The sequence below is a fragment of the Elephas maximus genome, chromosome 22 (genome assembly GCF_024166365.1).
Source record: "Elephas maximus indicus isolate mEleMax1 chromosome 22, mEleMax1 primary haplotype, whole genome shotgun sequence".
NCBI lineage: Eukaryota > Metazoa > Chordata > Mammalia > Proboscidea > Elephantidae > Elephas > Elephas maximus.
Genome location: NC_064840.1, coordinates 71492008 through 71564096, shown reverse-complemented (window position 1 = coordinate 71564096; position 72089 = coordinate 71492008). Strand labels below are relative to the sequence as shown.

General features: G+C 40.0%; 1 protein-coding gene across 3 annotated transcripts; it reads left to right on the top strand.

Annotated features, from left to right (window-relative positions):
• The first annotated feature begins 13974 nt into the window (after window positions 1-13974).
• ERI1 (exoribonuclease 1) lies at window positions 13975-63098 on the top strand. 3 transcript variants are annotated; one of them, XR_007514995.1, is made up of 8 exons: window positions 13975-14272; window positions 25972-26150; window positions 30040-30250; window positions 34315-34398; window positions 35975-36084; window positions 37686-37800; window positions 44913-45035; window positions 45563-45651. XR_007514995.1 is itself a non-coding variant. In XM_049866867.1 (8 exons), exons 1-7 carry the CDS (start codon window positions 14165-14167, stop codon window positions 45803-45805), a joined length of 1050 nt encoding a protein of 349 aa, XP_049722824.1. In that variant the 5' UTR covers window positions 13977-14164; the 3' UTR covers window positions 45806-45818; window positions 61742-63098. The 3 variants fall into 3 exon arrangements, 2 of the variants coding, with proteins under 2 accessions (XP_049722824.1, XP_049722823.1); XM_049866867.1 differs by lacking the exon at window positions 44913-45035 and adding an exon at window positions 61742-63098 and having other exon boundaries at window positions 13977-14272; window positions 45563-45818; XM_049866866.1 differs by lacking the exon at window positions 44913-45035 and having other exon boundaries at window positions 13977-14272; window positions 45563-52807.
• The last annotated feature ends 8991 nt before the right edge of the window (window positions 63099-72089 follow it).

Below are 72089 nucleotides of genomic sequence, written 5' to 3'. Positions count from 1 at the left end.
GCTCAGCTTTGATTGTGTAGATTAATTCATGGCCCTAGGGCAGGGGTTATTAGTGTGTGTGTTGGGGTGGGAATTGAATACTCCTGGGATTTGTGGACAGAATCCAAGTGGGTCCGTGAATTTAAATGGAAATATAAATATATATATAAAATTAACCATTAACTAAAATTTAGCAATTCCTTCCATGTACATTCACTGAATGTAGGAAAGTGATCATAGTATTATTACCTGTAACTTTGTGACCAATAGAACACAGATATTTGCAAACCACTTCTCAGCTGTTGAAGATATTTCAAAATATCATTTTTGGTCTAGTTTGAAATTTGACAGTTATTTGAAACTTTACTACATCTTTTCATTTGATGCATGAATAAAAGCACATTATTATTGTATCACAAATTTGCTTCATAAGCATTTTAATAAAAGTAATTCAGTATAAGTGGTGTCTTTTGTAATCCTATGCATTTTCTTTTATGCATTTAAAAATTATTCTGAGAAGGGGTTCATAGGCTTCACAGGCGATCAAAGGGGACTTTGGCACAGGAAAGATTAGGAACTCTGCTTTAGGGGGTGTCATAGATTGAACTGCATCCCCCCAAAATATCTGTCAACTCTGCTAGGCCATGATTCCCAGTATTGTGTGCTTGTGCACCACTTTGTCATCTGATGTGATTTTCCTGTGTGTTGTAAATCTTATCTGTATGATGTTATAGAGGTGGGATTAACAGCAGTTTTTTTTAAGGTTAATGAGGCAGGACTCAATTTGCAGGATTAGCTTGTGTCTTAAATCATTCTTTTTGGAGATATGAAAGAGAGAAGTGAGCAGAGAGACAGGTGGACCTCACACCAACAAGAAACAAAACCCAGAGAGATACTGCATCTTTTGGACCCAGGGTCCCTGTGCTGAGAAGCGCCAAGAACAGGGGAAGATTGATGACAAGGACCTTCCCCTCAGAGCCAACAGAGAGTGAAAGCCTACTACTGGAGTTGGCACCGTGAATGTGGGCTTCTAGCCTCCTACAGTATGAGAGAATAAACTATCTGTTAAAGCCGTCTACTTGTGGTATTCCTGTTATGGCAGCACTAGATGACTAAGACAAGGTATGATGGAGCAACCAGAAGGGATAAACTGGGTCTTGGAATGACATGCAGAGCAGAGCCCCACACCTAACTGAACCATTCATCTAGAGACTGTTACATAAGAGAGAAATCTTTTTGTTCTTCAGGCCATGTATTTCATGGTCTCTTTGTAACATCAGCTTTGCTAATACTCTGATCAATACATACCAAAACCAAAAAACCCGTTGCTGTCAAGTTAATTCTGAATTAGAGCAACCCTACAGGACAGAGTAGAACTGCCTCAGAGGGTTTCCAAGGAGTGGCTGGTGGATTCGAACTGCTGACCTTCTGGTTAGCAGCCGAGCTTTTAACCACTGCACCACCAGGGCTCCGATCAATACATGCAGTTTTGAGTGATGTTATTCTTGTTTAATTTTTAATTTATACCAATACCATTAGTTAAAGATAAAAGCATATATTAAAATACAACAGATGGTTGAGGGCTATAAAAATGATAATAATTATGCAAATTTACATCATGGAGGTCTTTGCAGATCCATGTGAGAAAAAATAGTGCCTATTAAATCTAATTTGACTTTTTATTTATCAAGAATAAACACCATTCACACGTGAAATGTATTGTTTGTACAGTAAGTTCCTATATTTAGCTTGAAATATTCCTTCTTAATTCATTTAGAAACAAAACATGGAAATTATAACGCATCAATTTCCTTTTTAATGTGCTAAGGCAAGAAGTCCCCGTATCAGGTCTTTAAAGCTGTAGCATGCAATTTGTTTATGCTGTAACATGTCCCTTAAAGTTTTAATATATATTTGATTCTAAAATGAAATACCACACACACACACACACACACACACACACACAGAGTTGTTGTTGTTGTGTGCTGTCGAGTCAATTCTGACTCATAGCAACTCTATAGGACAGGGCAGGAGTGCTCCATAGGATCTCCTAGGCTGAACCTTTACAGAAGCAACTCGCCAGGTCTTCTCTCCCACTGAGTGGCTGGTGGGTTTTGAACCACCAACCTTTCAGAGAGCAGTGGTTAATTGGCTTAACCACGGTGCCACCAGGGAGATGTATATCTCTATCTGTCTGTCTGTCTCTGTCTGTCTATCTACGCTGTTCTTAAATTTACTTGTTTATAAATCACATTTTTTCTTACATAATTAACTGAAATCAATAGTATGTGTTAGTGGTTAAATGGGCAAAGTCTAAATGTATCTATAAATTTTAAAGATTACATTAAAATGAATTTTAAATCTAAAATATATTTTACACTTGAAATTACCACTTTATTTTACACTATGCAAAAATGGTGAAATAATTCTTAAGGTTCTGTTCGTGCCTCCCTAGACTATTCTACGAAAGGGCACTGAGGACCAAGTAAGGAACTCTAGTGAGCCACCAAGTTGGTAGGGAGAAGACTGGGCTTCTAGCCCTGACTGCCACTAACTCGAGTCTGCTTCCACGCCAGTGTCTGTTGGTTCTTGGCCCACTTCCATCCCCCTCTTGGTCATTTCCCACACCCCCTCACCAGGTTCTGCCAGCGGGAGGCACTGGGGGAAGATGACAAGGTGGGATAAAGGGAAGCTATTCTATTCTGGCCCCCACGGTGGCAGTAGCACGTGAATACATATGACAGAGGGCTGGAGCAACACTCGAGGCTCCAGGGTGGGCTTCTGCTCACAGGCAGGGGGACATCTCCAGACCCCCAGTGGCTCCAGCTCAGAGAAAGTAGCAGCTTCCTGATCTCTGGGTAACAACATGCCGCCGTCCATTCTCTCTTTTGCTCTTACAGTCCCTCTAACACCTTTGTGAACATTCTCTGAATTAAATCCCTCTCTGCTTGAAATATTTGCTTTCCATTTTCTGAAGGACAATGACTGATGTGGACTTTCCATCTGTATGATGGGAATGGTAATATCTGTCCTCTTTACCATACATAACTGTTGTGACCATCCATTATTTAATGGTTGCTAAATTACTTTGGGAGCCCTGGTGGCACGGTGGTCAAGAGCTTGGCTGCTAACCAAAAGGTCAGCAGTTGGAATCCACCAGCTGCTCCTTGGAAATCCTATGGGGCTGTCTACTCTGTCCCACAGGGTCACTATGAGTCGGAATTGACGCGACGGCAATAGGTTTGGTTTCGGAAACCCTGATGGTGTAGTGGTTAAGAGCTTGGCTGCTAACCAAAAGATCTGCAGTTTGAATCTACCAGGTGCTCCTTGGAAACCCTATGGGCAGTTCTACTCTGTCCTATAGGCTCACTATGAGTCAGAATTGACCCGAAGACAATGGGGTTTAAATTACTTTAGAGGAGCCGTAGTGGTTAAGAGGTTGGCTGCTAACCGAAAGGTAGGTGGTTCGAACCCACAAGCCGTCCTGTGGGGGAAAGATGTGACAGTAAAGACTACAGCCTTGGAAACCCTATGAGACAGTTCTACTCTGTCCTATGGGGTAGCTATGAGTCCGAATCATCTCAGTGACAGCAGATTTTCAAATTACTTTAAGATTAATAAACGACTATCTAATTTAAATGCCTCATATGCATATGAAAGCTGGACAATAATCCTCAACGAGATGGACTGACAGTGGCTGCAATAATAGGCTCAAACATAACAACGATTGTGAGGACGGTGCAGGACCTGGCAGTGTTCCATTATGTTGTACGTAGGGTCGCTATGAGTTGGAACCAACTCGACGGCACCTAACAACAACAATCTAATTTCCATGTATTATATTCAGGCAAATAAGGCATTGTTATAAGGAAAAACAAGTATAAAGTAGTGAACAATTTCTGCGGAACACAGAACAAAGACAGTAAATACCAAAAAAGTGTGCTTACTGTATCGTGACGTATTTTACCAGTTCAGGCGGCCCTATCTTTACAGATATTTATACTCTGTTGTCCTCATGAAAACAGTATGGAATGGTTATCAAGAGCTCAAGCTTCATAGTCAGATCCTGACTCCATTTATTGGCTGTGTGACCTTAGGCAAGTTATGTAACTGCTGCGTGTCTCATTTCCTGATCTGCAAAATGGGACTAACAACAGACATACCTCATTGGATTGCTGTGAGGATTAAACACAATAATTCATACAAAACCAAGAGATTGTATGGACACGATTCACAGAATACAATCAGAACACAACTTTATCTACCACTGTCCATTTAAAATTTATTCACTGAGAGAACGCTTTTCCTGTCCCTAAATGAAAAACCAGGCAGTTCCCTAATGTTTCTGACTACTGACAGGCAATAAAAAATCATACGGCCACATCAATTTCAAAAACACAACTTCATTTCGATACTTAGGATGTCATGTCCCGTGTAACAGTCGAAGCTTCCAGTTTCACCCCAAGTTGCATGTGTTCACCTTACCCCTAGCTAGGGTCTTCTGCAGAGAAGCCAGGGATAGGGGATATGATTCTCCTCTTCACCTTAACCCTTCTGTCCTGCTCTCACAACTTGATAACCACCGTTTCTCCATCATTTGAGGTGGGAGAGAAGGTAAGGGAGTGGTCGGAAAAGTTCTTACTTAACTGTTGAAGGATGGCTCCCCGCTTTCCGGGCCTAGCAAATGTTTGGACATGACTTTTTTCTGGTATCTCAGAGTCCCCACCATGCCATTCAACTTGCACTTCACATGTTCAGGACAATGTATTTTTCTCCTGGTTGCTGGCTGGTTGCGCCCCGCTCAGCCTTGTGCGTGGGTGTGTTTTCAGTTGTCCACTATACATAGAATCTCTGTTGTAGATTCATTGCTCCTCCAGGCAGTTCTCTGGTCTAGGATGTAAAAAGGCTCCAAGCCAGCTTTCTCTCCTTTAATGTCCTTACATGTATCCTTTGTCTTGACAGACTCTGGGAGTGCAACCTACTCTTAATGCAGTGATAACTCTCCTTCACCCCATTAGTGAAGCTCCTAGTCTGTCCTCTCTTGCCTGCTAGATTATCTGGGTGCAAGTCAGACAGCCGTCCACTGCGCCCTCTCATGGCAGGGGACACATACAAAGCTCTAGACAGTCCCATTGAAGCCCTTCTTGAAGTATCCTCAGCTCTTTGATGGATGTGGAAAAGGACTAACGGAACATTTCTCCCCAAATAAATTTTTTTCTCTCAGTTTCAACTCCTTTAATGTATACTTGATTTGGCTGGAGTAGATGAGAGTTGTACAACTAGTTTCCAACTAAATTCTACTTTGTAAGCTGTCTGGGGTAGTCTGTCTCACAGCTTACTTTTGGTATTTGTTATCTGTTGTCTTCATGCCTTAGCCAAAACTGTGAGAGGAAAAGTCTCATTTTTATATCTTTTATACCCAAAGAGCACTTAGAATAGTGCTCAATAGCTGTTAGCTAGTACTACTATCCTGAACGTAAAATAAGACATGTGGACAGTTTAAAATAAGTGAGTAGAACCGGAACAAGAGAATGACCCGCATTGTTCTTCTCCAACAAATACCCTTAGATAGTCAACGTGATGCTGTGGCATACCCTTTCCAGCTTATTTTCAGAGGACAATAGGTTTTCATCTAACTGGAATGGATTAGATGCGCACAGCTCAAGCACGGCAATGGCCTCATGACCTCTTATTTCAAGTCATGATGCTTTGAACGTGAGTCACACTAAATGACGGCATGTATAGCAGCACTGGGGCCAGGTATGGGGCCAGCGAGGGTACACGGTCAGGGTGTTTCACAGAAAAGAGAAAGCAGGAAGACGAGCATCCAGCCCAATTCAGAGAAGTCTGAGGGCAGCCTGGTTTTTGTTCCTTTTTTGAGCTCTAATATTTTTCTGCCTGGATGTTTCCATAATCTTTTGTTTATCATTGTCGTTAAAAAAAGAAAGAAAAGAAAAGAAAAAAAAAAGGCCAGGATGTGCCATGGATCTTACCTTCTGGTCTCATACTCAAGCAGTTTTCTTCCCTGGCATCTTTGATTGTTGGCCCAGGGACTATCCCACCACGTACCTTCAAGCCTCCTCACCATTTCTCATACAGTTCTGCACATTCCCTGAAACATGCCCTTGCCTTTTCCTACCTGGAAAATCCCTCCTCATTATCTTTCATCTTTTGCCATCTTTTAATAAAATATACAAATTGATAATTATTTATACTCTTTTAAAATATAGTAGCCACCCACGATTTTTTGCAAATACTGTTTTTCTTTTCTGTGCTTTTTAAAGTTGTGAGACATGTCACATACCCAGAAAATTTTTGAAACATACAAGTACAGCTGTAAGAACAAAAGCAACACAAACACTGTGTACCCGGCACCAGGCGGAGAAGTAGAACTTAGCAGAACTCCAGAAGCCCCCTTTATGGCTTTCCTTTATCACTTTTTAAAAACAGATTTATGATCTGGTTTTGGGAAATTAAGAGACAAACACAAACTTCACTGTGTGAGGAAAGGAAGAATTCTCCCTCTTGGATGAAGGCTCCCAGATGGTCTAAATAGTCTCTGAGTCATAGTCTGGCTTCATTTGCCCTGATTGTTGACCAGAACCCTTTGTAAGACAGCCGATCAAAGTTCTAAGTGAATCCTGGGAAATACAGGACCTTAAGGGCATCTGACAGGACTATGGAATGGAGTACTGAGCATCCAGAAGAAACATGGTCACAGAGCGCGAGGTCCACGGTATTTCTGCTTCTTAGCTAACTGTCCTACCTCCAGCTCCAGGGCAGTTCAGAGCAGAATACTTCTGTGGAGTGAACTAAGTATCGTCAGCTGACACGGCAGCAGGACTTGGAGGGGAAAGTACGAGCTTCATGTCTTGATTAAGACAAACCAAGGTCAGATAAAATCTGGACAGGTTCACTGGATGTCCTGTTCTCTTAAGTTAAACAGATTATGTAATGACATAAGAGGGCTAGGTGATAACTCACTATGTCTCTCTCGAGTTGCACTATTCCAATCCTGACTGGTGCCCCCTGCTGGAGCAGAGCTGTCACACTGGAATTTCCTTTCCCCACCATTCTGGGGGTTCCCTTTAGCTCTGTCCTATATTAGAGCTCGTTTCCTGAATCCTACTTCTTCCTCTTCCTTGGTTTCCCCTCTCACTTTGTGGAGCATATCTTTTAGCAGAACCTAGAGAAAGGGTGAACGGAAGGTGAATTTTTGAGACCTTGTGTGTTTGAATATATCTTTTTTCCTTTTCTCCTGCTTAATTAATAGTTGATTAGATATAGAATTCTAGGTTGGAAATAATTTTCTTTGAGATCGTGAAATCTGTGGCTCCAGGGTTTTCTTGTTTCCAGTGTTACTATGGAGAAGTCAGAAGCCTTTCTGTTTTCAAATACGTGTGTGTGCTACTTCTTTTTCCCTTCTGAAAATGTGTAATATCTTGTTTGTATCCCCATTATTCTAAAATTTCACAAGAATACACCTCAAACTGTTGGGCTAAGATCCACTCTGAGGCATGTTTAATCTACTGTCTTAATTTGGAAGTTCAAAAGTGTCTACTGTGTCAGGTCCAGTTTCTCTACGAAGCACTCTTCTGTCTCGTCTGCCTTCAGAATTAACCCTACCCTTCACTGTGCTTAAAGGTTTTGCTGTACATATTTTTTATGTTACTCTGTCCTACAGGGTTACTATGTGTTGGAATCGACTTGACAGCAATGGGTTTGACTTTGGTTCTTTTATTTTTGGTGTGGTACACAACAAAGTGAATCCTAATTCATTTGTTTACATATGCCTCTCCCCCCAGGGAAAATATAAATCCTAAAATGTTAGAACCTAGTTTTAAACTAATTTTATCAACACCATCCATGACAATACTTACCAAAACTAAAAAACCAAACCCATTGCCATCAAGTCGATTCTGACTCACAGTGACCCTTTAGGACAGAGTAGAACTGCCCCATAGGGTTTCCAAGGAGTGGCTGGTGGATTCGAACTGCCGACCTTTTGGTGAGCAGCTGAGCTCTTAACCACGGTGCCACCAGGGCTCCATCATGATACTTAGCACTCATTGAATGCTAAATTCAGGAATATATAATTAGGTTTTGAAAAAGGCAGAGATGAACCTTAAAAAAAAAATTGAATATTTATCCAGATACATTTTCTCCTGACTAAAAAATTTTAATTCCTTTTTTATCAATGACGTCTTCTCAAACTAACACTGTAAACCCTTCAGTTCCTCCACAGCACAGGTGCCTAATACACGAAACACAGCAATTTGGGGATGTGTCGCCCTCTAGTGGCATTTCAAGAAACCAACCTCTAAGTTCACGGGACGTCATCAAAGAGAGCAGGAAATACCTAGCGTAAAACCTCAGCGGAGTACATCTCCATATTTTCTTAATTTTACCAGTTGATCAAGCATGGATTTTATAATCAGAGAAAAGCTGTAAGTTTCAGAAGAATCTGTTGCGTTTCTGATACATTAGAAGGGAATCAGAAAGCTAAACAAAAATGTGTTCTCAAAATCTATTTCTAATGTTTGCTTTGTCTTTTTTGTTTGTCTCAGCTAAATTATGATAAGCCAAAACTAAATCATTTACAATTCAAATGGTATATAAATATATAAAGTTCTTTATAATAGAAAATCCATTTTATCTTACATACAAAAAAAAAAAAAATTGACTTTCTTCCCCTTCAAAGCAAATCTGAAATCTGTCACATGAAGTTTTAAGCATGCAGATTTAAATAAAGACCTAGGGAAAGTGTGCAAAACAAACTTTTGGGATGATCTATTTAATGAAGGGGCCCAGATTTGTAGAGACCTTGCCCGTGAGTGGGATCCTCTGCAGGTCTGTGCTTGGCAGCTGGGCTACGCCTCCTGGTGCTATGGCTGAGGTCCCTGTTTGTTTCTGTGTCCAAGATTAGATAGGTCATGATTTGTACAACGGCACACAACTGTTTCTAAGCAATCACACAATACCAGAAACAGAAGAGAACTTTTACAACAAGAAATTATTTAACTTAAAAAATTATATATATATGTATATACATAATTATACATATACATATATACTTAAAACGAAACCAAAGCCGTTGCCATCGAATAAATTCCTTCTCATAGTGACCCTACAGGACAGGGTCACTGCCCCATAGGGATTCCAAGGAGCAGCTGGTGGGTTCGAACTGTCGACCTTTTGGTTAGCAGCCGAGCTCTTAACCACTGCACCACCAGGGCTCCATATATGTACTTATATCTATTAAATTAAACTGTTTAAACTTTTGAATGTTTTACACAGCAAACGAGTTTATGTCAAGCAAATACAAGAGAAATAGCTATCAAATGGGAGCCACAGAAGATAAAGACAGGAGGGTCCTCCCCTTTGCCCCTACACTGCCTACAGCAGAAACAATGTTTACCACGTAAGTTAACCAGTCTGAGCACAGAGTCCTTTCAGTTCCTGCCAAGCAAGATTGCATCATTTCTATGAACCACTGAGAGGAGCCCTGGTGGCACAGTGGTTAAAGCGCTCCCCATGCTAACCAAAAGGTCGGCGGTTCGAAGCCAACAGCCATTTCATAGGAAAAAGATGTGTCAGTCTGCTTCCATAAAGATTTACAGCCTTGGAAACCGTATGGGGCATTTCTTCTCTGTCCTGTAGGGGCGCTGTGAGTTGGCATCCCCTCCAGGGCAGTGGGTGGACCAGTGACAGTCTATGTTTCCATTCTTCTTCTTTTCATTGCTTTTCCAAATAAGCTTTCCCATTGCAGCTCTCCTGCCCTGCTCCACTGCAGGTAAATCACTTATCTTTTGGTTTCTAAGTGGCTGGACCAGGAGGAACCACATTTGAATCTGATGGCGAGGACTGCACATCACCCAGGGATCTTGAACACCGAGGTGGATGCACTGACTGAATGGGACCGAGGGGCTGTGTCCCTTGGGGAAAGGGTACGTGTGTAGTATGTGCAGGAAGAAGGGCAAGCATAGATACATATGCTCATCAGATGGGAGAATTAGGGCAGAGACTGTTAGTTGTTCTAATATGTGATACATCCTTCCACCACCACAACAGAATGTTAACTGTTCACAGAACAAAGACCATGTTTTTTTTTTCTTCTGTAGCTAGTATGTGGTGATGTGACTAAGTTCCAACAGATGGAATAGAGCAGAAATAATGCACACAACTTTGGGGGTGACCTTACACGGAAATGCCCCTTCTCCCTTGCAGTTTTCTCCTCTTTTCACTGGCTGGAATGTACATGGAATATTAAGCCATCTGAACACAGGAATGAGGACAACACACCAGGAATGATGGGGCAAGACAGAAGGAGCCTGTGCCCTTGACGTCTCTGTATTATGGATTCAAGCTTTAACTTCAGAGAGAAATAAAATTCTATCTCATTTAAGCCATTGTTACTCAAGGTGAGTTGATTCTGACTCATAGCGACCCTACAGGACAGAGTAGAACTGCCCCATAGGGTTTCCAAGGAATGGCTGGTGGATCTGAACTGCCAGCCTTTTGGTCAGCAGCCATAGCTCTTACCCACTGTGCCACCAGGGCTCCTTTTCACACAGTCAAATCTTTATTCCAAAAATATGTCAAGGAAATAAAGGGCAGAATCTGACAAAATCTGGGGGTTCAGGGGGACATTCTAGAAGTGAAGTCTAATCTCTGATCTAAAGAAGGATAAGTTAATTAGAAAAACCCTGAGATGGGAACTAGCCTAGGATGCTGAGATACGGAAAGAAGTATGCAAGGAGAAAGACGGTATTTTACAGGAAGCCTAGAGAGAGAAACATGACTGAGGCCATTCTGATTCTTGTAGCCATCTTGATTAGGGAGGTAAAGAAGAAAATCAAAAGTAAGTCCCATATTTCTGGTTTGATCAACTGTGTACACTGTAGAGTCACTTACTGAGACAAGAAACATCAGAAAAGTGTCAGGATGCTCCTTAGAAGTGAGGATGGTGATATCTCACCTTGAAAAAAAGAAGGGTAAAGAGAGGGGACTTGTTTTTGTCAGGTTTTGAGACATACTTCAAAGCCAATCAATCAAAACTGTGCAATGTGTGTAACAACAGATACCACAGATCAATAGAACAGAGTGCTCAAACACAGACCTAAATATATGGGAACTAAACACACGACAGTTGAAGCTCTCATCTCCACTCACAGCAATGCCACATGACAGAGCAGAACGGCCTCATACGGATTTCTTGGCTGTAATCTTTACAGAAGCAGCCAGCCAGATCTTTCTCCTGTGAAGCCGCCGGGTGGGTTCAAACTGCCAGCCTTTCAGTTAGCAGCCAAACATTTAACCATTGTGCCACCATGGCTCATTAACAGGCACGTGGATCACGCTGTTACGATCCATTGGGTTTTCACTGGCTGATTTTCGAAAAGCCTCACTGTATCGTCCCATAGGTCACTGAGGCTGTGTTTTAATTTTCAGCATTTGTGTGTGAGTGTGAGTCATTTTGGAATGATTCTATTACTGTACCTTCAAATTCATTAATACTTCTTTCTACAGTGTCTAATGTGCTGTCAATTCCATCAAGAGAAATTTTTATTTCAGCGATTACACTTTTCATCTTCAGAAGTTCTACTTGGTTCTTCCTTTTTTTTAATCTCTTCAGTTTCTCTCCTATCACATTAAAAAGTCCTTGTCTGCTAATTCTATCATTGTTGTCAGAGTACCATGTTTTTTGACTGAATGATACATTTTCCCACCTTTTGGCATGTCTGTTTATTTTTGATTCGATAAAACCCTGAGCCCTGGATTTTGTTGTATCTTTTAGAGAGTATTGACTGTTTTCCAGCAGACAGTTAAGTTACTTGCTGAACAGTTTGATCCTTTCAAGGGCTTGTTTCTAAGCTTTCTAAGGGTGGGTCTACGATAGCTTTTACTTTAGCCTCTAGAATCTAGGGCTGGCTTACTCTACTAGTAAGGTGTAACACTTCCAGGGTCTCCACTGACTGTCCCATGTATTCAGTGAATTTGCTCCACCCTGGCTAGTGGGAACTCAAATAATTCCTGGTTCTGTGTGAGCTAAGAATTGTTTGACTTACCACTTTCCAGTAACAGTTCTTTCCTCATCTTGTGGAATTTCACATGACACATAAATTGATTTTTTTCATCTAAAGAGTCAAGGATACTCTTTTGCAGATTTCTACAGCTCTTTCTCTATGTAGGAGGCCTGAGGGCATAGTATTTAAGAGCTGGCTGCTAACCAAAAGGTCAGCAGTTCAAATCCATAAGCCGCTCCTTGGAAACCCTATGGGACAGGTCTACTCTGTGCTGTAGGATCAGCAGGAGTTGGAATCCACTCAACGGCAACAGGTGATATATACAATGTGTGGCACCAGAGGGCAATGGGGAAAGAACCTAGAAACAAATGGCACTCTACTTAGCAATGATCACATATTTATTGCAGCCTAATTTACAAAGTTTAGTATTCAACAACACAAAGATCTATCACTGGTAGGTTCAAACCGACAATCTTTGCACTATCCAGTGGTGCCTCAGAAGACAAGCCTGGCAATCTGCTTCCAAAAGGTCAGGGCCTTGAAAATTCTATGAAGTTTTCCTACTCTGCACACATGGAGTCAAGTCGACATGAGTCACAATTGACTCAAGGGACTTGAGGACAACTAAGAACAACAATGTTACCAGCAGCAGACTAATCTAGGGACATGGCAGCTAAATTAAAGGCAGGTACATTATCCGACCAGGGTGAATCAAAGTATAACCAATTCCAAAACATCTCTTTTAGACTTGTGCCACACCTGAAACATTCAGGGAGATTCCCTCTAGCTGTCCCACCATGGTACATATTTTCTTAGATGAAAGTCGCTAGCATCACGGAAATTTCTCCTTCAGTGATATGTGGCAAGTAACAGCAGAGTCAGCATTTTAAACAGTTAGCCTCCTGCCTGCTGACATCACACAGTCAAAACAAAGTACTGGCACTGAGATTTCTTGAACATTCCAGGCACATTCTAGGCTCAGGGCCTTTCACTTGTTGCCCACTTTGCCTGAAATTCTCTTCCCCCATATATTCTGTTTGCTCCCTCACCTTCAGATCTCTGCTCAAATGGCACACCTCCAGAGAGACCCCCACTGAAAAATGTGATCCCCCATTCACATACGGGCACCCCTCTCCCGAGTCCCTGCTTCATCTTTCTCCACAGCACTTATCACGTGACACCGTTTACTTCTTCATATTATTGTCTAGATTCTATTTCTTGAATGCAAACTCCATTAGGACAAAGAGTTTTTGATGTTTTTTTGTTCACTGCTCCCTGCTCCAGTCCTGGCATTCGACGGCAACGGGTCTGGTCTGGTTCTCCACGCTATTCTTCTCAGAACTCTGCCCACAAATGCTAACCGACGTGCCCTCCGAGGTCCCCCAAAGCCCAGCCTCTGTCTTCTTAACTCAGTTAAGACTGTTCCCTCAACCCCGCGGGACCCCGGGTCTCTGAGTTCCCCCACCCTGGGCCGCAGCCTAGAGATTACCTCCCGACAGCCAGCCAGGGCGGTCCTGGGGCTCATCTGGTTTCTCTTCTCCCGGGGCCAACAGTCCAATGTCTGCAAAGAATTGTTTCATAGATTTTGTCCAGTTTTCTAACTGTTTATCGTCATCGTAAGCACTAGGTGCAGACCCGTTTCCTCTTCCTGCCCAGAAGTGGAAGTCTGCAACTCTTTATGGAAGATGCAAATTGTTTTCTACATGTTATTCGTCCTGGTTAAAACTGACTTCCCCACGGTAGACCCCGTTTTTGTTCTCAGGAATTGTTGATGGGATCATTTATTCTGGTGATGGCGTCTGGTGACGAGAGTCTAGAGCCCATCGTCCCCTCAGCAGCGCCAGAAAAGGCGCTCGACCGAGGCTCGCAACCCTGGTTGCACTTTGCGCAGGCGCGCGCGTTTCCCGCGCCGCCTTCCTCCCTGTCGCCTCTCCGCAGGCGACGCGCACGCCCTGCGCGGGGCCCACTGCGCCTGCGTGGCGTGCGGACGCCACGCGCTCCCGGAAGGGGGAGGTGTCCGCCCGAGTTTGTGTGGTCGCCGCCGCGGGAACGCCAGCCGAGTCGCTTCTCGGCTGAGGAAGGCGAGGCTCTCCGGCTGGGACGACTGAGCGTGCGTGCGTGTCTGTCTCCAGCAGCTGTGTCCTTACGTGACAGCCGGCATGGGGGATCAGCAGATGGAGCAGCCTGGCGGCGAGGTCGGGGCTCCCGCCCAGCGAGAGTCGCCGCGGCCCGAGCGTGGGGAGGAGCGGCCGCTCCCGAATCCCGAGGTGAGGAGTCCGCTCGCGCCCCGCCGCGCCCGCGCCCCGCGCTCCTGGGGTGGCGGCCGGCGCGCTCCGGGCCCAGCCCTGGCCGCCTTCCCCGTCCCCAGCCGGGAGCCTTAACTGGGGTCGGAGTGGCCGTCTGCGGGGGAGTCCCAGTCCAGACGGGAAGTTGCGGGCGCGGTGGCTGTCCACGTTCGGAGTGCCAGTTCCGCTGCAAACGTTCCGTGTTGGCTGTTGCTATTGTTTAGTCCAGCCCTTACGCTAATGGGTGGGTTAACCCATTGCCGTCGAGTCGTCCTAGTGACCCTACAGGACAGAGTAGAACTGCCCTCGTAGGGTTTCCAAGGAGCAGCTGGTGGATTCGAACTGCCGACCTTTTGGTTAGCAGCCGAGCTAGATATGCCGTTTCTTAAGGCCTGGTGGCGTAGTGGTTAAGTGCTACGGCTGCTAGCCAAAGGGTCGGCAGTTCGAATCCACTAGCTGCTCCTTGGAAACCCTGTGGGGGCAGTTCTACTCTGTCCTGTAGGGTCGCCAGGAGTCAGAATCGACCTGACGGCACTGGGTTTGGTTTGGTTTTTGGATATTATTTCTTAAGTTTTTTTTTTTTTTTTTAAATTAAAAAAGCACATGGCAGCCCACGTCCAGCTCCAGCCTTAATAGAATGTGCCTGCGCCTGTTGGTTGGAGCTGTGGGCCTGGTTTTTGTCCACTCACTGCTGTCTCGGGTACACAGAGTGCAGGACTGGTTTTCTTCATGATTTTGACATCTTCCTGGTAGATGGTAGTTAAAGGGGCAAAATCCCAAAACGGCCTTGAAAAGTGTTTTGTTCATCTTATTTAACGGACGTAATTCCTGTCGACCAGTGCTGCGGATTGTAAAGAACCTAGTGCCCAGGTCGGGGTTTTCCTGGTACTAACAGACGCTGAGCTCCTCGGCACAGAGTGGGTAATGCCGGGGCGTCCTAGCTGCTGCTCTCCACGTGGCGGTTAGAGGATCCTTTTGTAAGCGGAATCTCCTGGGGCTCCTCCCGGCCTCCCCGTCTTCACCTTGCCGCCGAGTAGGCTCTGGCGCCAGCCTCCGTGGCTGAGTGCACCACCCACGGCTTCTCCCGCTTGCTCTCTGTGCCCCTGGCTTCCTTGTGCTCCTTGATAGTGGAGGGTATTCTTAAGCGTTTTGTATGTTTGCTTTGCTCTGCATGCTCTTCTCTGGGCCTTTGGTTTTCTCATTCTTCTTAATCTTAAAATATGACTTAAGGCCTTCCTTTCCTTCCTCTCTTACAAACAAAGCAAAACAAATGCACTTCCACCCTGTCTCCCTCTTTAATCTGAGATACTGTCAGCAGCATCATCCCTCATGGAGGTACGTGAGTTTTACAGTAATGAAGAGTTTACTTTTAATGAGACAAGCATGTTTGAATATACTTTTCATTATATTTGAGAATCTCAATACTTTGAAATATGACTGTCATAGTTGGAAAAACCTCATGAAGATAAGCCCAAAACCCAAACCCAGTGCTGTCGGGTTGATTCCGACTCCTAGTGACCCTGTAGGACAGAGTAGAACTGCCCACAGAGTTTCCAAGGAGCGCCTGGCGAATTCCAACTGCCGACCCTTTGGTTAGCAGCCGTAGCACTTAACCATTACACCACCAGGGTTTCCCCTCATGAAGATACGGAGATTTAAACGGAAAAAGTTTATTGCTAGATGCTCTTAATAAATGATGATACAGTTGTTTTTCAATTCCAAAGTTTTTTTTGTTGGAATATAGCTGGTAAATTTCCATTACGCTAATGTCAAACTCCTAGAAGGTGTTGCATTTTTATTTATTTTTAAATTTTTTTGTTGTTGTTGAGAATATATACAGCAAAACATACACCAATTCAACAGTTTCTACATGTACCATTTAATGACAGGCCGCGTTCTGCGAGTTATGTGGCCATTGTCTCCCTCCTTTTCTGAGTTGTTCCTCCCTTGTTAACATACATTCACTGCCCCCTAAGGTTCCTGTCTACGAGTTATGCAGCCATTGTCACCCTCCTTTTCTGAGTTGTTCCTCCCCTGTTAACATACATTCACTGCCCCCTGAGGTTCCTGTCTACGAGTTATGCAGCCATTCTCACCTTTTCTCAGTTGTTCCTCCCCTGTTAACATACATTCACTGCCCCCTAAGGTTCCTGTCTACCAGTTATGCAGCCATTGTCACCCTCCTTTTCTGAGTTGTTCCTCCCCTGTTAACATACATTCACTGCCCCCTAAGGTTCCTGTCTAACCATCGGAGGTGCTATTGTCATTTTGATTCCACATCGATAGTTCTTAAAAGAGCATAATACTCAGGGCAGACGTTTTTTATTTTGTGTGGTTTAAAGACTTCAAGGGTTATTTTTGGTTTAAAGAATTAAAGGTTATTAAAGATTTATCTCAGGAAGTCTGGAGTCCATGAGATTTGAAATTCTCTTCTGTATTTTCCGCTTTTGATCAGGATTCTTTTATGAAATCTTTGATGAAAATGGTCAGTAATGGTAGCTAGGCACCATCCAGTTCTTCTGGTCTGCTGGCAAAGGAGGCAGTTGTTCATGGAGGCAGTTAGCTACATATTCTGCGTCCTCTTCTTTCTGTTGCTCCATGTAAACAGAGACCATTTGTTGCGGCTTGGATGGCCGTTTGCAAGGTTTTAAGACCCTAGGCGCTTTTTTTTTTTAGGCGCTAGGCAACGAACTAGGAGGCAGAACAGAAACACTAAACAAGGTATCAGGCCAAGTAACTGGGATGTCCCATGAAACCATGGCCCTAAACCTCCAAACCAAGAAACCAAATCCCATGAGGATTTTGGTTGTACATAAGCAGCCCAGCAGCTACCTTTTTTTTTTTTGTCTTTGTAAACATGTCTATCACACAGCTTTTGCCAGTTTGGCTTTGTATAGTTGTACAACTTATTGACAGCAATTACAATAATCAGCTCTGTAACCCTATTTTTAATCAATGTGATACTTCCCTCATTGTTAACCTCCCCCTTTACTCCTCCCTCCCACTCCTGGTAACCACTAATAAATCTTTGTTCTCTATATACTTACCTTTTGTCTTTTTATATAAGTGAGGTCATACAATATTTGTCCTTTTGTGATTGACTTACGCCACTCAGCATAATGTCTTCCAGCTCCATCCACATTGTACCATGTGTCAAGACTTCTGTTCTACTGGCTGAGTAGTTATCCGTTTTATGAATGTACCACATTTTATTTATCCATTCATGTGTTGATGAGCGTTTAGGTCGTTTCCACCTTTTCACTATTGTGAATAGTGCTGAAATGAATGTCGGTATATAAGTCTCCGCTTTCAGAAGTCTTTTGGGTAGATACCTAGGAATGGAACTGCCATACTGTTTTCCTTAATGGTTGTGCCAGTTTGCATTCCCACCAGCAATGGGTAAGGGTTCCAATTTCCTCACATCCTCTCCAACATTTGTTATTTTCAGCTTTTTTTTTTTTTATCTTAGCCATCCTGGTGGGAGTGAAATGTTATCTCATCGTAGAATTGATTTGCTTCTCTCTGATGGCTAATGATGCTGAATATCTTTTCATGTGCTTGGTGGCCATTTGAATGTCTGCTTTGGTGAAATGTCTGTTAAAGTCATTTGCCCATTTTATGATTGGATTATTTATTTTTTTGTTGTCAAAGCTCTATGGTATGTATTTAGGTTATTAGATTCTTGTCGGATGCATAGTTTCCCAGTTTGTAGCTTGTCTTTTCACTTTTTTGGTAACGTCTTTCAGGAAACCCTGGTGGAGTAGTGGTTAAGAGCTATGGCCGCTAGCCAAAAGGTTGGCAGTTCAAATCTACCAGGCATTTCCTGGAAATGCTGTGGGGCAGTTCTGCTCTGTCCTGTAGGGTCGCTGTGAGTTGAAATCAACTCGACAGCAATGGGTTTGGTTTTTGGTTTTGATTAGCAAAAGTATTTATTTTTATGAGGTCTCATTTATTTTGTTTTTCACTGTTTTGTGCTTTTGTTATTATGTTAGATAATACACTGGTAAAAGCTAAGCCTGACAGTGTTGCCACTCCTTTTTCTTCTAAGAATTTTATGTCTTTGGTTTTCACATTTAGGTCCTTAATCCATTTTGAATTTGTTTTTGTGTATGGTGTAAGGCTTGGATCCTGTTTCGTTTTTCTGCACGTGGTAATCCAGTTTTCCCAGCACCATTTATTGAAGAGACTCTTCATTCTTCATCAGATGGACTTAGCATCCTTGCAAAAAATCAGTTGACCGTAGATGTGTGAGTTTATTTCTGGACTCTCAATTCTGTTCCATTAGTATATGTGTCTGGTCCAGACTGTTTTGGTTACTGTGACTGTATACCAAAACCAAACCTGTTGTCGTAGCATCGATTCTGACTCATAGCGACCCTATGTAGTACGTTTTAAAATCAGGAAGTGTGAGTCCCCCTACTTTGTTCTTCTCTTTCAACACTGCTTTAGTTATTCAGGGTCTCTTGCTGTTCCATATAAAGCTGAGGGTTGGTTTTTCTATTCTGTACAGAAGGCTGTTGGAATTTTCATCAGGCTTGCTTTGAATCTGAAGATTGCTTTTGGGTAGTATTGACATCTTCACAAAATTAAGTCTTCCAGTCCATGAATGTGGAGCATCTTTGAATTTATATGAGCCTTCTTTAACCTGTTTCAACAATGTTTTATAGTTTTCCTTATGTAAGTCTTTCATATCCCTGTTTAGATTTGTTTGTAGGTATTTTATTCTTTTAGATGCTATTGTAAATGGAATTGTTTCCCTAATTCCCCTATCAGATTTCTCATTGCAGGTGTATAGAAACCCACCTGATTTTTGTTTGTTGACCTTGTACCCTGCAACTTTGCTGAATTCTTCTATTAGCTCTGGACGTTTTCTTGTGGACTTTTTTGGATTTTCTGTATATATGACCATATCATTTGCAAATAGAGATAATTTTCCTTCTTGTTTTTTGACCTATTCCTTTTTCTTGTCTTTTTGTTCTGGCTAGGACTTCTAATACAATATTGAATAGAAATGGCAAGAGCGGGCATCTTCGTCTTGTTCCCAGGCTCAAAAGGAAAGCTCTCAGTCTTTCTCCGTTAAGCATAATGTTGGCTGTTGGCTTTTCATGTATGCCCTGGATCATATTGAGGAATTTCCCTTCTATTTTAATATCCTTTAGGGTTTTCATCAAGAAAGGGTATTGGATTTTATTAAATGCTTTTCTGCGTCCATAGAGATGATCATGTGGTTATTTTCCTTTGTTCTGTTGATGTGGTGTATAATGCTGATTGATTTTCTGTTGATGAACCATCTTTGCATTCCTGAAATAAATCCCACTTGATTATGGTGTATGACTTGTTTAATATGCTGTCGGAATCTGTTTGCTAGTACTTTGTTAGGAATTTCTGTATCTGTAGTCATCAGAGATATTGGCCTGTAGTTTTTTTGTGGTGTCTGTTTCATTTCAGTATCGGGATTATGTTTGCTTCATAGAATGAATTAGGGCGTATTCCTTCCTTCTCTGTCTTTTGGAAGAGTTGAAACAGCGTTGGTGTCAAGTCTCTAAATATTTGGTGGAATTCCCCAGTGAAGCCGTCTGGTCCAGGACTTTTGTTGTTGTTGTTGGGAGGTTTTCTATCACTGATTTGATTTCTTCACTTGCTGTAGGTCTGTTGAAACTTTCCATTTCCTCTTCACCCAGTTTGGATAGTTTGTGTGCGCCTAGGAATCTGTCCATTTCATGTAGGTTGTCCGGTTTTTTGTCATACAATTGTTGATAATATTCTGTCATAATTCTCTTTATTTCTATCAGGTCAGTTGTAGTGTCCCCCTTTCATTTTTTATTTTGGTTTTTTGCATCTTTTTTTTGTCAGTCTAGCTAAAGGTTTGTCAATTTTATTGATCTTTTCAAAGAAGCAGCTCCTAGTTTTATTAATTTTATTGTTTTTCTGTTTTCATTTTTATTTATTTCTACTCTGGCCTGTGTTATTTCTTTTCTTCTAGTAGGTTTGGGCTTAGTTTGCACTTCTCTTTCTAGTCCCTGGAGTTGTTGCGTTTGGCTGTTGATTTGATATCTTTCTTCTTGTAGACATTTATTGTAATAAGCTTCTGTCTGAATACTGCCTTTGCTGCATCCTACAAATTTGGGTATTTTGTGCTTTCATTTTCATTCGACTTTAAGCAATTTGTTATTTCTTCCATGACCTATAAGTAGTTTAATAGTGTGTAGTTCAATTTCCAAAGTTTGTGTGCTTTTTAGGGTTTTATTTTTTTTTTAATTGGTTTCTAGCTTCACTTTGTTGTTTTCAGAGAAAATACTTGGTACGATTTCAGTCTTTTTACATTTAATTAGGACTTGCTTTGTGTCCTAACATGTGGTCCATCCTAGAGAATGGTCCACATGCGCTGGGGTAGAATGCATGTTATACTGTTTTGGGTAGGGCGTTCTGTATATGTCTGTTAAGTCTAGTCGGTTTATGGTGTCATTCAAGTCGTCTGTTTCCTTGTTGATGTTCTTTGTAGATGTTTTGTTCAATATTGAAAGTGGTGTATTGAAGTCTGCAACTATTATTGTAGCATTAGCTGTTTCTCCCTTCAATATTTAGGTCTTCAGATGTTGGAAACCCTGGTGGTGTAGTGGTTAAGTGCTACGGCAGCTAACCAGAGAGTTGGCAGTTCGAATCCACCAGGCGCTCCTTGGAAACTCTATGGACCAGCTCTACTCTGTCCTGTAGGGTCGCTAAGAGTCGGAATTGACTCAACGGCACTGGGTTTGGTTTTTTGATGTTGGGTGTGTGTATATCTTTGACTGTTAAATCTTCTTGATTAATTGACCGTTTTATCACTATATAATGTCCGTCTTTATCTCTTCCAACAGATTTTGTCTGAAAGTCTATTTTGTCTTATGTTAAGATTGCTACCCCAACTTTCTTTTGGTTGTTATTTGCATGGAATATTTTTTTCCATCCTTTGACTTTCAACGTTATTTGTGTCCTTGGGTTTAAGGTGTGTCTCTTATAAACAGCATATAGCTGTTTGCATGTTTTTTTGTTTTGTTTTTTTATCTATTCAGAGTAGAACTGCCCTGTAGGGTTTCCAGGGAGCAGCTGGTGGATTCGAACTGCTGACCTTTTTGGTTAGCAGCAGTAGTTTGCCATAAGCTCTTAACCTCTCTGCTACCAGGGCTTCTCAGTTCAGCCACTCTCTGCCTTTTGACTGGAGCATTTAGTCCGTTAACATTCACTGTAATTACTGATAAGAAGTGACTTACTTCTGCCATTTTGTTATTTGTGTATCTTAAAATTTCTTCATCTTTGTCCTTTACTACTGCTTGCTTGGTGTTTTGTTGGCTTATTGTAGTGAGCTTTTTTGATTCCCTTCTCCTCTCCTTTTGCATATGTTTTTTATATATTTTCCTAGTGGGTACCATTAATATTAATTTAACAGCTTGTATTTATAAAATTCTAGGGTAAGTTGGTACCAACTTAACTTCAGTAACGTACAAGAAATTCAGAATGTGTACCATTCCTCTCCCTCCCCCTTTTTGTTATCGCTGATTATGTCTATTTCATGTCCCCCTTTTTTTAACATAATTTTATCCTAGTGTCTTTTCCCTTCCATTTACAGAGCTCCCATTAGTATTTTTTGTAGGGTCAACCTGGTTAATATGAACTTTCTCAGCTTCTGTTTGTCCAGGAATGTTTTTAATTTCGCCCTCATTCTTGAAGGATAGTTTCGCTGGGCATAGGAGTCTTGGTTGACAGTTTTTTTTTTTTTCTTTCAGCACTTTTAATATATCATTCTATTGCCTTTTGGCCTCTGGTGTTTGAGAAGAGATTGACGTTTAATCTTATTGGGGATCCTTTGTATGTGACTGTTTGCTTCCCTCTCACTGTTTTCAGGGTTCTCTCTTTATCTTTACTTTTTAAGAGCCTAACTATGATGTATCTTGGTGTAGATCTCTTTGGGTTTATACTACTTGATGTTCTTTGAGCTTCTTGGATTTTTAGATTCATGTCCTTCATTACATTGGGGAAATTTTCTGTCATTATTCAAATATTCTTTTTGTCTCATTCTTTCTCTTACCTTCTGACATTGCCATGATGCATATATTCGGTCCCATGTTGTTGTTGTTAGGTGCCATCAAGTCAGTTCCAACTCACAGTGACCCTATGTACAACAGAACAAAACACTGCCTGGTCCCATGCCATTCTCACAATTGTCATTATGCTTAGGCCCATTGTTGCAGCCAGTGAGTCAATCCATCTCGTTGAGGGTCTTCCTCTTTTTTCGCTGACCCTCTACTTTAGCGAGCATGATGTCCATCTGCAGGGACTGGTCCCTCCTGATAACATGTTCAGAGTACATGAGACATAGTCTTGCCCTCCTTGCTTCTGAGGAGCATTCGGGCTGTACTTCTTCCAAGACAGATTTGTTTGTTCTTTTGGAAGTCCATGGCATATTCAGTATTCTTCATAATTCCGTTAAACCCTGCTCAGCCTTCTTGAGTTTCTGTTCTCGTTGCATTTATTGTTTTAACAAATAGATTCAAAATTTGTAAGAGCTCATCCTTTGGAAAAATTTTAAACAAGTTAAATTCTAAAGTTTTTCAGTTTGTAGATGCAGAAGTTTGTTACAAGTTTAGGGAACATGGTGGTGGAAACATTTCCAAAACATGTTTTCAAGATGTTCTCACCAAGAAAAAGTTTCTTTTGATAAAGTTAGTTTCCAGCTTATTGTTAAAACATATTTTGTTTCATCTTGAAACAAGATTTTGAACAGATCGTGTTTATTTAAAAAATAAAAAACAAAAACCTTGAGGATCAAGCTGTCTGTCCCTTCTATGCTCTCCCCTTCTCATTCCAGAAAAAAAAAATTGGAATACCTGTCTTTTTGTAAAAGAAAATATTGTCTTTAAGTTCAGTAACACTTTTAAGCACTTAGCCACAAGATTGTCAGCAAACTTGTTCGGTGTAAAAGATTTTCATGGTCACTTCCTGTAAAGATACTTTTATGTGAGATAACATAATCCATACATCGACTCAGTTGGACGCATGTAAATTGCAAAATGTCACAGTACTACCTGACGGTCTGCGTTCAGAGGGTCACAGCCTTGAAAACCCTATGGAGCGGTTTAGTCTGCATATATGGGGTCACCATGAGTCGGGACCTGCTCCGTGGCAACTAATGACAGTAACCATCGTGAAGGCGAATATTCCTCTCGCTGTAGACTCTGTCCCCGCTTTCCTCGTTATGTAGCCAGTACTGTGACAAGTGGTCGGCTGACAGGCGTAGAGGCCGGGGAAGATGCCAGCCTCAATCTGTGTATTTTTAATTTAGGTAGACTGCTTTTGTGTCTTTGTAGATTAAAAAATACATGTAGAATTTTTAATATTTTCTTTCTGCTCCTTAGCGCATTGACTTGAACGTCCTTCTCTGGAAACCGTTAGTGTAGACCACTGACATGTGGGAGGAGACACTGATCACTGAGGACTGGACCTCCGCTGTACCCAGGAGAACCTCACTGAAGGAGGAGGGCTAGCATTGGGCTTAGGAGAGGAAGCAGTGGCTTTAAATAAACCAGAAGAAAGGGGGAGGACATGCCACATGAAGAGGACAGTACAGGATCTTTCTTTATAGAAGTCGTGATCGGCAGTGAATGTAGAGGAGGCCTAAGGATTACTCATTGGCCGAGTGAGTCAGAGAGAGGATTTAGTCACAGAGAACATTTGCTTAAATTAACATATATTTTGCTGGACAAACTGTTAGTTGATTTTGACCTAAAATTTAACGTGACTGAAGATGAAACTTAAAATTCAGTGTAAGTATAAAGACAAAGGATAAATTCACTTATTAGATTCTGGTGATAAGGTAGCTGGGTATGTATTGTAAATTTGATCTATTATTGGAAGCTAATTATTTTCTTGGTCAGAGGTCAACATTATAAAGTTTTTACACATTTGCTAACAAGCAACCTGAGTATGCTTATTCCTCCATTTATGAACAGTTCACACATTGGGTTTGCTGACCTCTTCCTCAGAGGAAATGGGATGAGTAATCTGTGTCCCCTAGCACTGTCCCTAGCCCACTGCACGTTTCCAGTAAACATCTGTTGAAGTAAATCGAGAGCTTAGAGTCAAAAAATAGTCCCTGAACCATCAGAATCAGTTCTGAGTCAGGAACTGCTGCCTGTTCCCGGTTATCCGTTCTTAATGTGTAATTAAAGTTCACGTAGGGAGTACATGGTAAATGATGACTAAGTTAACAAGCCTTAATACGGATGAATAGTAGTAAGTACCAAGTATTTTTGGAAATTCTGGGAACATAACTAATATTTGTAACATTGTGATTGGAGCAGAATGAACTTACACATGGGTCTTTGGAACCTATTAGTTGTTTGGGACCAACTGTAGAGTGTTTAGAATTGAGTCATTATTTTTTTGAAACACAAATTTTGATCTAAGAAAAGAGAAAAGGTATATAATGTGACTGTATGTTCTCATGTGCCATAGAATTGATGTTGACTTGTAGTGACCCCTTGCTACAGAGTAGAAATGCCCCATGGGGTTTTCTAGGCTGTCATCTCTGATGTCTACAGGAGGAAATCACCTGGGTTTTTTCCCCCCAGAACCACTGGGTGGGTTTGAACCGCCAACCTTTTGATTAGTAGCCAAATGCTTAACCGTTTATAGTTCTTCTGAATAACTGATATATTCATAACTTTTGGAAACTAAGTTTTGAAATTGAGCTCCTTTCCTTCTTTGCCTTTAGGATCGGCCTTTCTTGCGACCTTTATTTTCTCATTTTTGTTTACCTTTCCTCTGCTGCTCCTGAGTATTTAGTTATAATTCATTTTTGTGTTTTTATATTGAGCAATTTTTGTTAACTGTATGAAATGAAGTCAGGTTAAAAATTCGCAGGAAGTCCCTGATTTATAAATGCATAATGTTCTAAAAGTTCATTTAAAAATTGGTTCACTTGTAAATTTTATAAAACTGTGAAAAAGTCTTCTACAGCTCGTAATGGTAATAAGTTTATTAACAGCCACTGTATGTATGGTATTAGATGCCTGGCATACATTATCTCATTTAATCCTTACAGTATTCCTGCCCAAATATTATTTACCATCCCCATGTTGTCACTTAGGTGTCGTCGAGTCGATTCTGACTCATAGCGACCCTGTAGGACAGGAGAATTGCCCCATAGGGTTCCCAAGGCTGTCATCTTTACGGAAGCACATGGCCGCATCTTTCTCCCATGGAGCAGCTGGTGGATTCAAACCACCTACCTTTTGATTTGTAGCCGAGCACTTTAACCACTGCATCACCAGGGCTCATTACCATTACCTTTTGAGACAGTTATTATTATACTTTATTTTATAAATAGGGAAGCCGAAGATCAGAGGCTAGTAAGTAATGTTGTTGTTCCTGATGCTAGCAGATGGTCAGCTGGGGCTCTGTGCTGAGGAGGCTCTGACTCCCACACGCGGGCTTTGTCCTTAGCTTCATTGCCTTTGAGGAACCTCACGGCCCAGAATAGGGCGGGGTAGATTGTACTGGAAACATATCTTCTTCCTATCCTGCCCTGCCTCTAATAGCTGCAGTGGCCATTTTCATTTAACATGCAGCAAGAGGCCTCAGGAGTTTAAATCTCTAAGTCTGAGATGTTTGTACTAATCGAAAACTATATCCTTTCTTTTTAGAGCAAGCGACGATGTAGATTTGATGGCCAAGAAACAAAAGAGCCTGAGTACACTAGCTCCAACACAAGTGACTTCAGTGACCCAGTTTACAAAGAGATCGCTCTTACAAATGGTTGCATTAATAAAATGAGTAAGGAGGAACTCAGAGCTAAACTCTCAGAATTCAAGCTTGAAACCAGGTAATTAAAAATAACTGTTTAAAATTATAAAAGTAGTATAAACTCATCCTAGAAAATCTTGAAAACACTGGGGAAAAAAAATCATCTGTAAACCTTTGATAAGAGAAAACCATTACCAACAACGCAGACAGCGCTGTGATTTTCAGCCTTATACGGAAATCTTTGTGTGCAACTCATTATTTCTGTCAATCTGTTAGGTGATAAAAATAGAATTACTGAGTCAAAGTCTGTGACTTTAAAGATTATCAGCAATGTATAGGAATATCTGTCTCATCATATCGTGTGTGTTTTTGTTAATTTTCTTAGTTGTCCTTTGGTTGATGGATAATATTTTTAATTTCTTTAATTATTAATGAGGTTGAATGTTTTCTTTTGGCCATTTGTATTTTTTTATAAAGTAGAATCATTTGAAACCAAAGCCAAAAAACCTGTTGCCATTGAGTCAATTCTGACTCATAGTGACCCTGTGGAACAGAGTAGAACTGCCCCATAGAGTTTGCAAGGAGCGCCTGGTGGATTTGAACTGCCAACCTTTGGTTAATAGCCATAGCTCTTAACCACTGTACCACCAGGTTTCCTGTTTGAAGCCAAGTAATTAAAAAAAATCATTTACCTACCAGGAAGGTTTTTCTTTTTTCTGTTTTAGTTTCTCAAAGTATGCAGAATGATAGCACCCATTGTGTGTTTAACAGTGTGTATTGAGTGAGAAAACAGTGCGACTCAGCCGACTTGTGTGTCTTTAATTAGATGTACACATACCTAAGTTTTTTAATTTTTTGCAAAACAAATCACACAGTTTTGAGTTAACTAGTACTTTCAGAGAGATTAATTTCTTGGGATATGGGGCAGGAATGACCTGTGGGCACCAGAAAAAGGGTGCAGATGTTTGATAGACAGTAGAACTGCCAGGAATCAAGTACAAATATGACTGCATGCAGTGGATGAAAACTATTATTGTTTCAAGGCATCCCTGGATCCTTATTCGCTTGTAAATAGCATTCCTCCTCTGCTTCAAAATGGATCATCCCTATTTTTCAAAAGAGCACATTTAATATTTTTTCCCCTTCTAGACTGTCTGCACCATAATTTGTGAAGGAGATTTTTACCTCATTTCCCCTGACTCTTTCTATTATGAAGATACAACCTATAGCCTGCGGAAGATCTTCTGGACAAAATTTTTGTCCTTCCCGAGTGCAAAGATCAATTGCTTGCTGACTTGCATGGGAGCTAGAGCTCTAGATCTACAGGCAGTCCTCAGGTTACAAACGAGTTCCGTTTCTAATACTGTCTTTAAGTTGAATTTGTACGTAAGTGGGAGCAGTTAGGTACGTATCTAACCTCAGCTAGTCAAATGTTTGTCTTAGTATATAGTATATAGTGTACCTTTCTATGCATAAAAAACGTTAAAGAATCACTTCCAGATACATTAAAGCATCTTTAACATAATAATACAGTAATTATAATATTTTGATGCACATTGCAAAGTAGCACCTGTTTGCTGTTACAAACCATTGTATGTACCTCGAATTTTTTAACATAATAGGCTTTATGAGGTGGTGATTTGTAACTAGTGGGTTGTATAGAAATCAGACATTCATAACCAAGGGACTGCCTGTATGTTTATATATTTATTCAATAAGCATATATTGAATTCTAGGCACTGTAGTAGTCATTGAAGTTATAAAAGTAAATATAGTTATGTTCCCCACTTTGGAAAGCTCACAGTCTTTTGCAAAACCACACGAACAGATAATCTCAAAACAGTGGCAAGTGCTATGTTGGCAGTCTGGCCAAGTACATCGTGAGACTCAGGGAATGTATTCTCAGGAAGTCAGGAAGGTGATGTTTTAATTGATATGCCAAACAGAACAGGGAAAAGAGTATTTCAGGCTAAAAGAACCCGAAACCTTTTCGAATTCTTATTTTTATGTTTTCTAATACCTGATCTTGCCTTTTCTTCAGCTATGCACAGCCAAGGTTATAGAGCGTGAACGCACACTACATATTCAGGGGATGACTTACGGTTCGTCTGCAGAACACGACATACCTGGAGCTGGGAGCATTTGAAAATGATAGGTTATAGCTACGCTGAGAAGGACACCTTATGCTAAGATCCAGGTTTTACTTTACCGTAAGAGGAAGGAGCTGGAAAAGATATTTAAGAGTAGGGGGGCATTCATGCTTCGCTCTGACGTAAGGTAAAGAACGTGTCGGAGGGTTGTGGTAGTGGAGGTGTTTGCCACAGCACAAGAAGCTAATAGGAACCACAGCAGGGAGAAAAAGAACCAGATTCTGAGTGTGTTTTCTGAGTTGGAAGCAGCATAGGTGGTGGTTACTTGGTTGTGAAGGGGAAGGGAAATGTTACACGTGAGCAGCTGGTTATATGTTGGTGTTGCCACAAACAAAGGAAGAGCCCGGTTTCCAGACTACTCTACGAGTATGGTTCTCAAAAAAAAGAAAGTATGACAGAAACAATCCAAAGCTGTCACTTGACACAGAGGTCACTAAGAACACCTTAATATGACAGAGGTTAAGAGACTTTCTTTCTAGGTTTTGGTAAATTGGAATATCTCAAGCAGATAAGCATATTAAGATGTTTTGCTTTAAAACAGCCAACTGTTTTCAAGGATAGGATTCCTTTTCAGTGCTTCAGTGGTAGTTTACAAAGGGATAAAAAGATTAAAAGAATTTTTTTTTTTTTTTTAGCGATGTGACCAAAATGCCTCACTTAGAATTATACGTTAATTACCATTTAGATCCTCTTTTTTTTACTACCGTTTTGTATTTGTAGGTCACTATACGATTCAACCACGTAACCCTGAAGGAAGCCTGAGCACTGGTTGTGACTTTTAATTTTTTGAAGAAACATATTGTTTGAAGAACTTGACTGCCATCACCAACCATTGATACCTGTTTAGAAGGACCTTCCCTTCTCCCACCCTGCCCCATTTGTGGAACATATATTTTAAAGCTCTTCCTAAAACTAAAATCTACTAAATTATATTCTCTCTTTGGTAAATTAAGAAACCTACTTCCAATTAAGGACCTAGTGAGTATGGCAGTGTTCGCCTGGACACAGGGTACTCTAGGGTACCTTCTAAATTAGTTTTTCTAGTAAAATAACTAACAGGCATTCAACTTGATATGCTAGGCTCATAATGCTTTTATATTCCTATGGAATTTTTTGGATCGTCTGATAACGGAGTCCTGGTGGCCCAGTGGCCGGATATTCGCCTGCTAACCAAAAGTTCGGCAATTCGGATCCACCAGCAGTGCCTTGGAAACCCTATGGGGCAGTTCTGCCCTGTCCTGCAGGGTCGCTACAAGTCAGAATCGACTCCAATGGTGGTGGGTTTGGTTTTGGTTAACCTGATAAGAGCCAGAAGAAAGGAAAGAGCTAGCGCAGCGTGTGCAATTCACCTGAATTTTCATACTCTGAAATTTTATTTGGCCAGTGGAATCATTCAGTATTAATTTTAGTTTTCGTATCATGTTTGTCATCCTCATATATAAGGTAATATGGCTTTGTAAGTTTTCATGTTGAAAAGGTTTATGGTTTGAAATACCAGTATGTATTGGAGAAAATGCTCTTATATACTACTAAAATGAAAAGTTACTTGCGAAGAAAAACACTGATATTGTTTTCCCTTTATAAAAAGATTCTTAAGTTTACCATTCAAGATAATCATTCCATTAGAATTATTATAATTCATTTTAATTAATTCTTTGCTAACCTTGCTTTGAGTCTTGCTCTTTACGTGTATCGTACCTGACGTTTGCTAGATTGTACCGTGGCTCTCGGTGTTCAGCCCAGTGCCAGCAGGTCAGAGTTCAGATTATTGACTGTAAAATTCAGCCAAGAGTAAATTTTCTTTTTATTTTTCCTTAGAGGGGTGAAGGACATATTAAAGAAGAGGCTAAAAAACTATTACAAGAAACAGAAGCTGATGTCAAAAGGGGACAGCTGTCGTAATAGTTACTATGACTACATTTGTATTATTGACTTTGAAGCCACTTGTGAAGAGGGTAACCCACCTGAGTTCATACACGAGATCATTGAATTTCCTATTGTCTTGCTGAATACTCACACCTTAGAAATCGTAAGTGCTTGTTACATTTTAATTTTGCTTTTAGCAGCAGCTCTTCTAGTGTTGGAAGGAGCCCTAGTGGCACAGTGGTTAAGTGCTTGGCTGCTAACTGAAAGGTGGGCGTTTCAAACCCACCAGCCACTCCATAGGAGAGAGATGTGGCAGTCTGCTCCCACAAAGATTTGCAGCCTTGGAAGCTATGAGGCAGTTCTCCTCTGTCCTGCAGGATCGTTATGAGTCGAAATCGACCCCACGGCAACGCCTTAGGGTTTTTTTGGTTTGTTCTGGTGTTCACTACTTAGACTGAGGATCTCGTTTGTTGCTTAGTGAGAATTAGAATTCCCCAGTGGGCTTTTTGTTCTTGGCGTGTACTGTGTGTCAGCTTAGTTAATAGAAAAGCTGTAATAAGATAATTTCTGAGCCTACGCTTCTTTCCACCAGTTAAAATTACAGTGCTTTTCTGTTAGTTTGCTTAGAACACACATCTGGCCGGACATCATACAAAAAAAGTACCAATGCCCGGTGCATGCCCCAGGGATTCTGATATAGTTCTGTAGTGGTGCCCTTGATATCAGCATTTTGTTTTTTTAAGCTTCTCAGTTTTAATACGCAGTCAGGGTTGAGAACCACTGCTGTAGAAGAATGTGAACTCTGATCTATAAGAAAGATAACGTACAAAAACCACCTTTCAACCTGGAACTGGCCATCGTTCATTAAGCATTTGGTGGAAAGTTTACGCCAGGAATGACCTGTATAGCCTGGACTTCTAAGCCATATCATACATGCACTTCAGTTACTCGTTGTCAGTGTTGGAAGTCATAACAAGAACTCCCCGTAACAGGAATGCTGTTTGCCGTGTAAAATCTGATCAAGGGTATCATGGCATCTCATCTGTTCAGACTTCGCTTCTCTGGTAGCCCCAGTTGCCACCAACACACAGGGGGGGAATATGTATAAAAAGTCTTCACGCATTAAAATGTATAGGTTTTTCTTAGCCCTCTTCGATGCCTCTTTCAATCATATGCTTAATCAGTCTATTTATATAATTTCTTTGTCCAAAGCAGATTAGAAGTCAATAAATTAAAGGGGAAATGAGAGCTGTGAAGGCAAATGATCTTGCATAACTCACTGGATTCCACTTCCTCTCTCTCTAAGACGTTGCTCTAGCAGTTCTCCTTCAGGTAGATATTAATGGTTTACTGCTCTCTACTTGGCCATTAGCGTCACATACAGACATGCTGTTGTCTTTCACACCGTAAGAAACCTTCTCTTGATCCCCCTGCCCCATCAGTTACCCCATTTCTTTGTTCCTCTTTGCAGCAAAACTCTTTAATAAAGTTGTTTCCTTTTCTCCCGTTCTCTCCTTCTCTCCATTTCAGTGTTTTTTACATGCACAGTTCAGTGACGTTAATCACATTCATCATGTAGAGCGACCACCACCTCTGTCCATTTCTACATTTTTCCATCACCCTCCATTCCCTCTTAAACCCATACCACTGTGAGTTTAAGTTCAATTAAGTTCATCTTAATGTGTTCAGTCCCAGGACTCCACTAAAACCACTCATCAGCATCATGTTTGACCTTTACCTAAATCTACTACCATAGCAGAATTGGCCACTTGCTTCTTCTTGAAACACTTTCTTCAAGTGACTACCAAGAAACCTCATTCTTTGATATTTCTCCAGCCTCACTGGGCTTCCCTTCTCAGTTTCCATTGCTGGTTCCTCTTTTTCTCCCCAGCTGCCTAATATTAGATGCTCAGGGCATACCCTAGGCCTTCTGTACAAACAAACATCCTCTCCCTTGATGATCTCATCTATTTCCATAGCTTTTAAAAACCATACGTTGATGACTTCCACTTGTATATCTCTAACCTGGACCTCTGTCCCAAATCCAGATTGCTTAACATTGCTACTTGAAAATTTAAACAAACATCTTAAATGCAGCATGTCCCCAACTGAACTTACCTCTTAGCTGTTCTGTCTTCACCTTTCCCTGGCTCAGCAATGACAATTTTATCTTTGTAACAGCTCATCCTTGACTTCAGTCTTTCTATCAGTGACTCCTATTTGGGTCTGCCTTCAAGATACACACAGAACCCAGCTACTTCACACACTTCTGTGACACTAGTGCGGGCCCCACTCGTTTCTTGTCTGGAATTACTGCAGTCACCATGGAACCTGTCTCTGTGTTGCTATCCTTGCCCCCGCCCTACAACTACTTTTCAGCGTAGTAGCCAGGGTAATGCTTTTAAAATATAAGACAGAACATTTCACTTCTCTGTTCAAAACCCTGCATTATTCCTTATATGATTAGGCCTCTTATTACTTCTCTGGTTGTCTCCTCTCCTTTTTCTGATTATTCAGTATACAACTCCAGCCATGGTGGCCTCCTTTCTGTTTCTCAGAAATGCCAGGCATATTCCCTTACCCCCACCCTTAAAGTTTAACTCTAGCTCTCTTCCCCAGACAACCTGCTGGCTAATTCTCTCCTTCCTTCCCTCCCTCCCAACCCTTCCTTAAATCTCACCTCAGTGAAACCTTCCTGATTATCCTATTTAATACCCATTGCCATCGAGTCGATAGCTACCTTATAGGACAGAATAGAACTGCTTCATAGAGTTTCCATGGAGTGGCTGGTGGATTCAAACTGTTGACCTTTTTGGTTAGCAGCTGGGCTCTTAACCACTGAGCCACTAGGGCTCCATCCTATTTAATGTTGTAGCTTAAACACACAATGTTTCCGATTCTCCTTGCCTGCTCTACTCTTTTTTTTTTTTTCAATAGCCCTTATTTTAACTTACTGTGTAATTTATGTAAGTGATTATTAGATATTTGATCAATGAATGAATAGTTCTTTGGAGCTTCATTCTGTTAAGAGTATTAAATACTGAGTAAAATTTTATTGATGTTATATTTAGTTAATATTAGCTGCATGAATGGTAAGGAAGGTTACAATATATTTTTGCAAGATTTTCATTTAGAATTGTAAAACAAAATATTGACACTTAAAAGGATATAAACTTTAGAAAATTTAAGTGGATTTTTTTTTTGCTTTGCATTATATCTGGTAAGTAAAGAGCATCTAACCTTTGAAGGTCAAATATTGTTGTTTGCTCTTCTGTGGTTTTGCTCCTTTGTAATTGTTAGTATCCATTCACAGTTAGCCAGCCTAATGGAATGATATGTATAAAGAATTTAGGCTTCAGAAGTATAAACATTTGCTTTTCTTAATCTTTTCATCTTTTGCCACAGAGAATATTCTTTGGCTTTTTCTCCATATCTACTTAGGATTGACCATTGTTGTTTATCTTTAGGCTTTGAAATTGTCCTTAATTTAAAAAAAAGATAACTGAGTATGTTCTGGTTCAGGATGGCAGTATTGGACTGGAGGAAAAACACTGATTTGTGTTCTGAGCCTGATGATGATGGTAGTACTGACCTTATGTAGTTCACAGTTGCTGTGAGGATTAATTAAGAAGGCAAGCGTCCAAGTTTTTTGAAGTGGTTAAAAATTACCACAAAATACAGTTATGCTACTGACATTTACACAATTACACAACATACAGTCAGATTTTGACTGTTCAAAATTCAGTTCAATAGACTCTTCATATAAAGATGAGTATAATCGAGACATAAATGAAAGAGCAGTAATCTGGAGCTAATTAACTTTTATAACTGAAGATTGGCATTTCTTCAAATTTATTATTTAAAAAAAGCTTTTAGTGCCTTGACGTAGAAGTTATATTATTAGATTTTACAGTTTTAAAATGTTATTCACAAAAATATGATCATTTTGCTCCTCAGGAAAAATGCTTATCTAAATTTTGAAGACTTTCTTTCAGAAATTTGTTTTATCATAAAATTTTTAAAACTATGAAACAAAACACTTTTAATTCAAGAATTATTAAAAAGAGTGCTTTGGGGGTGGAGAATTATCCTTAAATTGTTAAATCTTGGAATCAAAGTTCTATGCAGTAAGTACCTGTGAAATTATAGCCTCGTGTGACTGAATTTGTCATGTGTCATGTATCTTAAGGCATGTAAAATGCTTAATTTGTTATCTTTCCTTTGTAGGAAGATACATTTCAACAGTATGTGAGGCCAGAGATTAACACACAACTTTCTGATTTCTGCATCAACCTTACTGGAATTACTCAGGTTATAATTCTCTGTTCTTTTTCCTAGAATTTGTAAATTTTGAAATTGGGGATTTACTTGGTAGATAGTTTTTAAACATTATTATTGTTGTCAGTAATTTAATACAATACTCTCCTTGCTTGGCAGAGATCTTTCATATTGTAATGTTCAAAAGAAAATGCAAGAGCAGACTTCCCATCTTGTAAAAATTGTTCTCAGTTGTGTTAGGGTCGCTATGAGTTGGAATCAACTCGATGGCAACGGGTTTGGGAGGATGAATCTGAAGGTAGTGAGCGTTAGTAAAGTAAGCGATAACGTGCAGAAATTTTAGATGTCGTTTTAAAATGTTTATCATTTTACAACTTGACTATATGTAGCTTAATCTTTTTTAGGTCTCTGATTTTTTGAATCAGAGAATATATGTATTCTGATGTGGTAGGCCCCTTGTTTATGTATCTAGTTCTTTTATTTATTCATTTGTTCAACAAATACTTGAGTGCCTGCTGTAGTATCTACCACCAAAAAACCTGTCGCTGTTGAGTGGATTCCGACTCCTAGTGACCCTGTAGGACAGGGTAGAACTGTTGCATAGGGTTTCCAAGGCTTTAGTGTTTATGGAGGCAGACTGCTACATCTTTCTCCCATAGAGCAGCTAGTGGTTTGAACTGCTGACCATTTGGTTAACAGTCAAGTGCTTAACCACTGTACCACCGGGGCTCCTTATGGTAGGCACTGGGGTAAAAATAGTCAAGTCAGTCTCTGTCCTTAGCACACCTGTAATCTGGAAGTCAGAAGGACAGACAGGATAAACCAGTGATTGCAGAATTGTTAGGAGGACTGACAAATTAGTGTTTTATCTTGTTATTATGGACATGTGTAAAAAGGGCTTCTGTAGGAGATAAAGGGAATGGACAGGTGTCCTGAGAAAAGCTTCTTCAGTTGGTGAACGTGGGCTGAGTAATGATAGGTAGGTAGGCAGAGAAGAATGGCTGGGCATTTCAGATGTGAAATGGCAGAACTGTAGGTAATTTAGGATAGCTCAAATGTGTATGTGATAGTAAAAAAGTCAAAAATAGAGAAGTACGCAAAGGCAAGCCAGACCATGAAGGGTCTTATGTGTCTTTATCCCGGAAGCCTTGGGGGAGTATTGGAAGGATTTTAAGTGTGAGAGTAATGTGATTTACATTTTAGGAAGATCAATTTGGCAGCGGTGTGTAGTATGGGGTGGAAAGGGTATGTGATTCAAGATGGGGAGACCACTTCAGGGAGCGATGGCTTACAGCTGAGAAGAGATTTTCTCCACTTTCTGGAGAATCAGTAAGCCATGAGGTTGAGGCCTGAAAACGGAGAACCACTTGGGATGAGTTTCAGAAGGGTTACATACAACAATTGAAAGCAGCCCTTAGTATTTAACCATAAATAATTATCTTAAAAATGAAACTTAAGGTGGATCTAAACCAAGGAAATCATGAAGAGTTTAAAACATTATAGATTATACTTTCTTCATTGCCCCCTTCCTTCCAATGTACGTATGAGTATTTTGTAGGACTATGTGTAGTGTCCCAGATTTTTATATATTTTACTTTTATATCCTCAGGATCAGGTAGACAGAGCTGATACCTTCCCTCAGGTACTAAAAAAAGTAACAGACTGGATGAAATTGAAGGAATTAGGAACAAAATATAAATATTCCATATTAACAGATGGGTAAGTATTTAGAAACTTGTTATTTTTTTATCTGTCTTTTAAGAGCTAAGGTGTCCTTCTTCATTTAACTTTTAGAATAACAACCAAGAATATTACTTGCTAAAAGTCCTAGGGTCACTCCATAGGAGGCAGAATTTTTCCTTTCACATTCTTATTCCTACTTAAATTCTGAATCCCAGGGATACAAGAGATGGGGGAAAGCAGTGATTACGGTCTAATCCAGCACTGGAAGATTAGAGAAAGATTAATGTTAATATGTTAAAATGAATTTACTAAAACTGTCTTTATCATGGTACTTCCTTGCTTAAAAAAAAAAAAAAAGGTCCAGACTCTTCAGCCTGGCTTTCAAGGTTCTCTTTGTCCAATCCCACCCTACCTGTTTAGCCTAATCCATCTCCCATTATTTTTTTACTCCAGTCAGGCTGACCATTATTTTACCATGGTTTATCTTTTCTCTGTACTTTTTCATGCTTTCCTCTCTACTGAAAGGTTTTTTCCTTCAACTACTTAATCATTATTTAAAACCCACCTTGTTTTTTCACCCCAGACATTATATAAATCACCTTGATCTTTTTTCCCCCTAAAATCTTAACAGCCACTGTGATAAGTGCCATTCATATTGGCAGCTGATCTATATTTTAAGATCTAAACTTTCTGTATATAAGATTTATTTTTACAAACCCTTTCAGAGTATGGACTTTTGGTCTTGATAATACTCCATAGTTCTTACTGTAGCGCTGAACTTGACATCTGTTCCGTAAACACGTGCTACACGAAATGCTAAATGAAAAGATCAGAAAGATTGAAATAAGGATTGTAGACATTGTTTGCCATTAGGGTTGAAGAAAGTCCTAGACAACTTCTGTTTCAAGCTATGGACAAATTATACTCTAAAGCTGAAATAATCACCTAGGTATTCTCTTAAAATCCAATTGAAAATACTCCCGATACCAGTATAGCAGCTGACTTGAGGGCTTTTTTCTTTCCTGCTGAAGGTTATAATCTCCACCGGCATTATTCCTTACGCCTTTGCATAGGAAAAACCGTGTCTGAACCACACAGTGTCCACGGTATACAGCCAGTATTCTAGTTCATCACCTAAGTCGGTTGGTGTCGTAGAAGCGTGTGCTATAGAACAGATTGCATTAGCCTCTCGGTACCAGCTACTTCTGTCTCTTTCAAGGTTCTTGTTTTGCTTTGTTTTATTTCAACGCATATGCTCAGAGAACTCCTAATACGATAAGCCTGGCATTGAAAGGACACGTAGCAAAGGCTATTTTAGAATTATGAAAAAATACTTGACAAGATAGAGGCCTCCACAGGTAATCAGAACCGGAGAAACAATCAAGATGAGCCTAATATGAATTAGTTTGAGAAAAATCTAATATGCCCAACTTCTAGTTTTCTTTGACTTTTCAAAGTTTATTTTTTAATGAGTTTTTTGGAGAATGAGAGGTAAATTTTGCAAGCACTGTGTGTGAATATGAGAAAGAAAGCTGACAGGTGAAAATTCAAAACAAATAGAATGACTTAATATAATTATTGGTAAAAATAGCCTAGCATTTGTTTTATCCGTTTTTTTCCTGTTTTTGATTTACAAGTTCGTGGGATATGAATAAGTTCCTGAACATTCAGTGCCAGCTTAGCAGGCTCAGATACCCTCCTTTTGCTAAAAGGTGGATCAACATTCGAAAGTCATATGGAAACTTCTACAAGGTAAACCTCCTGCAATCTGTCGGTCGTGCTGCCCTGAATGGTAAATTTGCTCTATTTTGCATGCACATTAAGTTATGATTTACCAGGTGCAGATTTTCAGAGAAATAGGATGTCTGATCAGTAGCTGCTTTTCAGATTCCTGATTAGTTATGTTCAGATTGGCTTAGAAAGGTAAGCCCGTTTTTCTCATTCAACCTGTTACCTGTATTTAAATGGGTTAACTGTGTGACTGTGACCTTCAGTGACAAGTGTTCCTAATTATAGAGTTACTCAGTGTGTGGATTACTTCTGGAACAAATAAACTTTTTATTTTAGAATTGGCTTTGCTTTTTTAAAAATTCATTTAAAATTAATTTACATTACACATACTATATGTTGAATTTTTCGGATAACACTGCACAGCTTATAACGAATGGCAGTCTTCCACCACAGCCCTTACCAGTGCTGGTTCCTGGTCTCCTGAGGCAAATGCTTTCAACCTTTTTTTTTTTTTTTTAACTTATTCCTTTTAATCATATTTACCTTGTTGTATGTGTTTGAGTTGATTCCATCTCATAACGACCCCAAATGAGAGAATAGAACTGCCCTGGGTTTTCATGGCTGTAATCTTCATGGAAGCAGGTCACCAGGTCCTTTTCCTGAGCAGCAGCTGGGTGAGTTTGTAGCATGAACCTTTTCGGTCAGCAGCCAAGCACTTAACTGTTTGTGCCACCAAGGCTTCTTTATATTTACCTGGATAGTCCTAAATTGCATGGTGATACCATTTCTTAAATTTTAGGTTTCAGATACCTGTTGAGTTCCTACACTGGAAGATGAAGATTTAACTGTCTTGAGCCTCCACTCCTGCATGTGCTTCCCTCCCTGTGTCTCTCTAATACAGTTACCTTAGCTTCCTAGTCAACTCACTGTTCGGTGTTCACATTCCTGGACTGTGCAGAGCATTGACAACTTGTCCTCAGATTTCATCATTGGCTCCTTTGTTGGCTGGTTTCATTCATCTCCAGTTAGTCTATAAATCATTTCTCTGTACTCCAAACACTCAGGTAGTCGGTTTTTCTTTTCTCTTTTTCCTTTTGTTCTTGTAGACTTCCTTCCTGGAGCCTTTAATCCTGTTCTGATCTCAACTATTTGTTTTTCACGCTCCTTCTAAAGTTATCTCCCTATGGGATTTCCTTTGCTTGTCTATCATGGTTAGATCCTGTATCATCTTCTTTTTCCCTTTTCTACCTCTTTTTGGTGAAGCATATCCTAAAGAAGTTTCATAGAAAACGGTGCTTTTCCTTAAAAACATGTTTTGTGGGTTTTTTTTTTTCTTTTGTGACTTTTTTGTTTTGTTTTGAATAACATTTTTTAAAAATGAGAAACAGTCACAAAAAAGGAGGGAGAGTTTAATAAATTGTTTTAAAGTAATACCGTTATAACTACCACCCAACTTAACCCCCTTCTTTTTCCTGGAGCTAACCATAATTCATACTTCCATGGCAATTACTTCCTTCTTTTTCTTTATAGCTTTAATATTTATATGTATATTCTAAACCATACAGTTTAGTTTTGCCTGTTTTTGAACTTAATATAAATAGCATCATACTGTATGTATCATTTATTTTGCCTTTTTTTTTTCCTTTAAAATTGCATTTAAGCTTTGTGTTGTGTGGGTAGACGTAGTTCATTCCTTTCCTTGCTGTGTAGACTCCCATGGTACGAATTCTCCACATTTGTTTGTTCACCCTTTGCATGCCCATTTGGGATGGACGTGAGTGTTCGTAGCAGCATTATTCACAGCAGCCAAAGAGAGGACCCAAAGCAAATGTCCATCGCCTGATGAATGGATGAATAAAACTAGGTGTATCCATACAATGGAATAGTATTTAGCACTAAAAAGAAATGTTGATTTGTGTTTTAATATGAATGACCCTTGAAAACATTATGCTGAGTGAAAGAAGCCAGTCTTGAAAAATCATGTGTTACATGATTCTGTTTATATGAAATGTCTAGAATAGGCAGGTCTGTAGAGACAGAAGGTAGATTAGCCATTGCTCAGGGCTGGGAGTTAAGTGGGGTAGGGAAGAAATGGGGAGTGATTCCTAATGAGCGTGGAGTTTCTTTTAGGGGGGATAAAAATGTTCTAAAATTAGGTTGTGATGGTCATACAACCCTGTGAATATACCAAAAACCGTTGAGTTGATCCCTTTAAATGGCTAAATTGTATGACGTGAATTATAGCAATAGAGCTGTTTTTAAAAGCAGAAGGGCAGAATATATAACTAAATGTGAAAATCACAAAAATTAAAACTTCAGAATACCAAACCAAAAACCCATTACCATCGACTCTATTCTGACTCATAGTGACCCTATAGGACAGAGGAGAACTGTCCCATAGGGTTTCCAAGGAACAGCTAGTGGATTCGAACCGCCGACCTTTTGGTTAGCAGCCAAGCTCTTAACCATCACACCAGCAGGGCTCCAAGAAGAGGTTCTAAAACAAAACAAAAAAAAACCATTGCTGTTGAGTTGATTCCAACTCATAATGACCCTATATGACAGAGTAGAACTGTCCATTGGGTTTCCAAGGAGCGGCTGGTAGATTTGAACGACCATTAGGTTAGCAGCCGTAGCTCTTAACCACTGCACCATCAGAGCTAATGGAGGGTAATTTTGGAGAGAGAGAGATCCCCTCCATGTGATACAGCACTCATCAATTATCAATGACTTATCTCATCATTCGGAAACCCTGGTAGCGTAGTGGTTAAGTGCTACGGCCGCTAACCAAAGGGTCAGCAGTTTGAATCCACCAGGCGCTCCTTGGAAATTCTATGGGGCAGTTCTACTCTGTTCTATAGGGTTGCTATGAGTCGGAATCAACTTGACAGCACTGGGTTTGGTTTTTTTTGGTTACCTCATCATTCAGACACTGAGAGTGGACCCAACCAAATGAACCTGGTCCTACTGTGTCCTGTTAAACTTCTAGCAACATCTTATAGATTTCGTGTAACTCCAGTTGAGCAGCCATGCATCAGGAGGTGGCAATTTCTGGTTGACCCTCCTAGTGAATCAGTAGCCACTGATGACCAGCGACTATCCATTAATGTATTAGATATATCCATTATATATATTATACATATAACATGTTAGATATATCCATTAATGTGTTAGAGGTTGTAAAATCTGGCATTCTAATTCTGTCATTCTCTACTTAATAGCTAGAATATTTCTAAAAAGAAAACTTTCCCTCATCTAGTATTTAATTACATGATGGTAATAGGAAAGGCAGGATAAGTGATTCTTTGCTTTTACTAATAAGCAGTCAAAATTAGGAGTTGTTCACTGGCATAATCTAGTGGGTCCCATTACTTTTTGTTCCTTATTTAAACTGACTTGATATGTTTTCATTCCATCTTTGCCCAGTGGAAGCATCTTTCACTATCTTTTCATTTCTCTCATTTCTCTTGTTTTTCTATAAGGTTCTTGTGGTGCCTTTTGATGAAACCCAGACCAAAACCCAGTGCCATCGAGTCGATTCTGACTCATGGTGACCCTATAGGACAGAGTAGAACTGCCCCATAGAGTTTCCAAGGAGCGCCTGGTGGATTTGAACTGCTGACCCTTTGGTTAGCGGCCATAGCCCTTAACCGCTACGCCACCAGGGTTTCCATTTGATGAAAGAAGTCCTTGTTTTAATACAGTTGGATTTTACTCTTGCCATTTATGGTCAGTGCTTTTGTGTCTTAAATGCTTTCTTACCTCAAGATCATATAGGTATTTTCTTTTTTTATCTTCTAAAGCTTTATAGCGTTCCTTTTCACATTTAGGTTGTTAATCTAACTGAGCTGATTTTTTTTTGTATGTGTTTGAAGTAAGAGTTCAATTTCTTCTATATCCAGATGGCCAGTCAATCACTGAAAAGATCATTCTTACGATAAATGTTTTTTCCTTTTTTTATTGTACTTTAAATGAAGATTTACAGAGGAAAATTAGTTTTTCATTAAACAATTAATATACATACTGTGTTGTAACATGGGTTGCCAACCCGTTGGCATGTCAACACTTCCTCTTCTTGACCTTGGATTCCCGTTACCAGCTTTCCTGTCTCCTCCTGCCTTCTCGTCCTTGCCCCTAAGCTGGTGTGCCCATTTAGTCTCTTTTTGTTTGATGGGCCTGTCTAATCTTTGGCTGAAAGATGAACCTTGTAAAAAGGGTGTCCAGGGGCCATACTCTCAGGGTTTCTCCAGTCTCTGTGAGACCAATAAGTCTGGTCTTTTGAGGAAACATCTGCTTTATATTGCAACTCTCCAGATATGTGTGTCTCTAAAGTTCTCCTTGAGCCAATACCATACTGTATTACTTACTAGTTTCATAAGTCTTGATATCTGGTAGAGCAAGGCATTTGGGAAGGGTGTGTTGTGAGCTGGAATTGACTCAACAGCAGTGGGTTTGGGTTTTTTTTTGGTGCTTCTTGAATCTGTGGATTTTTTTTTTTTTTTTTTAATAATTTCTGGAAACTTCTGAGCCATTGCCTCTTCAAATGTTGTCTCTATCATAGTCTTTCCTATCCTCCTAGTTAAATGTGTGGTCGAATTTCTTTCTGTATCACCCATACCTTTTAACCTCTTTTCTATGTTTTCTTTCTGTAATGTCATCTTGATAATTTTTTTCTGATCGCTCTTCCCATTCATTATTTCTTTTACTCTGTTTAATGAACTATTAACCTGCCCATTGAGGTTTATTTTTTTTTTAACTTATTTTGAAGTAACAGAATCACAGAATGTTGTAAAAAGAGTACAAAGAGGTCCCTTGTCCCCTTCATGTAGAACATTGATTTGCCAAAGGTCACACAGCTAGCAAGAGCGGGACTGACACCAAGCAGAATCCATGTCCTCTGACTCACCATACTATATTGTTCAGAAGATTGTGAACCTGTAGTTGTAATTGGGTAAACAAAGGTAATTGGTTACGGCGTAAGAATATTCCAGATGAACACCAGATAGGGAGTGCTATACCTAATGCAGTCTTGGCCTCGATATATTGTACATAGCATGATGAAGTGGTGTCCTAGCACAGGTTGTCAGGTTGTCGTCTACACATACACGTGTGTGTATGTCATGCATATTTGTGTGTGTGTGTATGGTGGCGCAGTGGTTAAGCACTTGGCTGCCAAACTGAAAGGTTGGCTCTTTGAACCCACCAGTGGCTCCTCGGGAGAAAAGACCTGGCAGTCAGCTCACATAGAGAATTCAGCCTAGGAGACCCTAGGGGGCAGTTCTACTCTGTCACATACAGTCGCTGTGACTTGAAATTGACTTGCCAGCACCCGACCACAACGGCGATGTGTGTGTATTGTTTTTTTCCCTTGTCTGAACAGTTTCAGTGAAGCCAGTGTACACTAGCTTTGTGATACTCTTTATATCTAAGAGAATACTAATACAAAAGGCAATTTGAGAATTTTACATTGGTATACATTTTCGTTTTTGCTCTCTGGACTAAGAAGTTTATTTCATTTTATCTTTTGGGTAGTGGTATCTCTTATTCCCAGTTCAGAAAGAAAGGCATAGTAGTGCCCAGTACTTAAGTCGTTAATATCACATGCAAGTAGAAATTTTGCTACAGATAATTCTAAAACAGTTGGAGCAGTACATCAACAGGGGACTGCCAGAAATGCAAGCCGGATTCAGAAGAGGACAGGGAACGAGGGGTATCATTGCTGATTTCAGCTGAAGCCTGACTGAAAACAGACAATACCAGAAAGATGTTTGCCTGTGTTTTATTGACTATGCAAGGCATTCAACTATGTGGATTGTAATAAGTTATTGATAACATTTCGAAGAATGGGAATCCCAGAGCACTTAATTGTGTTCATGCACAACCAAGAGACAGTTGTTCAAACAAAACAAGGCGATACTGTATGGTTTAAAGTCAGGAAGGGTGTGCGTCAGAGTTGTATCCTTTCATCATACTTCGTCTGTATGCTGAACAACTAATCCAAGAAGCAGGACTATATGAAGAATGGGGGATCAGGGCTGGAAGAAGACTTTTTAACAACCTGCAGTATGCAGATAACACAACATTGCTTGCTGAAGGCGAAGAGGACTTGAAGCACTTACTGATGAAGATCAAAGACTACAGCTTTTAGTATGGATTACAACTCAACATAAAACAAAAATCCTCACAACTGGACCAATAAGCAACATCATGATAAATGGAGGAAAGATTGAAGTTGTCAGGGATTTCGTTTTACTTGGATCCACGATCAGCTTCCATGGAAGCTTGTTGTTGTTGTTAGGTGCCATCAAGTTGGTTCCGACTCATAGCGACCCTGTGCACAACAGAACGAAACACTGCCCAGTCCTGAGCCATCCTTACAATCGTTGTTATGCTTGAGCTCATTGTTGGAGCCGCTGTGTCAGTCCACCTCGTTGAGGGTCTTCCTCTTTTCCGCTGACCCTGAACTCTGCCAAGCATGATGTCCTTCTCCAGGGACTGATCCTTCCTGACACCATGTCCAAAGTATGTAAGATGCATTCTCGTCATCCTTGCTTCTAAGGAGCATTCTGGTTGTACTTCTTCCAAGACAGATTTGTTCGTTCTTTTGGCAGTCCATGGTATATTCAATATTTTTCGCCAACACTACATTTCAAAGGTGTCGATTCTTCTTCAGTCTTCCTTATTCATTGTCCAGCTTTCACATGCATATGATGCAATTGAAAATACCATGGCTTGGGTCAGGCGTACTTTAGTCTTCAAGGTGACATCTTTGCCCTTCAACACTTTAAAGAGGTCCTTTGCAGCAGTCAAGAAGCCAAACAATGTAATGCATTGGGTAAATTTACTGCAAAAGACCTCTTTAAAGTGTCAAAAAGCAAAGGTGTCACTTTGAGGACTAAGGTGCGCCTGACCCAAGCCATATTTTCAGTCGCCTCATATGCATGCAGAAACTGGACAATAAATAAGGAAGGCTGAAGAATCAACGCCTTTGAATTATGGTGTTCGCAAAAAATAGAGTATAGCGTGGACTGTCGAAGAATGAACAAACCTGTCTTGGGAGAAGTACAGCCAGAATGCTCCTTAGAAGCAAGGATGGCAAGACTTCTTCTCACATACTTTGGGCATGTTTTCAGGAAGGAGCAGTCCCTGGAGAAGAACATCATGCTTGATAAAGTAGAGGGACATTGAAAAAGACGAAGACCCTCAACAAGATGGATTGATGCAGTTGCTACAATGGGCTCAAGCAGACGGAGCAGGTATTTAAGTTGAAAAATACCATACTGCATCAGTCTGCATTAGCTGTCCCCAGTGCACCTTCTCACTGATTGAGAGTTCACAGCCATCCTGAAAGTTTCATTATCTTTAGTCATCCAAAAAGGCTGTTTTTCAGAGTTTTTGTCTAACGTCAGTGAAGTAAAGTAATACATTGTAGAAGAACACCATGCAAGAGAACTAGCTTGGATTCAAAAGGTAATCTTGAACTGTGATGTCCAGAACAAGGCATTCTCTTTAGTTAACGGTTTGTTAAATTACATAATTCCATAAAAGCTGTAGATGTTTGAGGATTCCATCTATTTTTATTTTCAGCTAAAAGCCTTAAGATCATTTTTTAAAACTCCGAACGTTTGAGCTATTTGCTTCATTTGGCCAAGAGTATTGTCCTTTGCTTAACTTGATTTAGCTGTTAGGGTTAATTTTAGGTGTCTTGTTTTTCCCTGGGACTTATCTTGCAGCTTAGATTATTAAAGGATTATTTACTAAGTTGTGTTTGTCTATTTTTCAGGTTCCTAGAAGCCAAACCAAGCTGACAATAATGCTTGAAAAACTAGGAATGAGTTACGAAGGGAGGCCTCACAGTGGACTGGATGACTCTAAGAACATCGCTCGAATTGCAGTCCGAATGCTTCAGGATGGCTGCGAACTCCGAGTCAACGAGAAAATACAGTCGGGACAGCTCATGAGCGTGTCCTCTTCCTCACCAATAGAGGGCACTCCAGCTCCGCAGATGCCGCATTTTAGAAAATAACATTAGCATTTTTGTAGGTGAATCCTTCATTCTTACTTGAGTTACTACCAAGAGGTAGCAGATGAGTACTCATTGAATTAGTCCTGCAGTGCCAAATGCAAGCGCCTTAACATTTAACATTTAAGATCTTATCGCAGTTACAGATGTGGCTCATTATATATATGTACGTGAACAGATTTTGTGGGGACAGCGTTTTGAATTCTTTGTCACCAACAGTTTTGATATGAGCAATATTTGTTACACAGTACCAGTTCCTGCTTAGAACTGAATTTTATAATTTAAGGTATCCAGGATGTATTCCTATTAGTTTTAAAATGCAAAGTTTTATTGGCTCTCCCCTTGACTGTTACGTCTTATTGATGTTGAAATATACATCTCTATATTAACATGATTGGATCAAGTCATGTCTTAAAATGCAGACAAGATCCGAAGGCAGGCCTTATCTAGCCTATGGCTTTTAAGAATATCATAGTCCCTTTGATTTTTGAAGCTTTTATGTGATATTCAGCTATATGTGGTGAATTTCATAAAGTACTTGGTATGTATACCTGCCTACGTTTCTTTTCAACTCCTAAAATTGAAGACTGGTGACACTTTATAGGGCCTGGTTAATAATTCAGTTACTCATGAATTTAATGAAAAGTCAGAAGAAAATTTAAAGGACTGTGATAGGGGCTATAGTGGTGCAGTGGTGAAGTGCTTGGCTGCGAACCAAAAGTTCAGCAGTTTGAACCCAGCAGCCGTTCCGCGAGCTGAAGATGTGGCATCTGCTTCCATAAAGATTACAGCCTTGGAAACCCTATAGGGCGGTTCCACTCTGTCCTGTAGGATCGCTGTGAGCCGAGTCGACTTGACGGCAGCAGATTTTTTAATAATAGCTTGAACTTTTTAATACACAGATGAATCAGTGGATTTTTTTGGACTTGTTTTGTTTTGTTCTACTCCCTCTTGTTACTTACATCTGCCCTTAATTCTTAAATCTAAGAGACCATGCCTTAAAACAGACTTAAAATTAAGGGTCACCATTTAATTTTACATTTGTGTTCAACATTGTGAGTGCGGTTAATAAGTCAAATAATGCTTTCTACCATAGCTTACCTTTTGATTATTAAGAATAAAGGTAGTCTTGGTCATCAGTGGAGTTAGTCGGTAAATGTTTGCTTTACCTGATTTCACACAGTGAGTGACCGGTACCTTGACTAGTCAATTCTTGGCTAAGTCCAGAAAACACATGTGTTTACAGAGCTTGATGAAGTAAAACACTTCTTATCTAGAAGCCAGAAATCCGTATTTTCAGAGTGGAATTTTCATCTGTAGTTTTCGTGGAACAAATTCATTGACATTGCTTACTTTTTTTATAATTGCGATGCTACTTTATTTTAATGATATATATATATTATAATCAGATGACTCACATAGGGGTTTTCTAACACTGATACATAGGAGAATAGTCGGAAAGTAGACATTTTACTTGGCATGAGAACTCTGTGTGGTACTGGAGGGTTTCTGACATGAATGGATGAATGCCTGCCTTGGGTCAGTAGTCACAGAATCTGCATAATAAAGAATAATGTGTGTAACAGAAGGCACAAGAGTATGTACTGTTCTTAGAAAAACTGATACGGATTATATTAAACCAATGAAAATCTAGGTATTTGAGATGAATACAGTAATCTCTTGACAGCAGGAGAGGGATATATGCTCAGATTTTTGTGAATCCCAAATAGTACTATATAACGTACTGTAAAGTATTACTGAATATTTTTAAAATCTTCAAGTCTTTAGTGAGCTAGTGTGTGAGGGCAGAGGAGCAGAGAATAAGCCAGTCACTGTGGAAAAGTAGCTGACAGGCCAAGCAGGCACACTCCTTAGGTGATTTTCGCACACAGCCACCTTGTGGTATGATTCGATTTCATGCCTTAGCACAGTCGTAGTTACCTGTTACTAGCTTCCAGAGTTGTCCATCAGTACGTCACTAGTTGAAACTGTGATTGTAAAATCAGAGAACAGCCAGGAAATACTGCATTGACCTCCTCCTTCCTGTTTTGTATCGTTTTGAAGTCCAGCTGCTAATTCCTTTGTCTAGAAAACCCTGTGGAGCAATTCTCCTCTGCACACATGGGATCACCTTGAGTTGGAGTCCACTCATCGGTAACCAACAAGTTTTCTCTTTGCCAAGTACTGACAAGTTCATTTTGTATTTCTATTTAAGGCCCTAAACATTATAAGCTCTCCAAACCCATTGGCTCAACCAAGTATTTTATCTGGTGATGCTTTATTCTTCTAACTCATTTTCAATCACTCCGTGAGTCTCTGCCATCCCCCCCAATTTGCCTTGGGATTTTGCTGAGACCATTCAGGACTGTTGCAATGTGACAATCTTGAACATCAGGAGTACCGCTCTCTGCTCTGATTTTCATTGTGTTTTATTGCTTTTATGATGTATAGTACAAATTTTTACAAGGGTAATGCTTAAGAGACAAATGCCATTCTAATACAGTAAAACCTGCGAAAGCCGGAACCTACGTAAGGTGGAAACCTGTCAGAGAAGGAAAACTCAAGTATTTTCTACTAAAATGAGCAAAGCGATGGAAAAGTTCTAAGACTGTACCCTGTAAAAGGGAGAAAACTTGCGAGACTTGAAAAAACAAGGCAGTCTTGTCGACTTTCAGCTCTCACGGGTTTCACTGTATTCTAATCAAGACAGTGTTAGTAGTATTTTATTCTTGTTAATTTTTATAAAACACTGTTTTTCTTAATCATCAGCTGTATTAATACCCTTTTTTTTCCTGCTTTTCACTCATGCTGACATACTGTGGTTCTGCTATATTGCACATCCACAGCCTGGAGAGCCAATGTGATATATACCAGAGTACTACATTTTGTTCTTTTTTTGGCTTGTGCTCTTTTAGGGAAAATATTTAAAACATTTGCTATGAAAATTTTTTTTTCTTCAGTGTCTTTTTTGCCGAGAGATAGGCCTGTTATTTAACCAGCCGTAGGGACAGGTTTCTGTCTGGATTGAAGGGAAAAACCATAGGAGTCACTAATATGCTGCTGATTAAAAGCAAGTTGGTGTCTTTGAAGACTATCTTAAGTTGTCATTTTTGTTTTTAAGATGGGACCCGTTTACTTGCTCTCTTTAATACACCATCCTGAACATTACCCCAAAAATGATCATTCAAGACAGAATGATGTGGAGGAAAGGGTAAGAAAGTGGGGGGAAAAAAAAACCTGTTGCCGTCAAGTTGATTCTAACTCTTAGCAACCCTATAGGACAAAGTAGAACTGCCCCATAGGGTTTCCAAGGAATACTGGTAGACCAAAACTGCCAACCATTTGGTTAGCAGCCGAGCTCTTAGCCACTGTGCCAGCAGGGCTGGGAGAGAGAAAATTACTGGGGAGGGGAGGAAACACGGATAGTCAAGATAATGCATGTTTGGCCTACGCTGTAGGTGGGACCACCAAAGAAACTACCTGCCTCCTCTATGAACATGACTGTATGCGTTATAAAAGGCTGGCAGGATATACTGTATTTCGAAGGAAGATGTTTCCAAGCTACTGTGGAGAAACACAAGGGACAGTGACTTCTTTAATTCCAACAGTGTGTGATAAAATGTTTTGCGCGTAGTTGAATCCAGTGTAAATAAATGAATGGCAGCATTAAATATTTTTTTGTTAGAAGCTTCCTCTCTACCATTAACCTGTATTTCAAATATCTTCTTCCCCCCACAAAGCTGCCAGAGCCCATAAATGAGTTAGTCTAGAGCAGGAGTCTGTAAGCTGTGACCTGTGGTCCAGATCTAGCCTGCTGCCTGCTTTGGTATGGCCTGTGAGCTAAAGGAAATTTTTACATTTTTAAATGTTGAGAAAAATAAAAAATACTTAATGATGTGCTAATTATGTGGAATTAAATTTCACTTCCCATAAAGTTTCATCAGAACATGGCCACCACGCTCGTTTGTTTACACATTAACTCATGGTTTCTTCCACCTCTTAACACCAGGTCCTTTGATTATTTTCTAGTCTCATCCTCATCTCAGTCTTTGTTTTCATGCTGGCCACACAAAACCAAAAAGCCAAACCCGTTGCTGTCGAGTCAATTCCAACTCGTGACCCTATAACGACCCTGTAGGACAAAGTAGAACTGCCCCATAGGGTTTCCAAGGCTGTAATTTTTCTGAAAGCAGACTCCCACATCATTCTCCCGTGGAATGATTGGTGGGTTTGCACCACGAACTTTTTGTTTAGCAGCCGAGCGCTTTAACCACTTGCCACCAGGGCTCCTGGCCACACAGACTGTTGCTAAAATTTAACTAACTCTTTTCCTGTATAGCGTGCTCATAAAAATCTACTTAATGTTGCTTTGTATGTTGATCTCAGAAACCTTCATATTTCTCATGGGGCAAAGCTCAGCTGTCCTTTGGCATTTAAGACCCTCTGCATCTGATTTTTAACTACCTTCCAAATTCTATAGCAGCCATATGCTCTGAGCTAATCAGTGTTCCCTTACCACCATACATGCATCTTACCTGCACCACCCTACTTCTGTCCCCAGCAAATTAGCCTATTAATTGTGTTCTCTTCATTCTGGTTTTAAAGACCTGCTATGATTCCAGCCCCCTGGTTCCCTGTCCACCTTGGCCTTTGGCAATAACTCCCTCTATTTGCTCATTGTACTTTTGTTATACTCATTGGACCATTAATTTGTGCTACACAGATTCATCTTTGTCTCAGTGTTTTTTTTTTTTCTGTTTCCCCAATGTGATTATGAATTTTTTCAAGTTTTTACATGTTGTATCTCCAGAACTAAAACACAGTGGATGCTTGGTTAAAAATGCTTTGGCCTTTGCCATCAAGTTGATTCTGACTCAGCAACCCTCTAGGACAGAGTAGAACTGCCCTCATAGGGTTTCCAAGGCTGTAATCTTTATAGAAGCAGACTGCCATGTCTTTCCCTGGCAGAGCAGCTAGTGGCTTGGAACGGCCGACCTCTGGTTGGCAGCCAAGCACTTAACCACTACCACCAGGGCTCTTTTAGAAATGCTTAGGGTAGATAAAATATATTCTATAAGGTCAGTACCTTTTCCTGAAATTGCAAAGGGTAGGGAGTGTCTTAACTATGACAAAGAAGGCATTGCTGCCTGGGCTGGTGATGATGCACCATAAATATGTTTTTAGAGATTATTTGACTCATTTACAGAAGTACTTAATTCTTGTCTATGCTTGGATTAACCTCTAGGTGCCCGAGACAGCAAAAAAATGTTAAAGCTTTTCTTTCTAGTTGTTCAGTCTATGCATTACTGATAGGAAACCTGCTGCAAACATCTTTGGCCTTGAGGAAGATCATTGCTCACCTTTCCTTCTAGAGCAGTGATGTCTTAGGGTTCTCTAGAGAATAGAACCCAGTAAGCTATCTCCATTTCTTTCTGTCTGTGTCTGTCTCTCATCTATCTACCTACCTACATACCTACCTATCTGATTTTAAAGAACTGACTTGTGAATGTGGGGGCTGACAAGTCCAAAATGACAGACTGGGGATCCCTGCAGTCTTGTGTTCCAGAATCCTAGGTCAGGCAATGGGAAAAGTGGAGGCGTTCTAGAAAGATGTTTATAGTCTGGAGGCAGAATACTTCCTAGGGAAACTCTTAAATCCTTCACCTGGTTAGGCGAGGCCTGTCTGCATTATGGAGGGTAATCTGCTTTGCTTAAGGTCAACTGATGTAACATCGTCTGGGCTGGTGTTTGACCGAACAGCTGGGAGCCATAGCCTAGCCAAGTTGACACATAAAATTAACCATCAAGTAATTTTCTCTGTTTGCTTAAGTACTCTCTAATAGTTTTAAAAAGTAGTTTAAAAAACTAGCACATTTAAAACTATTCATAAGTTTAAATATTGGCAGAGAACATAATTTCCAGTATAGAGCAAATATTGACATTTTAATACAAAACTTTCATCACTCAAATACATTCATTGGAATCTAAATAGCATAGAAATTTGATACCATTGTCCGTATAAAAATACATAAAGATATTTAAAAGTTTACATCTTTTTACTTTTCCCCAAAAGATTTTATCCTAATGTAATACAGCAGCATCTTAGCATACTGCATAAGTGGGTCCAAAAAAAATTGTGAAAATAGGTCATGTTATTGCAAAAAATATATATATATATGTTTCTATTGGTACTGTCACGTCAAACACAAAGATGGTGAAATTTTTGTTGTACAAACTGGCCATTCACTAAACTAAGAATGTTCCCGCTGATCACGAGGCAATCACTCTCCAACCACCACCACCTGCCGTTCCATAGAAGATTAGAACTCTCAGCTTTAGAAAATAAGGGGCTGGGCTGCAGGACAGGGGCCAATTCCATTAGATCTGATTTTTGTATTCTTGGAGTTTGTTGTCATAGAATTTTGCTAAATACTTTTATGCCTGAAAGTTATTAATCATGTTTTCATAAAAAGTATATAAACTGGAATTTTTGAATTTATTCATTGTGATCTTAAGACTGTGTTAAATTTCTCCTATACTGAGTTATTGAATTTTTTTTACATAATTGATAAAAATATATATTAAAATTTTTATACTTATTGGATAAAATGTAAAACTTTGGGAAATGTTATCTTAGTGAGATTAATTTTTTCCAATTTGTGTATCCTAATGTATCTTTGGTAAAATGTGGCATTGCTAGAATTCAGCATCAATTCTATTTCAGTATTTCATTTGTAAGTGCTGAAAATGGCCCCTAAATAAATATACGTACTTTAAATATATTTTTATCAAATCTTGAAGCGGTAGATTTAATCATTCAATATTTGGTAAATGTCTTCCATATAATGAAATCAAGTCAAATATCCGTCATTTCATCATCAAGTAACCAAATCAGACTTCTTTCCCAACAGCAAAAGTCTGAATGAAAAACTCAAATGTTTGTGTTAATGAATTTTGGAGAATAGTTTTAAAATTATTAAGAAATAAATTACAGAAGCTACTAAAGTCACTCAGGATTTAAAATTATGTAGATTTAATGTAATTATCATAATTTAAAAACAGGATACTATGCTGTTTCTCATTTAACTTGTAACAAATCTGTAGCTAAAATGGTAAATTATTTTGGAAGCAAATAGTTTGATAAAAGGCAAAATATTCTTTGAATAAAGGTGTGTGTATATACTAAACTAAGGTGTTAGGATTTTGGTAAAATTTGAAATGAAATTAAATGGCATTAATTTTATTAGATATGATTAAGCTTTTCCTATAAAATGGCATATGTTGCTAAAAACTGTCTAGTAAGAATCTAATTTTTTGTTAATAAGTGATAGAGAATATTAATGATTTCACAAGACTAAATAAATTGAGATTTGACTTTATTTAGAAATGTTAAAAAGTGACACCAAGTAGTCTGTTGAATCAAAGTAAAAAGTTTTATGGAAGGGAAGACACAGTTTAAACTGTGGATATGTAGAGTCCAAAGTGAACTATGTACTCCAAGGAGTTACAGATATCAAGGCAATATTTATATTGTTAAACCTGGAACTAACAACAATATTTTGTTGCCTTATTAGTGATTTGTAAAAGTTAAAGGCAGATAACAAAAGCGGGGGGCCTTATGGTGACTGGTGAACACAACATATGTGGGTTTACATGACTGGTCTTTGGTATTAGTTATCACTTGGTGATCTTCGTGCTTCGTTGATTGGTTACCACTTGGTGATGTGTGTGCTTTGTTCATTGGTTATCACTTGGTGACTATAGGGGGTGTACAGAGTGATTACAAAGCAATCACAGGATGTTCTATTTTTTGCTAACATAGCTTTATTGTACAGTGTGGTTCTTGCCGGTGGCTTGTACAGCTTGCTTACAAAGAAAACATTTCCTTAGATACCAGCTTAAGTCTTGTTTAAAGGTTAACTTCTTAAAGTAGGGCATGTTTTTTCAAAAAGGGGTTTGAGTTCATGCCCAGAGGCAGCCATCCTTAAGTCATGTGCTCATAAGATTTAAATTTTAGCATGCTCTCTCATTCCCCCCTTTTGATCAAGAATTTTAATGAAAATTGATCACTCTTGCATTAGTTTAGGGTATCATTTTTAGGGTGTGATGTTGGTCAATTTTATGACATTGTTGTTAGGTGCTGTCAAGTCGATTCTGACTCATAGCAACCCAGTGTACAACAGAATGAAACACTGCTCAGTCCTGTGTCATCTTCACAGTCACTGTCATGTTTGAGCCTATTGTTGCAACCACTGCAACAGTGATCATTCTGGCCTTAGGAACCCACAAAGGAGTAATCCTTTTTCAGCGAGGACAAGATATTAAAGCTTTTGTTTAATTGGGGTTTTGAGCTGACCAAATTTGGGGGAACAACTTGACATAACTAAAATAGGTCCTTCTAACTTCCCGTTCTTACAATGACGTTATATATTAGACACATGATTTAAAGCTCCTCTCCCAATCCCATAGGAAAATTGTTGGTTCTCATAAAAATCCTATAGTGAAAGAATCAAGAGGGAAATGGGTATTCCTCCAAGCCCTCTTACCAGTTTATGATATCCCTGAGTTTAAAAGTGCCATCCATAACCTATCAGCTACCATGGAGGAGATAGCTAATGACATTGGTGATGGAATGGCAGCCCAACAAAAGTCTTTAAACTCCCCGGTCAAAGTTATGCTAGATAATAAAATAGCTCTTGATTTTATCCTGGCCCAACAAGGAGGAGTCTGTACCATCACTAACACCTCCTGCTGCACTTGGATAAATACATCAGGAGACATTAAAAAAAAGACATTAGATACACCAAAAGGCTGCTTGGCTCCATGTGTTCCCTATACCTGATTGTTTCTTAATATCTTCAGTTAGTTACCTAATGGAGCAAAATCTTTGATTCACTGTTATACTCACTGATTTGTTGGTACTTATCATAGTCGTCTTTATTCTAGGAATAATTAAATGCTATATGAGATGTGGAAACCCTGGCGGCATAGCGAGTAAGTGCTACAGCTACTAACCAAAAGCTTGACAGTTCGAATCTGGCAGGCACTCCTTGGAAGCTCTATGGGGCAGTTCTACTCCGGCCTGTAGGGTCACGATGAGTCAGAATCGACTCAGTGGCAATGGGTAAACAAACCAAGACCAAAGTAAAAGATTTAACATCAGAATTTTTCCCTATATAGTTTGATCCTCTACATAGGAACACATGTCTGCAAGGGGCACATATCGCCCTTGTTCTAGTTCGAGTAAAGGGAAAAGAATAGTCCAGTTTGCTTTTTTAAGCCATTTTTTTTTTAGTAAGGGAGTCATTACAAATAGACAAGCTTTTGAATTGTGATTTTTTTTTTTTTTAAAAGGCAGGAGCAAATTGGAGCCTCTGAATCCTGATAATTATAAAAATCTATTAAAGCAGTATAATACCTGTTGTTGACAAAAGGGATAGGACATCTGTCACCATAAATGACACCAAGATGGGTGAATACATGGGCGAGATAAAAGCAAGGCACTGAGGGAGAAACGGGAGTTACAGGGATGCCATAACCTGTTGCAGATGGCTCGGCTGGCGATGGCACTGACATTGATAGTGCCAGTAGGTATGAGGTTATAGTTGAACATGGGCAACGCTAATGGATTAGAATTATCTTGGACATTTGTGGAGAAGGGTGACCGATCCAGCACTCAGGTTACTGGCACTTGCCCCCGACTGGGTAAGTTTAACAAAGGCATTTTCGTGCCAAGCGTCAATGGAAATTATGACTATAAGAAGAAGATATTTTGGGAAAAGCTTCATAGTATAATATATAAGAGCAAAAAGCATACATTTCATAGTGACTCTGAAATAGACTCCTTCAGTTATTGGCATATATGAGGATACAATACTTGAAAGAAGAAAAAGGATAATAGTTCTAGTATTAAAGGCAAATAATTGAGTGCTTCTATGAATTTTTTTTTTTTATGACTACGTGTACCAGGGCGGCTGTAAAGCAACAGGAGTGAGTGTAATTATTATCAATCAATAAAGTCTAACTTATAAAGCGGCTCTAAAGTCCATGATTATCAAGCAAAAGGCAACAGTATTTTGTGTTACCAGGTAATAAGACCTGTTTTATGTACTGCGTCAATTACTACAAGGAAGCTAAGCCAGAAAACACGGCCTAAAAAAAAAAAAGGTGTCTTTAACTTTGATTTTTACGAAGTCTTGTTCTGTGATCTTGAGAGAATCTGTCCGTCTCAGACACAGTCATCTGCTTCTGGCCCCCAGGACACTGGAATTTGAGTCCTTTGGTCAGTTGGAAAGTCCAGGTAGGGGCTGCAGATTTCTAATTGGGAGAGATGAATCAAAGTTTTGACTCTCTAATTTAGTGGCACAAGGATTACTGAGAAGGACCAGATATGGCCCCTTCTATCGAGGCTCGAGAGAATATTTTAATTGGTATCTCTTCCAGTATACGTACTCTCTTGGGGCAATGTTAAGCAGATTTTGGGATTCTTTTTTAGGTTGTCAAAGGCTCCTTTAAAACCTGTGAAAAATATTCCTTAGAGTATTGGATTAAAGATGCATAATATTTTAGTAATTCTGGTTGAACAATGTAGTCAGTATAACTAATACAAGGGAGGGCCATGGATTTTTTGGTCACTATTTCATTTCATAGGGGGTGAGTTTATGAGATCTAGAGGTGTGGACCTCAGGTTCAAAAGAACTAGGGAAAAACTTTGCTCCAAGCTGATCAAGGTGTCAAGGTGAAGACATTTCTATAAAAAGGGAGCTATCTGAATAATTTGTCACCTAGAGTCTGCAATGTATAAACTTGTTTCTCAAAGGATATTTAAGTATCAACAAGAAAGCTTAAAATATGTCTATATCTTGGCACAACAGAATGCATTAAAATATTTTAAGTATATCATCTCATTTCTGTGACTATTGTTTTGTCTCTAGTAATCACATTGTTCATGGTTGCTTTAATGTCGAACAATTCAATGTTGTAGCAAAGTTAACCTTATTAGCCTTTAATTTTGTGTCTTAGATATGTCATTTTCTGAGATAGAACCTGAGTCTTGATTTTCATATGTTATTAAATCTTTTAATTTCAAATTGTCTTTAGATTTGTAGTCCACCTTACTGCTTTCCAAATATGCTTTTACCATATTCATGGCTTCTTAGTTTTTTATTTAACTATATATTATCTTTATTTACATAGACCTTTTTTATTTTAAACCTTGTTTTTGTGGTCTCGGTCTCCTTTAAGTCTTTCTCTCTCAAAAAAACTAGTCGTTTTTCCTTTCTTGCTTTTCAGAACATGCTAAAAGTTTTAATTTAGTTCTTAAGGTAGTTAAGTGTTTTCAGTGAATCAGCAAAGTGGAACTTACCTGTAAAAATGTTTACGGTTAACCAAAACCAGTTTTTTTTTTTTTAAGTGAAAGACTTGATGGAAATTAACTTCAAAATAATGTAAAGCCAAAAAAAACTTTAAAATAAAAACTTACAGGTGAAAATGTCTTTAAACTTAATCAACCTTATTTTAAAAGAGCTTCTTGAGACATAATACTAAATAGTCAGGATATACTAAAAATATACTAAGATTATCAAGTCTTTAAATATCTGAGTAATAATGGGAAAAAAAAAAAAAAACCTCCATAGGTAAACAATGAATTCCTTAGTTAAAGTCCTTGGCTTTGAAGGTACTAGATTTAAAACAAACAAAGCTGAGACCAAGTTAGCAATTGAAATAATAAAATTATAACATAAGATTGTGTGCTTCTTGTTTGGTACCAGGCAAACATTACTTCTTTTGACAACGTGCTTTATGTAATTTATAATACATTAAATAAACCCTTTTTAGTACTTTTTATAAAACAGAAACAAATCTTTTGTGGCTTTCTATAAAGTTTTAAAAATGACAGGAGTTTATCCTAAGTTACTGAAGAACAATACTTCAGTGATTTAACCAAAGATCTGAAAGGTAAAAACTTAAGTTTTTTCCTAAAGCCAAGTGGCATAAACTTTTAGTCAAGGGCATAAAAGTTAACATAAACTTAAAGACACAGAACTGTTTATTAGGCAGATTACATAGAATAAACAGTAAACTAAGGAGCCAAGACTATTAAAATTGAGCAAATTTAGGATTTTAACATATTTCATAGCTTTTCAGATTCAGGGATTTATTTTGAACCTTTCCCTCCAAGGCAGATTTAACAAAGAACAATGTTAACTTTTTAACTCAGTAATCAAAAATATTTTGTTAACAGTGAAAAACTTAATTCATTGCTATTTTACATTAAAGCTTTTAAAAATTTTCATAAATGAACCTACTAACTTTTAGTTGTAACAAATAAGAACTTTTAATTATATCAAATAAATTCTTTTTAATAAACCTTTTGAATTTTTTTGTTCTTGTTACATATCCCTTATGGTACAATCTGTAAGTGGCAAAAATGAGCATGTTTATTATTAAACTTAAATATCAGTATATCTTTTTTCTGTGGCATAAAAAGCAAAAACCTATAAATTTTGATTATCATAAATATTAGTTCAATATTAGTAAATTACCTAAAAATCTTGAAAACTAAGCATATATATTCTTTGTCTTAAAAGGGCTTTTAATTGGTTGAGTAGGGTACTTTTTTTTTTTTAACTTGCTCTTTTTCTGGAACTGTCTAAGATGTTCATTACCAAGAAAAGAATAGGTTAATTTTAATTCATTTATATATGATTAAGTTGGATTATGTATTTTGAAAAACCAGAGATAAATTTTTTCTTTTGCTTTGCATTGAGTGTTTTCAGAAAGCTATAATTCGGGAGTCTAAATTTTCTTAGCCCTGTGAGCCTACGATGCAGTTCCATCCTATATGGTTGCTATGAGTCGGAATTGACTCAACGGCAAAGTTTTTTTTTGGGGGGGAGGGTGAGCCTTCTATTGTCATCCCGGAATTAATAAAAAATTCTTTTCCTTAAAGCACATTTTATATCTAGCTTAAGTTACTTAAACAGGTTTGTTTTTATGATTGACAAACAAAAGCTATTGTCAGAATGAATTTATCAATTCTTGGGAATATTAAGACTGCTTAATTTATATAAGCATTTATGTATCATTAAACTAATCAGAGTAAGAGCTTTGAAGAAATACTGTGATTTAATAATACCATCTAGAGGTAGGAGATTTTGTCATAACACTATCTCCTGTATGTTTTTATAGGATGCTTTAGAAAAACAATTTAGAGTTACTTGTCCTTTTTTAAGGCTTTGTTATACAATTAAACAATTTATCTTTTTTAGTGCACTTTTCAAATTGATTTATAGCAGTTTTTCAAAGTAGTTATTAGAAGCTCAGCTATCATATGGACTAGTGGAAACAAATTTGGGAGTCCAGTTTGATAAGCTTGTATAAGGATTTTAAATTCCTTGGTAAACTTGTAAGGGCTTTCACGCAGCTTTGTAAAGTCTTTCACAATGCTTAGTAGCTCTAAGCATGTTTAGGGGGCAAAAGTAATATGGGGAGGCTCTTCAGCTTCTGTACTGAGACAAATTTTAAAGGGCATTTCAGACAGAGGTTCCAAAGTACAGCCAGCAAAAGAGTAGAGGGCATAGGACCAGGATTTTGGCACTGTAATCCTTTGTTTTGCCTAGTTAATTTAGATACAGTGCCCTGCAAGGAGGCAATTTGTTATCTAGCTGTCTTTTAGAAGCCTCTAGATATCAATCGTTTTCCTAATTTACTGTGCAGAGAGATTAACTTAGAAAGTTTAAAAGGTCCCCATATTGGCCACTGAAATTGTCCCTGGTTAGGTGATGCCAGCTATTTAAGAACAAGCATATTATGCTTGTTCACAAAACTCGTCAGGAGTTGTCACCTCCTCCTGCAAATTGGAATTACCCATTTGCAAATTGGGATCAAAAACAAATGCATGCACTTAAAAGATGAGTCCAAACTTTAATGGGCTGAGACCTTTGACTTTTCTGAGATCAGATCAGAGTCTTGTCAGGGACTCACCACTAGATGTCAGCCTGACCAAACCTAATCTGGCAAGAACTCATCAAAAAAAAAGTTTAGAATGTGAACCGAAAGCTAAGGTGCAGATGGAGAGAAAGGACAGACAAAAGACAGCCAACAATAAGTCGCTAATAACTCAAGGAAGTGGAGCTCAGTTCAAGAGGCCACACACCTATCTGCAGTCCCCTGAAATCCAGGGAAGCAGAGAGTTCAAGGGACTCATGCTGGACCAGAACCCAGTTCCTCAATCTTCCAGGGACTGCCACCTCTGGGGTACCTTCGAATCCCACTTCTGACACCAATAAATGCCAAATAGTAACACTAAGTACTCTTGAATCAAAGCAAAGAGCTTTATTGAAGGCAAGACACAATTTAAACTGGGGATATGCAGAGTCCACAAAGTGAACTATGCAGTCCAAGGAGTTACAGGTAATACTTATATTGTTAAATCAGGAACTAACAATATTCTGATTGGCTTATTAGTGATTGGTAAAAGTCAAAGGCAGGTTAACAAAAGCAGGGGCTTTACAGTGATTGGTGAACACAACATGTGGATTTACATGATTGGCTTAAAGAGTCTTTGTTGATTAGTTACTATTTGATGATCTGTGTCCTTTGTTTAGTTACCACTTGGTATATGTGTGTTTTTTTGATTAGTCACTACTTGGTGACTATAGGGGGTTTACAGAGTAGCTACAAAGCAAGGACAAGAAATTATTTTCCGCTTACATAGCTTTCTTGTACAATGTGGTTCCCAGGAGTAGCTTGCATAGCTTGTTACAAAGAAAACATTTCCTTAGATATCAAATTAAGCCTTAATTAAATTTAACTTAGAGTAGAGCAGCCTTTTTCAAAATGGGGTTTGAGTTCAGGCCCAGGGGCAGACATCCCTTAGTCAAGTCAGTTGCCCCTAAGATTTAAATTTTAGGGTGCTCTATCTCAGGATAAACATTTTGTGATATGATAATAAAAAGTTTTATCTGCAGGTTTTATTCAGTGCATTGTGAAAATTTTGATAGTTTTGAAAAATATTCCAAATTACAATGAAACTAATGAGCACAACTAAACTATTCTTGTTTTGACTGTTCAAAGTTACTTTCCTTTCTAGTCAATGAAAAAATTACTTAAAAGTTGTTTGTAGCATTCAATATTTCTTATAGATGCTTGTTGCTTTGCTGATGGGACCTCCATCAAGAGTGATATATTTCTCCCCGGACACCCTTATAGCTCAGCAATAAAGTCACTCCTGAGGTTCACCCTTTAGCCAAAGATTCGATAGACCCATAAAACAAAACAAGACTAAATAGGCACACCAGCCCGGGGGCAAGGACAAGAAGGCAGAAGGGGACAGGAAAGGTGGTATTGGGGAACACAAGGTCGAGAAGGGGAGAGTGTTGACATGTCGTGGAGTTGGCAACCAATGTCACAAAACAATGTGTATTGTTTAATGAGAAACTAGTTTGCTCTGTAAACCTTCATCTAAAGTACATAAAAAAAAGGGAGGGGTGATGTGTTTTTTCCTTGGTAGGAACTTGGGATTGGAAGAAGCCAATTTGTTATCATTATTCCAAATTTAGTCCACATCCAAATTTTTGACATCCTAATGAGTCCCCAAATACCCCGTTTCTAAATCTACCTTACCATAAATATAAAAAACACCTGCCTTGGAGTCAATTCGAACTCGATTTCATGTACCACCCAGGGACTACTAACAGAAATATAGGACTGGGAAAGTCAGGAAGCCTTAAGGACCTAGGCTGTCTTGAATCATTAAAGGAGGCCTCCCTTTCTGTACCCTGTGCACCTAACATCTGTGTCACTCAGGGACTCCTAAAGGTTAATGCCCCGGGGCACTAAGGCCTAGAATGAGCTGGGAGGGTGAGTGATGTGCCTTGTTTTGTAAAGTGGAAGAAACTGTGGATCACAGGAGTTTTTTTTTTTTCTTTCTTTCAGGTTGCTGAGTTTGAGAAAAGGAAGTAGATGAAACGTGAGAAAGTGGAGGAAGCTTCCTTTGAAATCACCCTTGCTCAGGGACCCTTTGAAGGTTTTGAGGTACGCCATATGAAGACGTCTGGTCTAATGCGTTGAAAATTTCTGTCTTTAATTCTGCAGGTTCATAAAATGTTTTTACCATTGGTCTTGTAGAATGCTTTTTTTGTGTGTGTACACATTTGATAAAGGTTCTTATTTAGGACTTCCTTAGTGAGCACAGAGAAAACTGGATTAAAGTTTTGTAGGGGGCAGGGGTGTAAAACAAACTAACCTGCCCCTCTTCCTCACGGATGTCATAAAAGCTTATCCATCAACCAGCCAACACCAAGCCTTTTGAGTTCCTTTTATCTGATAATGTCAAGAACACCTGGGTTAGCATTGTTCCCACCTCGGTCTAGTGCTTGTTCAGTCCTGGGCTGTGTTGAAATTGCACACATACTAGGTGCAGTGTTGTGAAACAGTTTTCCGTGAGGACATCTGAAACACAACCACTTACTCTGCTGAGTGTTTGGGTGATTACACCGCTCTCCTGTTAGCTGGCCTGAAAAGTATGGGGAGCCCCTCAGGGAACAGCGGCTGTGACTTTTGTTCATTCTGTGTGTATAGTGAGAGAACATGGGAATGCCAAAGAATAACTTCATTATGAGAATTCAGGAAATTCAGGAAAGACAGGTAAAACATAATGAATAAACCTCAAGTCATAAAATTAACATTAAATCCTACATTGCTTACTTCAGGCAGCTTCCATGTGGTCTACAGATTAGAAATTTGGGAGGAGAGAAAAAAGGGGAGTTTTAAAAAACTGCAAGTACAGAAGTTCCGACGTAAGTTAAAAGTTTTGCTCAAATAGACGGATTAATGGTGTGTGGTAAGAATCTTTTGCGGTCTGTGAGATACCACAGTTCTTTATTCTCGGGAAAGACTGTGATTACATTCAAATGCCGCACTTTACTACATTTTTTACGGCCCTGCTAAGTGAACTCATTTATTCCCAGACTGTATTTGAGTGTCAGGTTAGGGGAGAAAATTTACTACTACTGTTCAAAGTAGAGGGAACGAGAATAAGATAAGCATTAGGAATTTCTCAAGGCTAAGCGAAATCTCTGTACAAAGAAGAGGAAGAAGTTGGGACTGTATAACCAGGAAGCCTCATCACGGTGTTTGTGTTTCCCTAGCTGTGTTCTTGGTCCTCTCCTCACTTCACTTTTTTATCTATCACCTCTCTGCAGATGTTTCCTAAAATCAACATCTTTTGCCCTGACCTCTCTTTTGAGCTCCAGAAGTTCACCTCTGCCAGCTTACTGGATAGTTCATAGATGTTACCATCATCTTAAACTCAATATATTGAATAAAAGTCATGGTTACTCCCTCCCACCCTCCCATCCTCCCACACCTGTAGCCTAGGCTTCTGGCACCTGAGTCTGGGAGCACCTCACAATTCTCACATTCAGTCACCAAGCTTGTTATTCTTTGCCCACATTGCTTCTCATAACTGTTCTCTCCTTTCCATTCTGATTGCCATTGCTTTAGCCCCTGCCGTTTCTTCTCTGACCTGCTAAAAATACTTCCTGCTTCAGATACCCCACTATCTTTCATAATGTTAGTCCAAATTGTCTTCCTAAAACCTCGGTCAGAAAATTTGGGAAATTCACAAATGGGTGGAAAATAAACAACCCACTCCTAAATAACCAGTGAGTCAAGGAAGGAATCACAAGGGATATTAGAAAATACTTAGCTGTGAATGAAAACGAAAACCCAACATCCCAAAACTTATGGGATTCAAGGAAAGCAGTATTCAGAGGGAAATTTACAGCTGTAATGCCTAAAACATGGGCCAGATCTTATTACTCCTCTGCAGAAAGAGTCATCAGTGGCTCACTGGTTGGACCATCCTGATACGAGACTCCACGTCCTTCACAGTCGGGACCCAATTCATTATATGTTTGTTTTTTATTCCCTCTACACATTCCACTCTTCAGTTACACCACAGTGCCCTTCCTCCCTCCCCCTTGGCGAGGAGGTTACTAGCTCAAGTCTTAAAGTACCCCTTACTTCCCTGCCTGAAATTAACCATTCGTACCTTAACTCTCATAAGTGTTGTTAAACTGTATTCTAACATTTACCTGTAGGGACATTTAACCAACCCACTAGTTTACAAATTGCTTGACTGCAGATATCTTAGCCATTTTTCTAACTTCCTAGACCCTGAAAGACCTAGCCCAGGGCTGTGCATATGGCGGATACTGTGTAAAGGTTTGTTGAATGTCGATACAGCAGGAAACGTGGGTGTTTCCTCCAGAGCAAGTTGACACCAGGTAATATCTCCTCTACCACCTGTCAGTTTCTCGTACTGCGGTGGCTTGCATGTTGCTATGATGCTGGAGGTTATGCTACTGGTATTTCAAATACCAGCAGGGTCATCCCTGGTGGACAGGTTTCAGCAGAGCTTCCAGACTAAGACAGACTAGGGAGAAAGGCCTGATGACCCACTTCTGAAAATTAGCCAGTGAAAACTTTATGAATTATAACAGAATATTGTCTAGTATAGACACATCAGGAAAGACCAATTGCTAGAAAAAGACATCATGCTTGGTAAAATAGAGGGCCAACAAAACCAAAGGACACCCTCAGTGAGACGGATTGACGCAGTAGCCACAACAATTGACTCACACACACCAACGGTCATGAAGATGGCGCAGGACTGAGCAATGTTCTGTTCCGTTGTACGCGAGGTCAGAGCTGATAGCTAACAACAGCTAACACAATAACAATATCTCCTCAAACCAGGAGCTGGGGCATTAATTTAGGTTTAGCTGAAAAATATGAAGTCTAAAAGGGGAATCAGTTATTGCAGAATTCTGAAAGATAAAATAAAAATTGCTAGACTGCAGATGTTGGATGATGGCGTCAGATGTCCATGAAGCTAGACTGCACCCTGCGTATGAGGTCCAGTCCTACTAAAAAAAAACCAAACCCATTGGCATCGAGTGGATTCCAACTCAGCAACCCTATAGGACAGAACAGAACTGCGCCATAGAGTTTCCAAGGAGCGCCTGGTGGATTTGAACTGCCAGCCTTTTTGTTAGCAGCTGTAGCACTTAACCAGTATGCCACCAGGGTTTTCCTAGTCCTACTAGTCAGGAGAAAAGTAGGCTGAGTATTTGATACATTTTTGTGAGAAGAAAATGTAGGATTATTGTGGACATGGTCTTTAAAACAAATACCTCTTTTGGGTTGCCCTTGAGCTGGTGGCACAGGGGTTAAGAGATCGGCTGCTAAACAAAGGATCAGGGCAGTTGGACTCCACCAACTGCTCCTTGGAAACCCTGTGGGGCAGTTCTACTCTGTCTTATAGGGTCGCTGTGAGTTGGAATCGTATTGACGGCAATGGGTTTGGTTTTTTTGTTTGTTTGTTTTGACCCTAATCAGTTCTCTTCCCTGGTTTTTTTTTTCTTTAGAGCATGTGTTGGGTATACTTGATTAGTATCTATATGTTAAAACCAGTTGGAATTGAGTCGATCCCGACTCATGGTGACCCCACGTGTGTCAGAGTAGAACTGTGCTCCATAGGGTTATCAATGGCTGATTTTTCAGAAGTAAATCACCAGCCTTCTTTCTGAGGTGCCTCTGGGTGGACCCAAACCTCCATCTTTGCAGTGAGCAGCCAAGTGTGTTAACCATTTGCACCATCTAGGAACACCTTTCTATGTATTAGACACCGTCGACTCGATTCCGACTTTTAGCCAGCACTGTCTAAATACTGAGGAGCTCTGGTGGCACAGTGGTTAAAGCACTCAGCTGCTAGGGGAGAAAGATGTGGCAGTCTGCTTCCATAAAGATTACAGCCTGGAAACCCAGTGGGTAGTTCTACTCTGTCCTTGGTTTTTCTTTTATCTAAATACTGAAGACCCTCTGAAAACTTAAAAAAAAAAAGAACTACTTTGTTCAGCTTAATGCAATAAAAATCAACAGAGACGATCAAAGTCTGTAGCAAAAGCGGCCAGTTCCTGTTCTTTAACGGGTGTTCTGAGGATACTTCATTTGTCACACCGCAGGCAAGGCTGTGGCTTTCTGCCCTTGGAGGCTGCCCTACATGTGATTACCCTTTGCATGGCAAATGAAAAGGGGTTTGCTAATGAGGCTGGAGGACAGCATTAAGCTTGGCAGGAGGTAACACCTGAGCCTGTTTGGATCAGCTCCCAAATATCTGCCTGGCACGTAGACAGTAGTCTCTGAGAGCCCCTGACTTGAGTGTGCTCTGGCCCCTGGGGAGAAAAGGTGCGGTTGCTGCTTCCTTCCTTGCAGGCTGCTCCAGCTCTCCTGTTGGAATTAGTTAGGTTTGACTCTGCTCTTACATCCAAGTGCTTCTCTTTAAGCCTCTAGCTTTTGAATCATGCTTGAGTGTGAAGGAGATACATAATTCTGATTTATTTATTTTTAAATTTTCATTCTACCTCCCGACTTACAATATGATGCAAGCTACTTCTCCTATCCCCTAGAACTCCGTGTCTTCTTAAAATACCATCCTAAGCAATGAATGTTTTCTTGTTGTGGGCACAATCAGATATGAAGGTAGTAGGTCTGGGAAACCTGTGTATGCACTGCCCTCCCCCAACCACCCAACTCAAGCCCTATTTCTGCGACTCTTTCATGACTCAGTTATTAATATTCTGTGTTTTAGTTACCTAGTGCTGCCGTAACACCAGTACCACAAGCAGGTGGCTTTGAAGAACAGACATTTTCTCATAGGTCTGGAGGCTAAAATCCAAATCGAGGTCTCAGCTGTGTCTATTCCTTTCTTGTCAGTAGCCCTGGATGTCCCTTGGTTCCTTGGCATTCCTTGTCTTGTAGATAATACTCACCTGGCATCTCTCACTGTGTATCTATTCTGGTCTTTTATAACTCAGAAGTGATTAGGTCTAGGATCTACCCTACATTGATATGACCTCAACCTGACGGATAGTGTTAGATTGCATTATGGAAGGTGCTTACATTCCATAAGATACCAGTGGGGGCCATTGGTGGTTCAGTGGTATAATTCTTGACTCCCATACAGGAGACTCGAATTCAACTCCTGGCCAACTCACCTCAAGTGCAGCTATCACCTGTCTGTCTGTACAGGCTTGTGTGTTGATACAATGCTGAACAGGCTTCAGCGGAGTTTCCAGACTAAGACAGACTAGGAAGAAAGGCTTGACGATCTGCTTCTAAAAATCAGCCACTGAAAACCCTATAGATCATGATGGCCCAATTCACAACTGATCGTAAGGATGGCAAGGACTGAGCAGCATTTGATTCCGCTGTGTGTGGTGTTGCCGTGAGTTGGGGGCTAACTCTATGGCAGCTAGCAACAGCAACACGTTCGATCACATTATGGAAGGTAATCTGCTCTACCCAAGGCCAACTGATTTAATCACATGTGTCTATTCCATGACAGAAACTTTGGCTAGACTAGGCTTTGGCTATACAATCGGAAACCACAGCCTAGCCAAACTGACACATAAAAGTAGCCATCACCCTCTGAGAGCCGTGCTGGCACCCCATCATCCAGTAGTGATACAGTACTTTGTACATTCTCAGACTCAACAATGTAGGGGCCACATCTAATACACATGGCCCCATGAAAGTAGGGCCTTCTTGGAGTTCAGGGATGTATTTGATGGGAAGTGAAGACAGCTGGGGAAAAATATTTTCCTCAACCATGGTAGGCAGCTTCAAATAGATTTAGGCCCATATTCTACTGGAGGCTTTAAAACAGATAATTTTAGAAAACCATTCTATACATGATATTCAGTAAGGCATATGCAGGAGGAGATAACCAACAATGTAAAGTAAGGTTTGAAAGGGGCCTAGAGTACGTAGTATTGAAGAACACAGGGTTTTGAGTCAGATCTGGGTTTCAATCTTGATTTTGACACTTACCGGACATGTGTCACTTAACCAGGACAAGTTACTTAACCCCAGTTTCCCCTAGAAAACTTCCTTTATAGTTTTGTTATAGAAGTTAAATGAAGCAACACCTGTATTATGCCCACTGAAATACGGCTGACTTAGCTAAATGAGTTGGAATTAATTCAACAGCAATGGTTTGTTTGTTTTTTCAGTTTTTTATTTTTGGATATCTTAGAGTAAAACACAAATAAAACATCTTCAAAATTCATCTTGGTGCTAAAGGATGTCCTAGTTAACGTGGCATACTGGATGCTGGGCAACAGGTCTAGGGTGTCTCAAATTTTCCCTGGTTAAGTCATCAGCAATCCTAGAATCTGGAATAGTATTGAGATTGTTGGCAAAAGAAAACTGGCCCTGGCTGTGATAATAAGGGAGATGTGTGGGACAGATGGGAGGCAAGGAGCCGGATTAGCAGACAAGTCACCACATGGGTTCAGTAGAAGGTGGGTTCACATCACCCCCATATAAATTGATTTAGTTACTAATGTACCAAATACCCATCACCAAGTGGAGGTGATGGGAAAGCAAAAAAATCATAACCCAGTTGTGATCCAAGTGCACAGAGGGCATTGTGGGAGCAGGGAGTCAGTGAGGGCTGCCCCTAAGTGGAGACCTGTGCTGAATCTTGAAGAACAGGCAGATAGGCATTAGAAAGAGAGGGGGTAGTAGTTTACCAAATAGCAGGAACAGTGTGTGTAAGAAATAAAAGCAAGGGGACATAAAACACAACTAGATGCTCTAAGATAGTATTTTCCCAATGGAGCTCTACTTTTCCTCAATATAAACATCCAGATTCTAAACCTATCCTTGACTCTGGCACTGACCCACAATGCCTGCATCATCTGCTCGCTAACGCTGTGCCAGATGTAACCTGGTAAGAACTGTTCTTGAAATCTTGTCTAGGAGTCCTGACCCTGAAGCCTTTTAAGAGTAATGATAGGAGATCTGGCTCTGAGCTGGCTTCTCAGATTTCCACTAGACTGGTTCTACAGCATGTGCTCCGTGGAACAGGGAGTTCCCCATACCACTCATGCATATTTGCACTGAAATGACTTGCTCACTCTAGCCCTAATGTAACAGCCTCCACAAATAGTAGACGGCATAAAAGGCAGTCTCTCGTTAGACTTTAACAGAAAAATTAATGGGGCCCTAAGACTTGTGTTTCAGTGGCACTGAAATCTAACTTATCATCAGAACCTTCTGAGGAAATTTTAATGCAGGATCTGAAGCCCTACCCCTACGGTGGGGCCTGGGGATCTATCTATATTTTAAAAACCTCCCACAAGTGGCTCATTTACTCATCAACCAGATCTGGAAAACTTGGTTGAGTAGAAAGCCACTGGACTATCTGTCCATTGGCCATCTATGATGGAATTTGACTGTTGGATATTGAACTGCATCCCCACAAAAATTTAAGTTGAAGTCTTAACGTATGGTACCTATAAAGGTGACCTTGTTTGGAAATAGGGTCTTTGAAGATGTTATCAGTTAACATGAGGTCATACGGGGGTAGGGTGGCCCCTAATCCAATCTGAATGGTGTCCTACAGAAGTTGAGAAGAGACGAGAGAGAGAGACAGAGGAAGGATAGCCATGAGAAGATGCAGCTACACATCAAGGAACGCCTGCAGCTACCAGAAGCTAAGAGAGACAAGAAAGGATCTTCCCCTAGAACATTCAGAGAGAATATGGCCTTGCTGACACCCTGAATTTGGACTCTTAGCCTCCAGAACTGTAAGACAACAAATTTCTGTTCTTACAAGGCACCCAGCTTGTGGTATTTGGTTATGCGAGCCATAGGAAAGTAGTTTTTCCTGAGAATTATTACTGAAAGACACTCACTTGTCATTCTGAGCAGACCTCCTGAGTGGCAGTGATGAGTACTGTCCTCTAAGGGACAGCAGCGCATCTCTTTGGTGACAGAGGCTGTGAGCAGAGAGAGATGGGGCAGCAGACAGGCAAAGCTGCTGAGCTGAGACAGGGCCCAGATGTCCTGCCAGCTGTCCAGTTCCCAGGGCCTTCCTGAGGCCTGGCCACACTGCTTTCCTGGCTTCCACGAGATGTTGCTTTGTCCTTATCATAAATTTCTCTCTGTGGTGGAAGCCGGCACAGGTTATTACTTGCAACAAAGGATCTCAACTAGTATGAGTCCCTAAAGCAATGAGCTTCTGTTTGTGGTGACAGGAAAGTTGACAACGATCATGGGTGATGGTTGCACAAGATGACTAATTAACTGATATCAGGAAACTGTACACCTGAAAAATGGTGAATTGGCAAAAGTGTTCCATGTATTTTTACAACAATAAATAACAAAAACAAAAAACGGCTTCCCTAAAGAACTAGGTGGCACAAACGGTCCACGTTCAACTGCTAACCTAAATGTTGGCTGGTCGAATCCACCCAGAGGCACCTGGGAAGACAGACCTAGTGCTCTGCTTCCAAAAGGTCACAGCCTTGAAAACCCTATGAAGCAGTTCGACTCTGCGCACACGAGGACATCATGAGTCGGAGTGGACCAGAGGGCAACTAACAACAGCAAAGAACCATCAAGGCGTCGAGTTTAAGCACACTATAGTATGGAATGGCAACATTCTTCCCAAACAAATCTGGACATGGACTCTTGCATCAATGAGGAAAAAAACAAAACACCCTCACCACCAAGTAGTTTATTCAGCTGTGATTTTGGTACAAAGAGTACATCTTTATGAAAAAATAAATTTTGGAAAAGGATACTCAGTTGATTGGAAGAAATGAAAGGAAGCAATGGAAGCCACATGTACACAAGCTGGGACCAAGCCAGCACCCCCATGGGAAAAGGAAATGTGGCCAATTGTGTGGCACAGATGGGCTCTGAGGCACAGCCAGCTTCAGTCTACCGGTCATCCTATCTGCACCTTCTGCCCCGCCCTGTCTGAGCGGCCTGAGGCTGGCAGAGGTCTCTCCACTGGGCAGGGAGTTTTGACCAGCTGGGTTTAGCTTCTGGTTGAAACAGTCAACACTGGCCAAGAAACAGAACACAGCTGTTCTCAGATAGAAAAACGGGCAATCTAGTCTTTTCCAAAGGGAGCAACCCTTACCGAGCCGGAATGCCCTTAGGGTCTTCCTGCACAGAGCACTTAGATATCCTTTCACTCTTGAACAGGAAGCACGTTCAACCCTTTGAGGACCACAGCCGTTCTAAAGCAGAGAAGGCTACTTGAAACACAGTAAAATTGTGTCTGTAATGTCGTGGGGAGTCCCTGGGAGGTACCAAAGATTAATGCACTCAGCTGCTAACTGAAAGATTGAAGGCTCAAGTCTACCCAGAGGTGCCTCAGAAGAACGTCCCAGCCATCTACTTCCAAAAGGTCACCACCACTGAACACGCTGTGGAGCATCGCTCTGCTCTGAGGTCACCACCACTGAACACGCTGTGGAGCATCGCTCTGCTCTGAGGTCACCACCACTGAACACGCTGTGGAGCATCGCTCTGCTCTGAGGTCACCACCACTGAACACGCTGTGGAGCATCGCTTTGCTCTGAGGTCACCACCACTGAACACGCTGTGGAGCATCGCTCTGCGCTGACACACACGAGGTCTCCACGTACCAGCATCCACATGAGGGCACCTGGCAACGTCATTACATCCCGTACCAATGGTCTGTAGAGTATTTCCCAGGAACGCTAAGGGTTCTGCAGAGCACCCCAGCAAGGATTGTGGGATCTGTCTCTCCCCAGCTCCTGGCCTCACACAAACCAGCTCCATCTTTTTTTTTTTTTAATAATTTATTTTATTTTTATTGTTGAGAATACATACATCAGAACATACACCAATTCAGCAATTTCTACATGTACAATTCAGTGACATGGATCACATTCTTCGAGTTGTGCAACCGTTCTCACCCTCATTTTCTGAAATGTTCCTTCCCCGTTGACATAAACTCACTGCTCCCTAAGGTTTGTGTCTAATCTTTCAATTCAATCCCATATAGGTAATTCTTTAAAAAACACAATGTCAGTTTGATCCCATACAGGTTGTTCTTTAAAAGAGCACAATGCTCAAGGCAGACATTCTTTACTAATTAAGCTAAACTGTTGCTTAGTTTTCAGAGGACATCAGGGAATATTTTGGGCTTAACGTTTGAGGTTTAAATATTATCCCAGGACAACGTTTTCAGGGTTCATCCAGAGACAAGTTCAACCTTTCCCTGTTCATTTATTGGGCTTCTCATCGTTTTGTTTGAATAAAGCATTCATAACTAATAATAATAAAATCAGCTGATGCCGAGCGTAGAGGTGTGTGAGTACATGCACAAACACGCACCCCAGGCGCTGAGCTGAGTACGTGCGCGCTCAGCAGGCACTTTGCCTGGTGTATC

What these genes read in the sequence shown, in the direction of transcription:
- ERI1 (XM_049866867.1), top strand. Translation starts at nt 14,165, where the DNA reads ATGGGGGATCAGCAGATGGAGCAGCCTGGCGGCGAGGTCGGGGCTCCC. An exon ending in ACCTTACTGGAATTACTCAG is followed by an intron (nt 34,399 to 35,974) that starts GTTATAATTCTC and finishes TTATATCCTCAG; the next exon opens with GATCAGGTAGACAGAGCTGA. An exon ending in TATTCCATATTAACAGATGG is followed by an intron (nt 36,085 to 37,685) that starts GTAAGTATTTAG and finishes TTGATTTACAAG; the next exon opens with TTCGTGGGATATGAATAAGT.